This window comes from Oncorhynchus keta, chromosome 26, assembly GCF_023373465.1.
Source record: "Oncorhynchus keta strain PuntledgeMale-10-30-2019 chromosome 26, Oket_V2, whole genome shotgun sequence".
Taxonomy (NCBI): domain Eukaryota; kingdom Metazoa; phylum Chordata; class Actinopteri; order Salmoniformes; family Salmonidae; genus Oncorhynchus; species Oncorhynchus keta.
The window spans coordinates 19,155,216-19,227,304 of NC_068446.1; the positions used below are offsets into that span (position 1 = coordinate 19,155,216).

The 72,089-nt window shown below is 44.7% G+C and overlaps 1 protein-coding gene across 1 annotated transcript; it reads left to right on the plus strand.

Annotated features, from left to right (window-relative positions):
* The first annotated feature begins 27,176 nt into the window (after positions 1–27,176).
* LOC118359039 (ubiquitin carboxyl-terminal hydrolase 46) lies at positions 27,177–53,594 on the plus strand. The gene is made up of 9 exons (XM_035737213.2): positions 27,177–27,554; positions 40,138–40,218; positions 43,062–43,275; positions 43,928–44,169; positions 44,908–44,984; positions 45,083–45,166; positions 47,004–47,201; positions 47,852–47,930; positions 48,047–53,594. The coding sequence occupies exons 1-9, from the start codon at positions 27,519–27,521 to the stop codon at positions 48,146–48,148; spliced, it is 1,113 nt and encodes a 370-aa protein (XP_035593106.1). The 5' UTR covers positions 27,177–27,518; the 3' UTR covers positions 48,149–53,594.
* The last annotated feature ends 18,495 nt before the right edge of the window (positions 53,595–72,089 follow it).

The window sequence follows — 72,089 nt, forward strand, 5'->3', positions numbered from 1 at the left end:
TGTGAAAAATTGAGTTTAAATGTATTTGGCTAAGGTGCATGTAAACTTCCGACTTCAACTGTATCTCAACGGAGACGGAATCCAAGTGAGAGAAACAGTCTACCTCTGTCTCAATATGTGTAGCCAATGTCTCTGATGTTTTCTGGCCCAAAAGTGTATGAAATTGTTGCCGCCCGTAGCATTAAATTCAATAAGAAGGGATGCGAGCGAGCATTTGATTTGCCTCATTTGATTAAAAAAAATAATAATAATAGCCAATCAGCATTGAGCTAAACTGAGTGAGCTCAAATGTGAATGGTCCTGGGTCACTGAAAAAGTGTCAAGGGATGCCAGTTTGGATTTGGCTTCACACCATACACATCACATCAAAAGCAGAATGTCAATGACAGAAAAAAACTGTGAATTGTTTCATGTCGTTGTCCTCCGGTGGCTAGCGAGCTAGCTATAATCATCCCTTTCCTAAATTAGTCATAGACCGTTTCATCAACATGAAAGAGAGGAGGATGGCATTGGCTTTCCTCTAAAACATGTTTTTGTACACACACACACACACGCAGGCGCACACACACACACACACACACACACACACACACACACACACACACACACACACACACACACACACACACACACACACACACACACACACACACACACACACACACACACACACACATCATATGTAGCTTACATTGATTGGACTAAATCATTTTTGGTACCTTTTATAGTCACTATTAGGCTAAGCAAAGGTGATTTGATGATGTTGAAATAGAAGTTGGTACTGGAATAGTGGAGGCAGCTCCTGTTTTCTTTGCAACTTGTGGTAACTTTCTGTGGTTCTAAATAAATAGTTGTTTAGTTGTCCATGACAATGCTCTTTCCATGACATAGACTGACCAGGTGAATGCAGGTGAAAGCTATGAAAGTCACTTGTTAAATCCACTCCAATCAGTGTAGATGAATGGGAGGAGACAGGTTAAAGGATTTTTAAGCCTTGAGACAATTGAAACATGGATTGTGTATGTGCCATTCGGATGATGAATGGGCAAAACAAAAGATTTAAGTGCCTTTGAACGGGGTATGGTAGTAGGTGCCAGGCGCAGCAGTTTGTGTCAAGAACTATAACGCTCAACAGTTTCCCATTGTGTACCAAGAATGGTCCACCAACCAAAGGACATCCAACCAACTTTACACAACTGTGGGAAGCATTGGAGTCAACATGGGCCATCCTCCCTGTGGAACGCTTTTGACACCTTGTAGAGGTGCCCCATGCCCCAACGAACTGAGGCTGTTCTGAGGTCAAAAGGGGGGCGTGGTTATGACGTTGAACTGAGCAGACATGTTTTTAGTGCTCTCCTGCCAATTTCAGCTAAACTTCTTTTTAATTATTTTAATCTCTTATTTCAAATCCTCATAAAATGAACAGCAATTTTCTTGGATAATTTCAGGTGTATCTACATCCATTATGAATCGACTTAAACATAGTCCTCCTAAAACAAAAAGAACATCTCGCACTGACAACGTGGTCCAGACTAGGCCAGTTAGCCCTGCAAGCTCCTCACACCACAAGTCCGACATGACAACCAACGATGTCGACGACCTAAACCAGAACTAAGGGGTTTTGGAAGCAATCTCTGCCATGAGGGCGGACTTTTCCATCAAACTCGAAGGTGTCCTAACAGGGATTAGTGAGGTTAAACTTGACCTTAAAGCCTACTCCACGCGCTTGGACGAAGCAGAGGAACGCATTAGCATGGTGGAAGATACTGTCGTCACTATCAAAACAAGTTGGAGAAACAGGTGGCGGACCTTACTTCAAAACCTAACTCGCTCGAGAACCACCACAGGAGGTCAAATGTGAAACTGGTTAATCTACACGAAAAGTAGAAAATGGTGACGCATTTGCATTTCTCGAGAGATTGTTTTCCGAGGCATTGGGTCCAGACAACTTTCCGCATCCCCTGCGCATTGAAAGAGCCCATCGGCTTCCGGCTCCTACAAGCACAAGAAACCACCACCTCTCCTCGAGCCCTTATCATGAAGTTTCTCAACTTTCAAGACAAAATCTGAGTGATGTGGAAAGCCAGGGCTAAGGGCAAGGTGATGTAAGAGATCATGTTCTTCCTTCAGATGGGAAGTATCCAGACGCCTTTAGTTGTACAATGTTCCATCTAGCTAATGTGTTTGGTGCAGTATTTCTCAAGTTGGCTGTGTTTATGACTCCTTCACACAAACACACAAAATGTACAGTAGCTCTATCAAACATAGGAACTGGAGTTGTAAAGTGATTACAGCTGCACAGGGAATTTAATGAAGCACAGACAACAGTAGATACTCTCTATACACACACAGTCCTACAGATCATGTAGGGACGCAGAGGTAAGAGACTGAGATTTATGGGTTTAGGCGACTTTCGAATGACCTGGTAATTTAGCTGTGCCCCTGGAGCCCTGTCTGTCTAGCCTGCTTTACGTGGCCTGGCCTGGTCTGGTCTGCTTCTGGAGGAGTACAACAAGGACTTCTGTTTTCAGACACAGAGCTTCCCTATGGGCTGCCTCTGGGCCAGTTCTTCTCTGTTTTGTAGAGGATGGTGGATACAGTCTGGAGAAGAGAGGGGGAAGCAGACCCTGGACCAGCACTTTTTTGGCAGATCACCCTCTGGGTTCTACTTTAGGCCTTATGCTTTATATTCATATGGGTTATACATCTCCATCACACAGACAGACAGGCAGAGTGGGTTATAAATCTCTATCAGATAGACACACAGAGTGGGATATAAATCTCCATCAGACAGACAGACAGAGGGACAGAGTGGGTTATAAATCTCCATCAGACAGACAGACAGGTAGACAGACAGACAGGCAGAATGGGTTATAAATCTCAATCAGACAGACAGACAGGCAAAGTGTGTTATAAATCTCCATTAGACAGACAGACAGAGTGGGGTATAAATCTTCATCAGACAGACAGGTAGACAGACAGACAGACAGACAGACAGACAGACAGACAGACAGACAGACAGGCAGAGTGGGGTGTAAATCTCCATCAGACAGACAGGCAGAGTGGGTTATAAATGTCCATAAGACAGGCAGAGTGGGTTATAATCTCTGTCAGACAGGCAGAGTGGGTTACAATCTCCATCAGACAGACAGAGTGGGTTATAAATGTCCATAAGACAGGCAGAGTGGGTTACAATCTCCATCAGACAGGCAGAGTGGGTTATAATCTCCGTCAGACAGGCAGAGTGGGTTATAAATGTCCATCAGACAGGCAGAGTGGGTTATAAATGTCCATCAGACAGGCAGAGTGGGTTACAATCTCCATCAGACAGGCAGAGTGGGTTATAATCTCCGTCAGACAGGCAGAGTGGGTTATAAATGTCCATCAGACAGGCAGAGTGGGTTACAATCTCCATCAGACAGGCAGAGTGGGTTATAATCTCCGTCAGACAGGCAGAGTGGGTTATAAATGTCCATCAGATAGGCAGAGTAGGTTACAAAAAATATCTAGTTAACAGAAGAAAGGAAGACAAAATAAGGACAAAAGAAGGACAGAAGAAAAAGGAAAAGAAAGAGGACAACAAAGTGAAACAGTCAGCACTTCTATTGCAACTTCGTATTTCGTCGTCCTAACGTAGTCTACACTGCTATCTGCCCAGCAGCTACCCAGCTAGCAAACGTCCACCGTCTACCGAATAGCAGCACTGTAGAAACTATTACACTCAACTGAACGACTTGATTAGTGTAGTGTTAGCTAGCTACATAGTTGTCTTTGCTGTCTTCGTATCCAAGATAATTGTGTAGTTTAGAGCGTGTAGTCTTAGAGTGATTATCTTAATTTACCGAGGTTAGCTAGCCAGCTATTTGTCGTCCTTAACGTAGGAGACACTGCTAGCTAGCCAACAGCTAGCCAACGTCTACTGAATAGAACTTCCGCACTCAACAACCCGGTCGCATTCCGCTTCGCTCCACAGGTAGTATCACATTTTCATTTCATTTCATTACAGCACAACGGTTTGATTTGTTTGATCGTAGCTAGCTACATAGCTAGCTACATAGCCGTCTGTGTATCAAAGATAATTGTGTAGTCTAGAGCGATTTTCTAGGTTAGCTAGCCAGCTATTGTCGTTCTTTTAACGCAACGTAATGTAATCAACACTGCTAGCTAGCCAGCTAGCCCCCGAATAGCAGCACTGTAGAAACTATTACACTCAACGGAACGACTTGATTAGTGTAGTGTCAACAACGCAGCCACTGCCAGCTAGCCTACAAAGTCAACAACGCAGCCACTGCCAGCTAGCCTACTTCAGCAGTACTGTATCATTTTAATCATTTTAGTCAATAAGATTCTTGCTACGTAAGCTTAACTTTCTGAACATTCGAGACGTGTAGTCCACTTGTCATTCCAATCTCCTTGCATTAGCGTAGCCTCTTCTGTAGCCTGTCAACTATGTGTCTGTCTATCCCTGTTCTCTCCTCTCTGCACAGACCATACAAACGCTCCACGACCCACGTGGAGTTCCAGGTCTCTGGTAGCCTCTGGAACTGCCGATCTGCGGCCAACAAGGCAGAGTTCATCTCAGCCTATGCCTCCCTCCAGTCCCTCGACTTCTTGGCACTGACGGAAACATGGATCACCACAGATAACACTGCTACTCCTACTGCTCTCTCTTCGTCCGCCCACGTGTTCTCGCACACCCCGAGAGCTTCTGGTCAGCGGGGTGGTGGCACCGGGATCCTCATCTCTCCCAAGTGGTCATTTTCTCTTTCTCCCCTTACCCATCTGTCTATCGCCTCCTTTGAATTTCATGCTGTCACAGTTACCAGCCCTTTCAAGCTTAACATCCTTATCATTTATCGCCCTCCAGGTCCCCTCGGAGAGTTCATCAATGAGCTTGATGCCTTAATAAGCTCCTTTCCTGAGGACGGCTCACCTCTCACAGTTCTGGGCGACTTTAACCTCCCCACGTCTACCTTTGACTCATTCCTCTCTGCCTCCTTCTTTCCACTCCTCTCCTCTTTTGACCTCACCCTCTCACCTTCCCCCTACTCACAAGGCAGGCAATACGCTCGACCTCATCTTTACTAGGTGCTGTTCTTCCACTAACCTCATTGCAACTCCCCTCCAAGTCTCCGACCACTACCTTGTATCCTTTTCCCTCTCGCTCTCATCCAACACTTCCCACACTGCCCCTACTCGGATGGTATCGCGCCGTCCCAACCTTCGCTCTCTCTCCCCCGCTACTCTCTCCTCTTCCATCCTATCATCTCTTCCCTCTGCTCAAACCTTCTCCAACCTATCTCCTGATTCTGCCTCCTCAACCCTCCTCTCCTGCCTTTCTGCATCCTTTGACTCTCTATGTCCCCTATCCTCCAGGCCGGCTCGGTCCTCCCCTCCCGCTCCGTGGCTCGACGACTCATTGCGAGCTCACAGAACAAGGCTCCGGGCAGCCGAGCGGAAATGGAGGAAAACTCGCCTCCCTGCGGACCTGGCATCCTTTCACTCCCTCCTCTCTACATTTTCCTCCTCTGTCTCTGCTGCTAAAGCAACTTTCTACCACTCTAAATTCCAAGCATCTGCCTCTAACCCTAGGAAGCTCTTTGCCACCTTCTCCTCCCTCCTGAATCCTCCCCCCTCCTCCCTCTCTGCAGATGACTTCGTCAACCATTTTGAAAAGAAGGTCGACGACATCCGATCCTCGTTTGCTAAGTCAAACGACACCGCTGGTTCTGCTCACACTGCCCTACCCTGTGCTCTGACCTCTTTCTCCCCTCTCTCTCCAGATGAAATCTCGCGTCTTGTGACGGCTGGCCGCCCAACAACCTGCCCGCTTGACCCTATCCCCTCCTCTCTTCTCCAGACCATTTCCGGAGACCTTCTCCCTTACCTCACCTCGCTCATCAACTCATCCCTGACCGCTGGCTACGTCCCTTCCGTCTTCAAGAGAGCGAGAGTTGCACCCCTTCTGAAAAAACCTACACTCGATCCCTCCGATGTCATCAATTACAGACCAGTATCCCTTCTTTCTTTTCTCTCCAAAACTCTTGAACGTGCCGTCCTTGGCCAGCTCTCCCGCTATCTCTCTCAGAATGACCTTCTTGATCCAAATCAGTCAGGTTTCAAGACTAGTCATTCAACTGAGACTGCTCTTCTCTGTATCACGGAGGCGCTCCGCACTGCTAAAGCTAACTCTCTCTCCTCTGCTCTCATCCTTCTAGACCTATCGGCTGCCTTCGATACTGTGAACCATCAGATCCTCCTCTCCACCCTCTCCGAGTTGGGCATCTCCGGCGCGGCCCACGCTTGGATTGCGTCCTACCTGACAGGTCACTCCTACCAGGTGGCGTGGCGAGAATCTGTCTCCTCACCACGCGCTCTCACCACTGGTGTCCCCAGGGCTCGGTTCTAGGCCCTCTCCTATTCTCGCTATACACCAAGTCACTTGGCTCTGTCATAACCTCACATGGTCTCTCCTATCATTGCTATGCAGACGACACACAATTAATCTTCTCCTTTCCCCCTTCTGATGACCAGGTGGCGAATCACATCTCTGCATGTCTGGCAGACATATCAGTGTGGATGACGGATCACCACCTCAAGCTGAACCTCGGCAAGACGGAGCTGCTCTTCCTCCCGGGGAAGGACTGCCCGTTCCATGATCTCGCCATCACGGTTGACAACTCCATTGTGTCCTCCTCCCAGAGCGCTAAGAACCTTGGCGTGATCCTGGACAACACCCTGTCGTTCTCAACTAACATCAAGGCGGTGGCCCGTTCCTGTAGGTTCATGCTCTAAAACATCCGCAGAGTACGACCCTGCCTCACACAGGAAGCGGCGCAGGTCCTAATCCAGGCACTTGTCATCTCCCGTCTGGATTACTGCAACTCGCTGTTGGCTGGGCTCCCTGCCTGTGCCATTAAACCCCTACAACTCATCCAGAACGCCGCAGCCCGTCTGGTGTTCAACCTTCCCAAGTTCTCTCACGTCACCCTGCTCCTCCGCTCTCTCCACTGGCTTCCAGTTGAAGCTCGCATCCGCTACAAGACCATGGTGCTTGCCTACGGAGCTGTGAGGGGAACGGCACCTCAGTACCTCCAGGCTCTGATCAGGCCCTACACCCAAACAAGGGCACTGCGTTCATCCACCTCTGGCCTGCTCGCCTCCCTACCACTGAGGATGTACAGTTCCCGCTCAGCCCAGTCAAAACTGTTCGCTGCTCTGGCCCCCAATGGTGGAACAAACTCCCCACGACGCCAGGACAGCGGAGTCAATCACCACCTTCCGGAGACACCTGAAACCCCACCTCTTTAAGGAATACCTAGGATAGGATAAAGTAATCCTTCTCCCCCCCCCCCTTAAAAGATTTAGATGCACTATTGTAAAGTGGCTGTTCCACTGGATGTCATAAGGTGAATGCACCAATTTGTAAGTCGCTCTGGATAAGAGCGTCTGCTAAATGACTTAAATGTAAATGTAAATGTTATAAATGTCCATCATACAGGCAGAGTGGGTTATAAATGTCCATCAGACAGATAGAGTGGGTTATAAATGTCCATCAGACAGGCAGAGTGGGTTATAAATGTCCATCAGACAGGCAGAGTGGGTTATAAATCTACATCAGACAGACAGACAGGCAGAGTGGGTTATAAATGTCCATCAGACAGGCAGAGTGGGATATAAATCTCCATCAGACAGACAGTATGGGTTATAAATCTTCATCATACATGAAGAGTAGGTATTGAATCTCAATCAGACAGACAGACAGACAGACAGACAGACAGACAGACAGACAGACAGACAGACAGACAGAGTGGGTTATAAATCTCCATCAAACGACAGACAGACAGACAGACAGACAGACAGACAGACAGACAGACAGACAGACAGACAGACAGACAGACAGACAGACAGACAGACAGACAGACAGACCTTACAGACAGACAGACAGACAGACAGACAGACAGACAGACAGACAGACAGACAGACAGACAGACAGACAGTGGGTTATAAATCTCCATGAGATAGAATGACAGAGTGGGTTATACATGTCCATCAGACAGACAGGCAGAGTGGGTTATAAATGTCAATCAGACAGACAGGCAGAGTGGGTTATAAATGTCCATCAGACAGACAGACAGGCAGAGTGGGTTATAAATGTCCACCAGACAGGCAGAGTGGGTTATAAATGTCCATCAGACAGACAGAGTGGGTTATAAATGTCCATCAGACAGGCAGAGTGGGTTATAAATGTCTTTCAGACAGGCAGAGTAGGTTATAAATGTTCATCAGACAGGCAGAGTGGGTTATAAATATCCATCAGACAGGCAGAGTGGGTTATAAATGTCCATCAGACAGGCAGAGTAGGTTATAAATGTTCATCAGACAGGCAGAGTGGGTTATAAATGTCCATCAGACAGGCAGAGCGGGTTATAAATGTTCATCAGACAGGCAGAGTGGGTTATAAATGTCCATCAGACAGACACAGTGGGTTGTAAATCTCCATCAGACAGACAGGCAGAGTGGGTTATAAATGTCCATCAGACAGGCAGAGTGGGTTATAAATGTCCATCAGACAGGCAGAGTGGGTTATAAATGTCCATCAGACAGACACAGTGGGTTGTAAATCTCCATCAGACAGACAGGCAGAGTGGGTTATAAATGTCCATCAGACAGGTAGAGTGGGTTATAAATGTCCATCAGACAGGCAGAGTGGGTTATAAATGTCCATCAGACAGACACAGTGGGTTGTAAATCTCCATCAGACAGACAGGCAGAGTGGGTTATAAATGTCCATCAGACAGGCAGAGTGGGTTATAAATGTCCATCAGACAGGCAGAGTGGGTTATAAATGTCCATCAGACTGGCAGAGGGGGTTATAAATCCAGACAGACAGGCAGAGGAGAAATCAGACATTCTGTTATAAGAGGCATCAGGGAATAACGTTATTTTTAGTAAATTTGCTGCATTTCTTTTTTATTTTGATTCAACCAGAATTGTATCACCCACAATCAGGTCCTCTATCTGTGTGGTACTCTGTTTGGTACTGTGTAGAGGTCGACCGATTATGATTTTTCAACGCCGATACCGATTATTGGAGGACCCCGGGAAAAAAAAGCTGCTACCGATTAATCGGCCGATTTTTAACAATGTATTTGTAATAATGACAATTACAACAATACTGAATGAACACTTATTTTAACTTAATATAATACATCAATAAAAACAATTTAGCCTCAAATAAATAATGAAACATGTTCAATTTGGTTTAAATAATGCAAAAACAAAGTGTTGGAGAAGAAATTAAAGTGCAATATGTGCCATGTAAGAAAGGAAACGTTTAAGTTCCTTGCTCAGAACATGAGAACATATGAAAGCTGGTGGTTCCTTTTAACATGAGTCTTCGATATTCCCAGGTAAGAAGTTTTAGGTTGTAGTTATTATAGGAATTATAGGACTATTTCTCTCTATACGATTTGTATTTCATATACCTTTGACTATTGGATGTTCTAATAGGCACTTTAGTATTGCCAGTGTAACAGTATAGCTTCCGTCCCTCTCCTCATCCCTCCCTGGGCTCGAACCAGGAACACATCGAGAACTGCCACCCTCGAAGCAGCATTACCCATCGCTCCACAACAGCCGCAGCCCTTGCAGAGCAAGGGGAACAACTACTCCAAGTCTCAGAGCGAGTGACGTTTGAAACGCTATTAGCGTGCACCCTGCTAACTAGCTAGCCATTTCACATTGGTTACACCAGCCTAATCTCGGGAGTTGATAGACTTGAAGTAATAAACAGCGCAATGCTTGAAGCACAGTGACGAGCTGCTGGCAAAACACACTAAAGTGCTGTTTGAATGAATGCTTACGAGTCTGCTGGTCCCTACCACCGCTCAGTCAGACTGCTCTATGAAATCATAGACTTAATATATAACATAATAACACACAGAAATACAAGCCTTAGGTCATTAATATGATCGAATCCGGAAAACTATCATTTCGAAAAACAAAAATGTTTATTCTTTCAGGGAAATCCGGAACCGTTCCATATTTTATCTAACGGGTGACATCCCTAAGTCTAAATATTACTGTTACATTGCACAACCTTCAATGTTATGTCATAATTACGTAAAATTCTGGCAAATTAGTTCTCAATGAGCCAGGTGGCCCAAACTGTTGCATATACCCTGACTCTGCGTGCAATGAACGCAAGAGAAGTGACACAATTTCACCTGGTTAATATTGCCTGCTAACCTGGATTTCTTTTAGCTAAATATGCAGGTTTAAAAATATATACTTCTGTGTGTTGATTTTAAGAAAGGTATTGATGTTTATGGTTAGATACACATTGGTGTCAGGCCCTGGCCATAGAGGCATTTTATTCTCTATTTTGGTTAGGCCAGGGTGTGACTAGGGTGGGCATTCTATGTCCGTTTTTCTATGTTTTGAAAATGTACGCTTACAATGCTGCACCTTGGTGCAGTCCTTCAGCCACCCGAGACAGAACTTCCCACCAAGCAGCATGGTAAGGTGGACTCCTGGACATGGGAGGACGTTCTGGACGGCAAGAGAGTCTACACATGGGAGGAGATCCTGGCGGGAAGGGATCACCTTCCATGGGAACAGGTGGAGGCAGCTAGGAGAGCAGAGGCAGCCGGAGAGAGGAACCAGCGGTATGTGGGAACACGGCTGGCAAGGAAGCCAGAGACCTGAGCCAACTCAGTACTGTCACGCCCTGGTCATAGAGAGGCTTTTTATTCTCTATTTTGGTTAGGCCAGGGTGTGACTAGGGTGGGCATTCTATGTCCGTTTTTCTATGTTTTGAAAATGTACGCTTACCATGCTGCACCTTGGTCCAGTCCTTCAGCCAGCCGTGACAGTTGGAGCAACGAATGCGCACCGCATCGATTATATGCAACGCAGGACACGCTAGATAAACTAGTAATATCATTCACCATGTGTGGTTATAACTAGTGATTATGATTGATTGATTGTTTTTTATAAGATAAGTTTAATGCCAACTAGCAAATTACCTTGGCTTCTTACAGGCAGGCTCCTCGCGAGGCAGGTGGGTTAGAGCGTTGGACTAGTTAACCGTAAGGTTGCAAGATTGAATCGCTGAGCTGACAAGGTAGAAATCTGTCGTTCTGCCCCTGAACAGTTAACAAGGCAGTTAACCCACTGTTTCCAGGCCATCATTGAAAATAAGAATGTGTTCTTAACTGACTTGCCTAGTTAAATAAAGATTAAATAAAGGTGTAAAAAAAAAAATCGGCAAAATCGGCTTCCAAAAATAGAGATTTCCGATTGTTATGAAAACTTGAAATCGGCCCTAATTAATTGCCCATTCCGAATAATCCGTCGACCTCTAGTACTGTGTCATTACTCTGTCACAGCAGCCCCCCTCCCATCACCATCACTGTCCTACTCACAGGAAACAGGTGACCTAGCGAAACAGCACACTGCTGCTACGAGCAAAAATATCCCCATGACCAGGGCTTTTGAATCCTATTTGGACAAGTTCTCATTTCTATTTATTTACGTAATTATTTAGTCGGATCATTTGCCTGTTCACTGTTGTTACAAGCAGATGCCACAGTTTATAACCATGAACGGCTAAGGCAGGTTTTGTCTGTCCAGTGACTAACCACAGACTAAAGGTTAATGTGTTAACTCACAGACAGGGGCTCACCCTTTGGTCCTGTCAGTACATTCTGTTACTTAATGAATGGGGCAGTTTTACGATGGATTTCACGCCTGCGGACAGAGGACTGATCTCACATGAACTTGCACCAACACATATGCCAAAACAATTCTAGTTATGAAGGTATTTAACATAACTCATGTTAGAGAAAATATGAACTTGTCTTGATCTACATCCACGTTTCCCAGACATGAAAGCGGCACGTTTAAGGACACAGAGCAGTAGATCGTGCTGTGAGGTGACTGACACGTTTTAAACAACAGTGGGTTGGAAAATGAAATGCGAGGAGTTTTGTCTATCGCATCCGGTCTGTAGAGCTCGCTGAATCGAGACCAGACACAAACAATGGTACTCATGAACGTGCTGCAGCGGTGCTCCGCTGGTTTTAGTTTTGGTTTCGTTTTATTGAGTTCAGCGAGGTCAATAGTCATGTTCGTTGTCCGATATCTGCAGCCCAACGAGGAAATCAATAATACTGTTCGCTACATCGTATGATCATATTTTTTCCCTCCCCTGTCCTGTGTTTCCTTAGCTGGAGAACCACAGCTCAGTGAATAGGGTTGATGAATCTCCTTCCGGAAGGAAGGCAGTGTGGCTCCACTATCACAGGTCAGGCCACGGTGCTCGTCTCCTCTTAAAGTGATGAGTTACTTCTCATCTCTCTTCTTTATCCTGGCCGAGGTCTCTGAGTCCCCAACTTGCACCAATCATTGTGTTGAGAGGAGAAAAGAGAATAATTGCCCGTGAAGTGAAGCTTTATAGTCTCAGTCAGCCGTCACCCAGAGGAGAGGAGAGGAGTCCTGTGGCGGGAATTCTTTCTAATTCACTGATACTTTTATCTGTGCCTTTGGCCTAGTTGAATGGAATTAATTTAGGAAGTATATATATATATATATATCTTATACAAATACTGACAAATACTGACAAATACTGACACATCCAACAAACACACATACACACACAAGGTGTAAACACTCAGTCAAACGGATACTGTGTAGGCTACACACACACACACACGCACACACACACACACACACACACACACACACACACACACACACACACACACACACACACACACACACACACACACACACACACACACACACACACACACACACACACACACACACACACACACACACACACACACACACACACACACCGTCTCCCCCTAGTCTGTGTAGTGTTGGCGAGGCTGATTCAGAGAGAGATGAGTCTCTCTGTGTAGATTCCCAAGGTCATTCTCTGACGGTTCCTGTGTGCATGTGTGTTTGTGTGCGCGTGTGTGTGTGTGTGTGTGTGTGTCAGCAGAAGCACACCACTCGTAGGAGGTCAATGAAAATCTCTACGTCTGAGTTTCAAATGCTCACCTACAACAGTGCTTCTGCGTAAATTGATGTGCAAGACATTTGTATCTGCTTTAGAGGAATTGCAAAGCACAAATAAAGTATTTTTCCTCACAAGACTATATGGGTGCTGCTCACAGTCAACTTTTATGAATAAGCCCAAATGACATGTATATTTAGTTGTTTCCAAGAATGTGTCTGGTTGTGTGTCTTGATGTGTGTGTGGTTGTGTGTCTTGATGTGGTTGTGTGTCTTGATGTGTGTGTGGTTGTGTGTCTTGATGTGGTTGTGTGTCTTGATGTGTGTCTGGTTGTGTGTTTTGATGTGTGTGTGGTTGTGTGTCTTGATGTGGTTGTGTGTCTTGATGTGTGTCTGGTTGTGTGTCTTGATGTGTGTGTGGTTGTGTGTCTTGATGTGGCTGTGTGTCTTGATGTGTGTCTGGTTGTGTGTCTTGATGTGGTTGTGTGTCTTGATGTGTGTGTGGTTGTGTGTCTTGATGTGTGTGTGGTTGTGTGTCTTGATGTGGTTGTGTGTCTTGATGTGTGTCTGGTTGTGTGTCTTGATGTGGTTGTGTGTCTTGATGTGTGTATGGTTGTGTGTCTTGATGTGGTTGTGTGTCTTGATGTGTGTGTGGTTGTGTGTCTTGATGTGTGTCTGGTTGTGTGTTTAGTTGTGTGTCTTGATGTGTGTCTGGTTGTGTGTTTAGTTGTGTGTTTGATTATGTGGCTGTTCCATTTCCACGTTGCTGAGTGGACAGCGGGTAACACCGCAGGTTCATGCCTCTGCTTCTCTTTAGCCTCTTAAGCCCACCACAGGCGGTACCTGGAGGCCAGTAAGTGCACCCTCTTTCTCCTGACCCGGCCGGGCCCAGCTCTCACTAACACATTCTCAGCAGCACCAATTTCATCTGAGGCGGAGACGAGGTGCGGCCAGGCCATTAACACACCGCAGAGCGAGAATAGGAAAATAGCAGGCAATAAAGGGGGACTGGATTCAATGTTCTGGGTGGATACACCATGTAGAATTGGCAGCTGGTACCAGCGAAGAGGAGATGAGATTTGCGTCAGATAGGCCCCTCAGATCTGAACCACTCAGCACATGACATTTAAGTTCCCCTCGTCCTTAACACAACACGCCTGGCATCTAAGAGGGACGCGCTGTGCCTGCAAAACGGGTTCACATGTTGCTGTATTTTACCCCTTGGGGAGAGAGAGCAGGCCCAGCCATTTGATTATCCTGATGTTAGTGTGTGAGACAGGAAATCATGGATTTTGGGTGTCGACTCGAGTCACTGAGGACAAAAGGAAGCAGACAGACTGATTAACGAGAGGAACAAGGTAATAGAGTATTTGAGAACCCTGAAATCATGTTCCCTCTGCCACACAGAACTATCTATGAAATGGAAGCCTCACCCAGAGAAACCTTTCGCCAAATGTCTATATTCCTCTAGATTACATTAGAGCCATAAAAGAATAAGGTTCGTGGGGGACGTCCTCTCCACCTGGCACAGTAACAGAGTTAAGGCAGTTCAAGCGGGTAGAAATTGGGTTAGAGCTGCCATGTGCACTGTAAACTGATGCATCCTGATCTGCCCGGTTACCCCAGAGAGTCCCTTATACCATAAGCATAATTGTCTGTAATCAGGACAAGATACTACTGAGCCATTTCAACCTGAACTTTCAGTTGAACTCTTGACAATAGAGGAGAGGAAACATCGTAGATGTCCAGGCTTTATGCAGCTGATCAGTATCTCTCCCTCAGTACTACTCCATGGAAACTCTCCTTCAGCTGCTTTTGGAACTGTGTCACTCTCTCACAATGCCTCCTGAAAGGTGAGTCACCCACTGCTCACTGTAGGGCTCTCTTAAGAGTGGATCCCCAGGCACACACAGAGTATGAGTATGCCCGTCTCAGATGGACTATGACTGAAGGATATTTTCGCTGTCATTGTCCTTGATGGCTGTGGTATTCTGGGGGGAACTTGGGAAGTGCTCTATTTAGTCTGGCACCCAGTGATGGAAGGCTTCTAGAGTGATAGATTGAACACGGAGGTAAGGGACAAACAGTGATGGAAGGCTTCTAGAGTGATAGATTGAACACGGAGGTAAGGGACAAACAGTGATGGAAGGCTTCTAGAGTGATAGAGAGAACACGGAGGTAAGGGACAAACAGTGATGGAAGGCTTCTAGAGTGATAGATTGAACACGGAGGTAAGGGACAAACAGTGATGGAAGGCTTCTAGAGTGATAGATTGAACACGGAGGTAAGGGACAAACAGTGATGGAAGGCTTCTAGAGTGATAGATTGAACACGGAGGTAAGGGACAAACAGTGATGGGAGGCTTCTAGAGTGATAGATTGAACACGGAGGTAGGGGACAAACAGTGATGGGAGGCTTCTAGAGTGATAGATTGAACACGGAGGTAGGGGACAAACAGTGATGGGAGGCTTCTAGAGTGATAGATTGAACACGGAGGTAAGGGACAAACAGTGATGGAAGGCTTCTAGAGTGATAGATTGAACACGGAGGTAAGGGACAAACAGTGATGGAAGGCTTCCAGAGTGATAGAGAGAACACGGAGGTAAGGGACAAACAGTGATGGAAGGCTTCCAGAGTGATAGAGAGAACACGGAGGTAAGGGACAAACAGTGATGGAAGGCTTCCAGAGTGATAGAGAGAACACGGAGGTAAGGGACAAACAGTGATGGAAGGCTTCCAGAGTGATAGATTGAACACGGAGGTAGGGGACAAACAGTGATGGAAGGCTTCTAGAGTGATAGAGAGAACATGGAGGTAAGGGACAAACAGTGATGGAAGGCTTCTAGAGTGATAGAGAGAACACGGAGGTAAGGGACAAACAGTGATGGAAGGCTTCTAGAGTGATAGATTGAACACGGAGGTAGGGGACAAACAGTGATGGAAGGCTTCTAGAGTGATAGATTGAACACGGAGGTAAGGGACACACAGTGATGGAAGGCTTCTAGAGTGATAGAGAGAACACGGAGGTAAGGGACACACAGTGATGGAAGGCTTCTAGAGTGATAGAGAGAACACGGAGGTAAGGGACAAACAGTGATGGAAGGCTTCTAGAGTGATAGAGAGAACACGGAGGTAGGGGACAAACAGTGATGGAAGGCTTCTAGAGTGATAGAGAGAACACGGAGGTAAGGGACAAACAGTGATGGAAGGCTTCTAGAGTGATAGAGAGAACACGGAGGTAAGGGACAAACAGTGATGGAAGGCTTCTAGAGTGATAGAGAGAACACGGAGGTAGGGGACAAACAGTGATGGAAGGCTTCTAGAGTGATAGAGAGAACACGGAGGTAAGGGACAAACACTACTCTCTCCTTCTGATATCTCCACCAACACACTCGGCTGTTTTTGAACGACAGAGAAAGAATAGAGGAGCTTTATACATTTCACTTGAATGCATTCAGTTGTACAACTGACGAGGTATCCCCCTTTCCCTTTCCTTTTCCTTTAATATAAACATGCATGACCTTTAAAATTCAGCCTGTGCCCCCCTGCCCAGTCACTGTGCATGCACGTATGTGTGCATACACTGTACATGTCATGCGCACACATGCACACACACATCATCACACTGAACTCCGCTGCTCCCAGCTGCTCTCTGTTAAAATGAGTACAGAGTGTCTATTGTTCTGCTGTTGCTATGGCAGCGCTGTTGGTCTCTCAGGTGACTGGGGCTGAATATGTGGCAGCAGCACAGGTGCATTGTGGAGGAGTTCTGACTGACTACGAAGGCATCTGTGGAGGAGGCTGTAACAATGGGCCTTGCTTTCCTGTGTGTTGCGCATGTGCATGTGCATGTGCATGTGCATGTGCATGTGCATGTGCATGTCACTGGAAGGCTGTAACAATGGGCCTTGCTTTCCTGTGTGTTGCGCATGTGCATGTGCATGTGCATGTGCATGTGCATGTGCATGTGCATGTCACTGGATTACATACTGTTCTGTAACTTTACTGCGGTTTGGCCTGATACCAGTTCAGTTTGTCTCCTGCTCTGTCTCCTAAATGATATCTCAGGATGGTAACACAGAGACACATTTTACAGTACATACCAAGAGGAGGGTCGGCCCCACAGTGTCAGTAGCTCTGGGTCTATAAACACACAGCTGGTCTAGGGTCTTCCGCCACCACCACCACACTGCCTGCCCTGCTCTGCTCTGCTCTGTTTATAGAAGCAGCTGGGAAGTACATGTTTGGAATAGATTCCAGATGGGGCTGGTGGAACACTGTGTACCCAAGGCAATACATCCACATAGAGTTAGTTTGGGACATACACCTCTCTGCCTCGTCGTTCCATTCTCTCCGTACTATCACTGTTCATCCATTTACTGGCATCGGGCTGATGTTTTCTGAGCCCCCCATAAGTAGGCTACAACTTGGCTGCCAGAGAGAGGACTAGACAATGATCTTGCTCATGACTGGAAAACAGTCTGTCTGCCTCTGAGCTAGTCTGAGTGGAGTGGAATGGGTGACCTATGAGAGAGACTCTTAACCAGTTGATCCGTCTGAACAACGGTCCTCTGTGAGAAGGGTACAGGACATATTATCAAAACCACATGGAGATCAGACACAGAGAAAAACACACATATCCCTTTGGAATTTCCTGTGGTTGAGGAGAGAGACCAACCTGCTGTATTCCACTGTAATACAGAAGAACACTATTGAACACCAGGCAGACAGAGGCACTATTGACATTCCAGCCACGACATATCAAACAAGATGCATTGCTATTACTGTAACCATTACATCCCACCAATTACCAGAAACGCACACCAGCTTTCAAAAGAAAATAAGTTGTTTCCCCTTGTTCACATTAAACAAAACCCAACCACTGTTCAAGAGTTTCCGCTCCATAGTACCGTCTCATCGAAGAGGCCGGTGCCAAGGATAAACAGTCTGCACGACATCACTGTTTCTACTGAATTTCTCATAAGGGGGGAGGGGAGGTTATGTCTCAACTTTTGGGAAATTATACATAACTCAGCTCCTTTTTAATGTCTGTAGCAGCCCACAACAGTAGTCCTCCCCGAAAGTCTCAGCTGGCTGAAACACTTTGAAGACCTGGAGGATGTGTGTGTGTGTGTGTGTGTGTGTGTGTGTGTGTGTGTGTGTGTGTGTGTGTGTGTGTGTGTGTGTGTGTGTGTGTGTGTGTGTGTGTGTGTGTGTGTGTGTGTGTGTGTGTGTGTGTGTGTGTGTGTGTGTGTGTGTGTGTGTGTGTGTTGTGCATGCTTGCATATGTGCGTGCTTGCTTCCTTCTGTGCGCGTGCATGTGTGTATCTGTGACCCATCTAGAAGAAAAGGATACGCACTCCTATTAGGCCAGGCGCTTGCTAGTGGAGTAGAAAACTTGAAAATAAAGGAGAGCTGCACACTCTAGGAGCTCAGATGCTAAAATGTCATGTCCAACGTTTCGATAGCCAAGGTGTCTTCGTCAGGGTAGAATCACAAACACTGCGGGATGACTCGTTTATATAGTGTCAAAAGACACGCAGGTGTCTGTAATCATGGCCAATAGTGGCCTAATATCATTGGTTAATTCTCAAATATTAAAATGTCATACAAAGAACAGCATACAAAAAAACAAATGTATAGCGTACGATCATAGATTCATTTAAGACTACACAAGCTTACAAACAATTACAATGGCAAAAGTCACAATAATCACAAGAATGGCTTCAGATCAAAGTCTACGTTGAGACCGAAGGGAGCAAGGGTCTTTAAATTAAAGATCCAGGCAGCCTCTCGTTTTAAAAATAAATGATCAAGGTCACCCCCTCTCCTAGGGAGGGTGACATGTTCGATGCCAATATAACGCAGAGACGAAATCGAGTGGCCTGCCTCCAAAAAGTGGGCCGCAACTGGGTAAGTCAAGTTATTGCACCTGTATCTGTGACCCAGACACGTGGGCCTGCCTGTCTCAGTAATGAGCAGACAAAAAAGGCCCAGCAGCGTGTATAACAGTCCTGTCAAATGACAGAGCCACATCTGGGACAGATTAAAGCACCGAAAACAAAGGCAGAAAAGAGCTGTAATAACGTTATGGGTTTTCAGGAAGATTCGTGTGGGTATAGCTGAGTGAAAATGAATTGGACTGATCTTTTGTGGATAATGATGTTCTTTTTTTCCAAGCAGGCAGCCAGACATGTGTAAAGGACACAGTCTACTGCCCTTTGAGAGGCATTTTACAGCCTTTCTGAGATTAAACTATTCAACACATTTCTCTAATGGCTATTCCAAAGACTAGAGTCATTCCATTATGCGCTATGCAATATCATTTATTTGACGAACCTTTCAGTCAGTCGTGACTGGAAATAGTAACAACTGTAATAACCATGTCAATAAAGCTTTCAAACACTGTATCAAATGTCTTGAGCGGCAGGGAAATGAAAACATTTGTGACGCTAAGATTCAAAGTCCATTAATGACTTGACTAAAATCTGTCCAAATGAAAAAGAACTAGTCAAATCCCGTGATTGAAAAAAGTAGCTATGGAATTTAGCAGCCTGTTTTAACATTGGACTAAAAAAACTGAGAACATTCTGTTCAGACACAGTGGGGTTTAAGAGAACCCAGCAGCTACCAATCTTAATTGTTCCCCTAATTCATAAATAAACCTTGGTATACACAAGAACCTATCAATCAACATGTTCTCAAATAAACCCCTGGAACATTCCAGAGCTCAGGCCAACAATGAGGCTTGACGACTTCATCTAATCTTGGTCATTCCCAGCTCCTCATAACACACAAACCGACAACACAATGGTGTTGTTTCATTCAATTATTTTAATTCCGCCCCCCCCCATTTCTCTTGAAGTCTGTTATTTATCAAATTCAATTAAATCAAACTTTATTTACACAGCACATTTCAGACATGGAAAGCAACCCAGTGTGCTTTACAGAAAAAAACAAATGAATAAAAACTTAAATATCAACTAAAACTAAAGAATACCAATAAAAACGGAATGATTAAAAAGGACCCTAAGGAAAAGCTAAGCTAAAAAGGTGTTTTAAGATCTCTTTTAGTGTCCACAGTTTCGGCCCCCCTCAGGTTCTCTGGCAGGCTATTCCAGAGGCTGGGGGCATTAAAACTAAAGGCTGCCTCTCCATGTCTCTTGGTCCTAGATTTTGGGAGAGTTAAAAGGCCAATGCCAGAGGACCTGAGGGACCTACTGGGTACATAACTTAAAAGCATGTCTGACATTTATTCTTAGCTGTTCTTGTTCCTTCTTTTTGTTCACATGTAAATGGTATGGAGATAATTGCCGTCAGTGGTGTGAAAGCCCAGAAAAAGCCCATGTTAAAGAAGAGAGACCTAAGGGCCTGGGGCCCTGTGGAGCCTCAGAGAGATCAGTCACTCCTTCCCTCCTCTTTATTATTGACATATAATTGGTGTTTAGGGTGCATGCTAAAGACCCATTAACCTTCCTCCCTCCGAAGATACAGATACTGTGCCACAAGGCATGGCTGTCCTGTGAGAGAGGAAGATACAGAATATTTTATATTTCAGTCAGTCTTCAAAGTGAAGCTAGGTAAGATCATATCCAACCTGCGTCAAACACTAATTTTCTAATTAGGCCGTCCCGCTATGACCCTACTCTGCCAGTGCTGTTCAGTGTAACTTTTATAGTCTTCCATGATTCTATGTGTAGCCTGTTCACATCCTTCCCCAAAAAGCATGCATTTACACAGGCAGCCCATGTCTGATCTTTTGACCAATTATTGTCAAAAGAACTGATCTGATTAGTCAAAAGACCAATTTATGGAAATGATCAGAATTGAGGTGCCTGTGTAAACGCAGCCCTAGTGTCATGTAGTTTTCTACACAATTTAAGGGGTTTTCACAATACCACTCAGAAGTGAAAATGACTTAATTGGTAATGAATGGACTTAGGTCATGGGATAATGAAAGTGCCACACATCTCAATGGAGCTCAGATTTGTATTTTTTAGCTAGGCAAGTCAGTTAAGAACAAATTCCTATTTACAATGACGGCCTCCGAGGAACAATGGGTTAACTGCCTTGTTCAGGGGCAGAACGACAGATTTTTACCTTGTCAGCTCAGGGATTTAATCCAGCAACCATTCGGTTACTGGCACAATGCTCTAACCACTAGCCTACCTGCCGCACCAGATAGGGAGAAGATATCAGATCTTCGTACCAGGCGATTAGACAGGCCTGATTAAGTGTAAAGCCTCAGCCTCTGTGTTGTAATGCACCCGAAATAATCACCGAAGTCACAACAGACATTTCAAGTGTACAGTACAGTATGTGACAGATAGCCTTTTGTTGTGCAGTGCTTGAGAGGACCTGGGCAATCACAGTGGGTGAAGCTCTTGTCTGTGTTGACAATAAACAGCAGTGGGCTGTGAGTCTTTGAAGGGTGATTGTTGTGTCCACACTGATTTCACCACGAGGCGAGGCTGGTCCTGTTCAAATACCTTTGCAATGCATCCTTCACTTCCCTACAAAGTTATCACTGATCTTAGATAGGCAAAGGAACAATCTACCCTTTCACTTTATACATGATTACACGAGAAGAAGGAAAGAGTGATGCATGAAATAGTATTCATTCTCTAGTCTAGTTAGTGGTTTTCAGTATGATAACTTGCTCCGTAAAGCAGTCACATGCGCCGAATACAACCTTACGGTGAAATGCTTACTTACGAGCCCCTAACCGACAGTGCAGTTTAAAAAAAAAATATGGATAAGAATAAGAGATAAAACTAATAAGTAATTAAAGAGCAGCACTAAAATATAATAATATAGACAGGGGGGTGCCGGTATAGAGTCAACGTGCGAGGGCACCGGTTAGTTGAGGTAGTATGTACATGTAGGTAGAGTTATTAACGTGAATAACAACAGAGTGGCAGTGGTGTGGAGATGGGGGGGGTGCAAATAGTCTGGGTTACCATTTGACTAGATGTTCAGGAGTCTTATGGCTTGGGGGTAAAAACTGTTGAGAATCCTTTTTGTCCTAGACTTGGCGCTCTGGTACCGCTTGCCGTGCGGTAGAAAAGAGAACAGTCTATGACTAGGGTGGCTGGAGTCTTTGACCATTTTGGTATAACCCCGCCTGGTATAGATGTCCTGGATAGCAGAAGGCTTGGCCCCAGTGATCTACTGGGCTGTTCGCACTACCCTCTGTAGTGCCTTGTGGTCGGAGGCCGAGCAGTTGCCATACCAGGCAGTGATGCAACCAGTCAGGATGCTCTCGATGGTGCAGCTGTAGAACCTTTTGAGCATCTGAGGACCCATGCCAAATCTTTTCAGTCTCCTGAGGGGGAATAGGTTTTGTCAAACCCCCTCTTTACGACTGTCTTGGTGTGCTTGGACCACGTTAGTTTGTTGGTGATGTGGACAACAAGGAACTTGAAGCACTCAACCTGCTCCACTGCAGCCCTGTCGATGAGAATGGGGGCGTGCTCGGTCCTCTTTTTCCTGTCGTCCACAATCATCTCCTTTGTCTTGATCACGAGGAGCCGTGAAAGCTGTTAGAACACATCTTGAACTTTTAAACACCCCACAGGAGCCTGTCAAAGGTTAGTTTCCCCTTCCATCATCTGCAAACTTGTCCTGTCAAACCCGTCCAAACATGAGGACTGAGACATAAAGCACTGAAAAAGGCATAAAACAGCCGACTGGCCTTCATTAACAGCCTTTCTGTTAATCTGTCATACTGTTACTGGTCAGGCTTGATGCCAGTTACCACCATGGCTGCACAGGGCCAGGTCTTCTCTCTCCAAACAAAAGACACACTTCAGGGACCATTATGGGGTTTCAGGAGGAAACAAGGGTTGCTATCATAAATAAGGAGTGAGGTTAAACAAGGTCCGTCTGGTGTCGATAGTCTTTTCCAATCTTTCACTTGTCCAATATGAAGACATCAGTGCGCCTGTTCTTGAAAGATATCAATCATCGTTGGTTGGTTCCTAGATCTGTTACAATTGTCAAGGTGCAGACAGTAGTGCATATCCTTCACAGACATTTTAGGTGTGTCTGTGGCCCTTCAGAGTTGTATGTTCCTCTCAACAGGTCCAGAGCCAGGGGTGGAGCCCCTGACCCAGGTTGAAGATATGGTTGCTGCGTCCCACGGAAATGGCCTTGTGACACAGACAGCCATGATTAAGCAAAGCTTAGAAGGAGTGGGAGTCAGTCTCTAGTCGTGGCCATTACTCGCCTCAACAGGTCTTTCACACAATCACTGGCACACGCCCTCTTCATATGACATACTGTATGTACAGTTGAAGTCGGACGTTTACATACACTTAGGATGGAGTCATTAAAAGTCATTTTTTCAACCACTCCACGAGTTTCTTGTTAACAAACTATAGTTTTGGCAAGTCAGATAAGACTTCTGACCCAGATAAGACTTCTGACTCCTGAACATCTAGTCAAATGGCAACCCAGAATATATGCATTGCCCCCCATCTCCACACCACTGCCACTCTCTGTTGTTATCTATGCATCTTCACTTTAATAACTCTCCCTACATGTACATACTACCTCAACTAACCGGTGCCCCCGCACATTGACTCTATACCGGCACCCCCCTGTATATGTTATTATTGTGTATGACACAAGTAATTTTACCAACAATTTTTTACAGACAGATTATTTCACTTATAATTCACTGTATCACAATTCCAGTGGGTCAGACGTTTACATACACTAAGTTGATTGTGCCTTTAAACAGCTTGGAAAATTCCAGAAAATGATGTCATGGCTTTAGAAGCCACACCACAGGAAGTGTACCTGTGGATGTATTTCAAGGCCTACCTTCAAACTCAGTGCTTCTTTGCTTGACATCATGGGAAAATCAAAAGAAATCAGCCAAGACCTCGGAAAAAAAACAAGTCTATTTCATCCTTGGAAGCTATTTCCAAATGCCTGAAGGTACACATTCATCTGTACAAACAATAGTACGCAAGTATAAACACCATGGGACCACGCAACCGCCATACCGCTCAGGAAGGAGACATGTTCTGTCTCCTAGAGATTAACGTACTTTGGTGCAAAAAGTGCAAATCAGTCCCAGAACAACAGCAAAGGGCCTTGTTAAGATGCTGGAAAAAACAGGTACAAAACTATCTATATCCACAGTAAAACGAGACCTATAATCGACACAGCCTAAAAGACTGCTCAGCAAGGAAGAAGCCACTGCTCCAAAACTGGCATAAAAAAGCCAGACTTCGGTTTGGGGACAAAGATCATACTTTTTGGAGAAATGTCCTCTGGTTTGATGAGACAAAAATAGAACTGCTTGGCCATAATGACCATCATTATGTATGGAGGAAAAAGGGGGAGGCTTGCAACCTGAAGAACACCATCCCAACCGTGAAGCACGGGGGTGGCAGCATCATGTTGTTGGTGTGCTTTGCTGCAGGAGGGACTGGTGCACTTCACAAAATAGATAGTTTCATGAGGAATGAAAATGATGTGGATATATTGAAGCAACATCTCAAGACATCAGTCAGGAAGTTAAAGCTTGGTCGCAAATGGGTCTTCCAAATGGACATTGACCCCAAGTATACTTCCAAAGCTGTGGCAAAATATCTTAAGGACAACAAAGTCAAGGTATTGGAGTGGCCATCACAAAGCCCTGACCTCAATCCTATAGAAACTTTGTGGGAAGAACTGGAAAAGCATGTGCGATCAAGGAGGCCAACAAACCTGACTCAGTTACACCAGCTCTGTCAGGAGGAATGGGTTAAAATTCAACCAACTTATTGTGGGATGCTTGTGGAAGGCTACACGAAACGTTAGACCCAAGTTAAACAATTTAAAGGCAATGCTGCCAAATACTAAATGAGTGTATATAAACTCCTAACCCACTGGGAATGTGATGAAAGAAATACAAGCTGAAATAAATCATTCTCTCTACTATTATTGTGACATTTCACATTCTTAAAATAATGTGGGGATCCTAACTGACCTAAAACAGGGAATTTTTACTATGATGAAATGTCAGGAATTGTGAAAAACTGAGATTAAATGTATTTGGCTAAGGTTTAGGGTTACTGCTGACATCAATTGCACATCTGTGATGAAAGAGACAGAAAGCTGTTAGAACACATCTTGAACTTTTAAACACCCCTCATGAAGATGTCCAGCTGCATGGAAAAGGTCCAGTTGTGTTTCTCCCGACAGGATCCACGGAGAGGAAGTGGCTTGACTACAGCTTTATGAGAGAACTGCTCAACCCCTGTGTTCATCACTTAGGACATTTTAGGTCTTAGAGAATACATTTTTTACAACCAAATAATTTATCTTTATTGTAAATGGCATATTATAGAAGGGCCCAGAAACTTTTTTTATTTATTTCATTTTTTTGGAAAAACGCACCTCAACTTCATCCACAACATTATATTCCATTCTGTGCGACTCGAGCTGTTTCCCCCTATCCAGCTGTTCCATTCTCCACGTAGCCTGCTTCTAGAATGGACAGAGAGGTATCACTTGAGTCTGTAAGGACCGACACTGGAGATGAGAAGCAGGTACAGGGAGTTGACATCTAATACGGAACAGACAGGTAACAAAACAGGAACAGCGTCAGCACACGGGTAACCAAGGACATATGACAATTAATGCTGCCGCAGGGAACAGAGCGGGGAACCAGACAGATATAGGGGAGGTAACGACAGAGGTGATTGAGTCCAGGTGAGTCCAATAATTGCTGATGCGCGTGACAGGGAAAGGCAGGTGTGCATACTGATGGTGTCAGGAGTGTGTAATGCTGGAAAGCGGGAGCAGGTGTGACAGTACCTGACGGGCCGGCCGAGGAATGGGCGCTGGGCAAGCCGGTTGGGCGTAAACTCCCGACGAACCTGGAGATAGGAGCCTGTTGAGCCGGCTGAGGAGTAGGAGCCCGATGATCTGGCTGAGGCGTAGGAGCCTGACGATCCCGCTGCGGCGTGGGAGCCCGATGATCTGGCTGAGGCGTAGGAGCCTGACGATCCCGCTGCGGCGTGGGAGCCCGATGATCTGGCTGAGGCGTAACAGCCTGACGAGCCGTCTGGGCATAAAAACCTGACGATCCGGCTGAGGCCCGAAGTGGGATGGACGCCTTCCGAGCCAACCGGGGAAAGAACCTCTCGAGCCAGCTAGGGTGTGACAGCCTCATGAGCGGGCTTAGGCACCCCTGGTTCCATTGGTGTTGGCCCCCGGACCCGACGTCATCACCAACCAGAACATCAGCACTCCCCGATGCTTCATAAGATGGCTGCAGCTTTCTGTAAGGACCGACGCTGGAGATGAACATTTTGAGATACTTTGGGATATTAATAGTGAAATGTACAATGTAATTTTGTTTTGATTTTTGTTTAATTAAATTAAGATACCTCAAGCTTTTAAGAGTCAACTGCTCAAAAATCTCCAAATAAAATGTATAAAATATATTTTAACACACTAATATTCAAGGGGCATTTTGCCACATAGAGGGTAAAATGTCCCCTTTCTAGCAGCTTTTTTGTTTAAAAATTTTTGTACTTAAAGCTTGAATCCTTAATTCGTGAAACTGCCACTTCCGTTTGAGATATTACAACAACAAATAAATTACTGCAAACAACAAACAGATTTTTTTCTCTTCCGATATTTTAGCACAGCCCAATATGTACTTTTTTTCACAACATTGGGCGACGCTCCTCGCTTTTACTTTGTCAACAAAACAAAAACCATAACAAAGTCCGTGGGTCGGACCGTGGCACTGTTGCCCCTACAGGGGATTCTATCTTTTGGGGGTGGGGTGGTGTTTTCACCAAATGTACCCTACTGTCTGTGAATAGGCTGGTTTTGATGGCAAAGGACGATGGCAACATTTGCCATGCAAATATGTCTATAAATTAAGATTCAAACCAATATAACGCGAGCAGCATGACACTTGAGTATCACCATAGTTGGCAAGTTGGTGTGAAATGTGATGTGATTATTCGATGTATGTAAATGATGTACTACTAGCCAAATTCACCACAACTCCCAAAATCCATTGCATCATTCAATCCCTGATCCGAGGATCTGATTAGTCTGTCTATTCTGTCAATCAAACATCAGAGCGCTCGATTCGACAGAAATGCGGTAGCTTTTTGAAGTGGGCGGGATGTACATTTCCTTACATAGCTTGTTGTCCGTTGCTATCAACCTGCCGCAACTTCAAGTGTGTTTAGTCACTCATGCATTTGTCATTTTTAGTTAAATTATACGTTAGCAGTCTGCGACAATTAAGTAATCAAAGCGTTAAAATTAAGCTGCATTTTTTTACATTTCGTGTTAACTGCATGCGGGTTGGTCTCTAGTCGACACAGTCATTGCCCGTTTTTTACCCCTGTGGTTGCGGTCTGGCCTTAGCCGCGGCTGCGAATCAGCTTAATCTTTTCTCAGTATCGTCCTGCATTGAAACATGTTTATTTTATAAATATGACGGTGAGAGGGACCCTGTAAACTAAATGACTGTCAGAAATATCGCCTCCATTTGTAATATGGTAAGTAGCCATAGCGCCTTCGAGTGTCTACTGCAGTCACCGTTGGCCACCTTGTCTGTGTAATGATGATGAGAGGTTCATGGTTGAATTGCTCCTGGGAGCTCGAGCTGATCGGCTGTAGTATCAAGCCACCAGTCCTTCTTTGACAGGGATGCATGGGGGGGTCCATCATTTCGGAAGGGTAGCTTGATCTTGAATGATGAGTATGAGCCCTACATGTTTAGCTACTCTAGCCAAATAAACACATGCAATGTCAATTGGCGACGTCAGGAAAATTGGTATCAGACAGCAACGTTGTCACACAAAGCTTGCTGTGCACACTTTACAAACACCTCTTAGTACGGTGAGTGACGTGGTTTGACACCTTTTGACAGGTTGATTTCTAGTGTCAGGCTGGTGTGAATTTACAGATCCCGAAGCTTAACTTGGAAGTGAAGAAAGGGAATATGACAGATCCTCTCATATGGCCAGGAAACTATGCTAATCTATATTTAAAAGACCCATGTGCTGTGTGAAAGTAGTTTTCAGGTCAGCTTCCTCAATTACATTATCAGTGACAGTCAGAGAGTATCCTGTCTCATGACATGGTTCCATCCCCACTGTTGCACCTGTACACACCTGTGTGCATCTGCTGCAGAGCCACGGCAGTGATTGGTGGGAGACTTCATGAAATTTCAATTATTCTATGATTGCAATGCTATGTCTTAATATACATGTTTTGGGTTCATTGTCTCACATGGAGGTGATGACTTGCCAAGGGCATTACTGATGGGCATGATGAGCATCTGACTAACTCAACGTATAGAGGAGGTCATTCGGTGTAACATTTTACATTGCAGTGTCCTTATGACTGTGTAATTACTCCACACAGGAATAAGTACACTAGGCTAATGTAGTGTTGCCTTTCTTTACCAGAACAGTGTTTAGGCTACTGAATCCTGCTGTTGATAAGGATTCAAAAGTCCAGGAAGATGTCAAGTTTGGAAGTACAAAAATGTTATGTGACGCAGAGCATTTGATTGGTGTTGAATGGGACTGTTATCATCATCTGGTCTTTGTTTACTTTCCTTTGTGCCGTTGTTTGTGTAAGCTTTGATGGGACATTATTATTTAGATGAGACAAGAAAGTGTACGTTGTCTAGTTTGATTAAACACTTTGTGTGTCTATGGCACACGAGCGCAGGCTCAGCGGTGTGTGCATGCGTCTCTGTATGAGAAATTCAACATTGAGAACTCTGTCAAAATGGAAATCGGAGACCACAAAGCAATGTGTTCTGCTTTGACTGAGAGAAAATGACAGCAATTTTAAGACTAAAACAACGCTAGCAGAAGTCTCTATGTTCTCTCAACAAAGACATGGCTTCATCTGGAAGCTCTCTGAGCTCTGGTTAGTCAATGGGCTCTGTCAGGAGATAAGTACCCTGTCACTACATTACGGAATGTTTAAATGCTCTTGAATATTTACATTGTGATACTTATCCCCCTGAGTGAAGAGGTTGGTAGTGAGTTTGTCAGATGATGAAACCAAAGGATTCCTGATTTCCAGTAGCATGAATAAGCAGGGTTTGGGATGGGAAACAGTAAGCTACATGAAAGCTATAATAGGCTGGAGAGGACTGGCAGTCATTGTCAGAAATAATCCAGGCATTCACATATATCTGAAGCAAAGGTTAGACTTATGTGAGACAGAGACATGTGCAGCATGTGACCTCTCTATAAAGAGGCTTTGGTCCGTCAGTTCCCTGCGATATACTGTACTTACCTAGATGACTATTAGACCAGAGAGTTCTTGACCAGATTCTCTAGCTGCAGTAATTTTGTGCCTATGAACCAGAGGGATACCTTTAGCACTGAGGCAGTGTGCCCTAGTAGGAAGTCCAATGTGTGCAGCTCACCCAGCACTAACATAAATAACATGAGCATGTCTACCTCATCAAATCAAAATAAAATGTTATTTGTCACATACACATGGTTAGCAGATGTTAATGCGAGAGTAGCGAAATGCCTGTGCTTCTAGTTCCGACAATGCAGTAATAACCAACGAGTAATCTAACCGAACAATTTCACAACTACCTTATACACACTAGTGTAAAGGGATGAAGAATATGTACATAAAGATATATGAATGAGTGATGGTACAGAACGGCATAGGCAAGATGCAGTAGATGGTATCGAGTGCAGTATATACATATGAGATGAGTAATGTGGGGTATGTAAACATATAAAAGTGGCATTGTTTAAAGTGGCTAGTGATACATTTTTTACATACATTTTTCCAATATTAAAGTGGCTGGAGTTGAGTCAGTATGTTGGCAGCAGCCACTCAATGTTAGTGGTGGTTGTTTAACAGTCTGATGACCTTGAGATAGAAGCTGTTTTTCAGTCTCTCGGTCCCTGCTTTGATGCACCTGTACTGACCTCGCCTTCTGGTTGATAGCGGGGTGAACAGGCAGTGGCTCGGGTGGTTGTTGTCCTTGATGATCTTTATGGCCTTCCTGTGACATCGGGTGGTGTAGGTGTCCTGGCGGGCAGGTAGTTTGCCCCCGGTGATGCGTTGTGCAGACCTCACTACCCTCTGGAGAGCCTTACGGTTGTGGTCGGAGCAGTTGCCGTTCCAGGCCGTGATACAGCCTGACAGGATGCTCTCGATTTGGCGACAAGCTGAATTTCTTCAGCCTCCTGAGGTTGAAGAGGCGCTGTTGACGTTGAGTCTGAGGTTATTTTCCTGACACCACGCTCCGAGGGCCCTCACCTCCTCCCAGTAGGCCGTCTCGTCGTTGTTGGTAATCAAGCCTACCACTGTAGTGTCGTCTGCAAACTTGATGATTGAGTTGGAGGCGTGCATGGCCTCTGCTAAGCTTCCCAGTAAAGCAATAAAAACAATGGCCTCTGCTTAACCTTCCCAGTAAAGAAATAACAACAATCAAGTGTCCCAGAAAAGTTATGAAAAATAGCCCACATTAACAAATGCAGCTTAAGAAACAAGGTTCATGAAATTAATAATTTGCTAGTAACAGATGACATTCATATTCTGACAATCTCTGAAACTCACTTAGATAATACATTTGTTGATACAGTATAGCAATACATGGTTATAAGATCTACAGAAAAGACAGAAATACCAAAGGTGGAGGTGTGGCCGTTTAAATTCAGAAACACATTCCTGTAAAGCTTAGAGAGGATCTCATGTTAAATACGGTTGAAGTAAATCAAATCAAATCAAATTTATTTATATAGCCCTTCGTACATCAGCTGATATCTCAAAGTGCTGTACAGAAACCCAGCCTAAAACCCCAAACAGCAAACATTGCAGGTGTAGAAGCACCTAATTTGACTACAGGTTCATCTGCCTCACCTAAAGCCCGTTCTGGTGGGGAGCTGCTATAGACCACCAAGTTCTAACAATCAGTATCAGTATAATGTGTGAAATGCTTGATAATGTTTGATATCGACAGAGAGGTATATTTTTTTGGGGTGATTTAAATATTGACTGGCTTTCATCAGGCTGCTCACTCAAGAGAAAGCTTCAAACTGTAACTAGTGCCTGCAACCTGGTTCAGGTTATCAGTCAATCTACCAGGGTAGTTACAAACAGCACAGGAATGAAATCATCATGTATTGATCACATCTTTACTAATGCTGCATAATTTTGCTTTAAAGCAGTATCTAAATTCATCAGATGTAGTGATCACAAAATAGTAGTCATAGCTATGAAAACCAATGTTCCAAAGGCTGGGCCTAATTTAGTTTATAAGAGGTCATACAATAAGGTTTGTAGTGATTCCTATGTTGTTGATGTAAAGAATATTTGTTGGTCCGTGGTGTGAAATGACAAGCAATCAGACGCTGCACTTGACACATTTATGAAATTGCTTATCCCAGTTACTAATAAAATTTACATTACATTTAAGTCATTTAGCAGACGCTCTTATCCAGAGCGACTTACAAATTGGTGCATTCACCTTATGACATCCAGTGGAACAGCCACTTTACAATAGTGCATCTAAATCTTTTAAGGGGGTGAGAAGGATTACTTTATCCTATCCTAGGTATTCCTTAAAGAGGTGGGGTTTCAGGTGTCTCCGGAAGGTGGTGATTGACTCCGCTGTCCTGGCGTCGTGAGGGAGTGTGTTCCACCATTGGGGAGCCAGAGCAGCGAACAGTTTTGACTGGGCTGAGCGGGAACTGTACTTCCTCAGTGGTAGGGAGGCGAGCAGGCCAGAGGTGGATGAACGCAGTGCCCTTGTTTGGGTGTAGGGCCTGATCAGAGCCTGGAGGTACTGAGGTGCCGTTCCCCTCACAGCTCCGTAGGCAAGCACCATGGTCTTGTAGCGGATGCGAGCTTCAACTGGAAGCCAGTGGAGAGAGCGGAGGAGCGGAGTGGACGTGAGTGAACTCGGGAAGGTTGAACACCAGACGGGCTGCGGCGTTCTGGATGAGTTGTAGGGGTTTAATGGCACAGGCAGGGAGCCCAGCCAACAGCGAGTTGCAGTAATCCAGACGGGAGATGACAAGTGCCTGGATTAGGACCTGCGCCGCTTCCTGTGTGAGGCAGGGTCGTACTCTGCGGATGTTGTAGAGCAGGGGTGTCAAAGTCAAATGGACGGAGGGCCAAATAAAAAATTTAGCTACAAGCCGAGGGCCGGACTGTTCGAATGTTCATTGAAAAATTTTTAAATGACGCATATAGTCTAGTGAACCTAATTGAACCTACTGAAAACCTAACAAATATATTCCAATATGATCAGATAAATAAAGCAATATTTTCTTATGGCTCTGTCAGTAATCTTTAATTTTCAACAGACACAAAAGACAAATTTCCTTTATATAAAAATCCCCATAACATGAACATTAAATGAAAGAAACCGGTATTCAAGGCACCATCAGTAGCCTATATTTTCTATTTTAGCAAAAGTGGGCTAAATTTACTTCAAAGAAAAAAACAATAATAGCAATTTTCTATCATCCACTCAACTGAAATATTTTTAAAATATAATTGGATTGAAATACAATAAAATAAAGTGCAAAAATCTATTAATCAAAAACAACACTTTGTTTAAGGAGAAGTAACATGCAGTGAAAACAAATATTAAACTTTAACTTTTAAACTTGAACTGAGTAAAAACTCTAAATATGTGATTGCACAGTAATGTTCACTTGTTTGAGGTTGAGGGTGATACTTGGTGGTGTCCCATCTTTTCCACAAGTTCATCAATGTTCGGGGTAAGGCTCTGAGCTGAGGAAATCCTCAGAATTGAGTGGAGGTGTTCAGCAGTAAGTCGACTTCTGTGTGATGTTTTGTTCAAGTTCATCAAAGAAAACAGTTGTTCACACAGGTATGTGCTGCCAAACATAGACAACGTTTGAGCAGCCTGGATGCGCAGCTGGGGCATTGTGTCGGGGAGGAAACGGGCGAACTCCGCAGCACCCACTGCCGCATATTTTGCCCTCAGTGCATCATTGCATTGGAGGTCAATCAACTCCATTTGGAGGTTTGGTGGTGAGCTTTCCACGTCAACAGCAAATGGGTTACCGAGCAGTTCCAACCTGCTTTTTGTGCTTCAAAGTCAGCAAATCGGCGTCGAAAGTCAGCGGCAAGCATACCTATTTTATCAGCCAACTGTGCGCTCGGGAACGCACTGGTAGAGAGCTTCTCTTTCATGGTCTGGCAGCTGGGAAAGTGGCTCAAATTTTCTTTCCGCATCTGCGTCTCCCACAGAGTCAGTTTGGTTTTAAATGCCTTCACTGTACTGTACATATCAGAGATGACACGATCCCGACCCTGCAGCTGCAAGTTCATTGCATTCAGATGACTCGTAATGTCACACAGAAAAGCCATTTCACACAGAAACATTTCGTCTCGGAGTTGTGTTGTGTCTTTCCCTTTGCTGTCCAAGAACAGACAAATCTCCTCACGAAGCTCGAAACATCTTTGAAGCACCTTTCCCTGGCTTAGCCATCGCACCTCTGTGTGATAAGGCAAATCACCATGCTCCGTTTCTAACTCCGTCAGAAATGCCTTGAACTGGCGGTGATTCAAACCTTTGGCTCTGATAAAGTTAACTGTGCGCGTGATGATGCTCATTACATGCTCCATTTTCAAGGCTTTACCGCACAACGCTTCCTGGTGTATGATACAATGATAAGCTGTCAGCTCACCTGTCGCGTTTTCCTCTTGCATCTTTTCCCGTATCTTCGCCACCAGTCCGCTCCTGTGTCCACACATCGCAGGTGCTCCGTCGGTTGTCAAACCCACAAGTTTTTCCCAAGGCAGCTCCATCTCATTTACACATCTTGACACCTCTTCATACAAATCATGCCCCGTAGTTGTGCCATGCATAGGACGTAAAGCCAAAAACTCCTCTGTCACGCTTAGGCTGGAGTCCACTCCGCGGATGAAAATTGACAACTGGGCAATGTCAGAAATGTCGGTGCTCTCATCCACAGCCAAGGAATATGCAATGAAATCTTTTCCCTTTTTCACAAGCTGCTCTTTTAGATTGATGGACAACTGGTCTACTCTCTCGGCAATGGTGTTTCTGCTCAGACTCACATTTAAAAAGAGTTGCCTTTTTTCTGGGCAAACTTCGTCACAAACTTTAATCATGCAGTTTTTGATGAAATCCCCTCCGTAAATGGCCGGGCTGATTTAGCGATCTCTTCTGCCAAAATAAAACTGGCCTTGACAGAAGCCTGGCCTTGTGATTTGGCTTTTTGAACAGAGCCTGTCGAGATTTGAGGCCTCGTTTTAATTCCTCTGCCTTTTGTAGCCTTTGTTCCATGTCCATATTCTTGTTTTTGTCCGCGTGTTTCGTTTCATAATGTCGTCTCAGATTATACTCTTTCAGTACCGCCACACTTTCTCCACACAGAAGACACACAGGTTTTCCAGCTACCTCCGTGAACAAATACTCCGACTCCCACCTTGTTTGAAACCCCGGTTCTCAGTGTCCACCTTCCGTTTTGCCATTTTTGATGGGTATCTGAAAGTTAATTTTACTGTGATGCTGACAACTGCTGTGCCAATAAATATTGAAATGAAGCAGCCTACTGCTCGGTGCGTCACCGTTGCATTGTGGGAAATGTAGTATTGGTGCGTGTAAAAGATCTGCGGGCTGCCGGCTTGCTGCGGTCTGCGGGCCGGTTCTAATAATAAATCAAGATCATCCCAGGGGCCGTAAAAACCTTCTCGCGGGCCGGATGTGGCCCGCGGGCCTTGACTCTGACATATGTGTTGTAGAGCATGAACCTACAGGAACGGGCCACCGCCTTGATGTTAGTTGAGAACGACAGGGTGTTGTCCAGGATCACGCCACGGTTCTTAGCGCTCTGGGTGGAGGACACAATGGAGTTGTCAACCGTGATGGCGGGTGGCGAGATCATGGAACGGGCAGTCCTTCCCCGGGAGGAAGAGCAGCTCCGTCTTGCCGAGGTTCAGCTTGAGGTGGTGATCCGTCATCCACACTGATATGTCTGCCAGACATGCAGAGATGCGATTCGCCACCTGGTCATCAGAAGGGGGAAAGGAGAAGATTAATTGTGTGTCGTCTGCATAGCAATGATAGGAGAGACCATGTGAGGTTATGACTGAGCCAAGTGACTTGGTGTATAGCGAGAATAGGAGAGGGCCTAGAACAGAGCCCTGGGGGACACCAGTGGTGAGAGCGCGTGGTGAGGAGACAGATTCTCGCCAATAAGCATGCACCCATTTAGAAAATGACTGTAAAAGGGTTAAATTCCTGTGGATTGATGAGGAAAAGAACATCTGTATGGTTGAGAGGGATGAGGCAAAAGGAATGCAAATAAGTCTGGTTGCACAACCGATTGGCAAACATACTGCAAATTGAGAAATCGTGACTAAACTGAATGAAAAGAAGAAGCTACACTATGAAACAAAGATAAATGACATAAAGAATGATTGTAAAAAGCTTTAGAGCACCTTTAAATGACATTTTGGGCAAAATGGTAACCTCAACACCATCATTCATTGAATCAGATGGCTCATTCCTCACACAACTCACTGATATTGCCAACTACTTTAATTACTTTTTTCATTGGCAAGATGAGCAAACTTAAGCATGACAGCAACAAACGCTGACACTACACATCCAAGTATATCTGACCAAATTATGGAAGACAAGTCTTTTAATTTTGTGAGTGTGGAAGAGGTGAAATAATTATTGTTGTCTTTCAACAATGATAAACCACTGGGGTCTGACAACTTGGATGGAAAATTACCGAGGATAATAGTGGACGATATTGCCACTCCTATTTGCTATGTCCCCTATCCTCCAGGCCGGCTCGGTCCTCCCCTCCCGCTCCGTGGCTCGACGACTCATTGCGAGCTCACAGAACAGGGCTCCGGGCAGCCGAGCGGAAATGGAGGAAAACTCGCCTCTCTGCGGACCTGGCATCCTTTCACTCCCTCCTCTCTACATTTTCCTCCTCTGTCTCTGCTGCTAAAACCACTTTCTACCACTCTAAATTCCAAGCATAACCCTAGGAAGCTCTTTGCCACCTTCTCCTCCCTCCTGAATCCTCCTCCCCCTCCCCCTCCTCCCTCTCTGCAGATGACTTCGTCAACCATTTTGAAAAGAAGGTCGACGACATCCGATCCTCGTTTGCTAAGTCAAACGACACCGCTGGTTCTGCTCACACTGCCCTACCCTGTGCTCTGACCTCTTTCTCCCCTCTCTCTCCAGATGAAATCTCGCGTCTTGTGACGGCCGGCCGCCCAACAACCTGCCCGCTTGACCGTATCCTCTCTTCTCCAGACCATTTCCGGAGACCTTCTCCCTTACCTCACCTCGCTCATCAACTCATCCCTGACCGCTGGCTACGTCCCTTCCGTCTTCAAGAGAGCGAGAGTTGCACCCCTTCTGAAAAAACCTACACTCGATCCCTCCGATGTCATCAACTACAGACCAGTATCCCTTCTTTCTTTTCTCTCCAAAACTCTTGAACGTGCCGTCCTTGGCCAGCTCTCCCGCTATCTCTCTCAGAATGACCTTCTTGATCCAAATCAGTCAGGTTTCAAGACTAGTCATTCAACTGAGACTGCTCTTCTCTGTATCACGGAGGCGCTCCGCACTGCTAAAGCTAACTCTCTCTCCTCTGCTCTCATCCTTCTAGACCTATCGGCTGCCTTCGATACTGTGAACCATCAGATCCTCCTCTCCACCCTCTCCGAGTTGGGCATCTCCGGCGCGGCCCACGCTTGGATTGCGTCCTACCTGACAGGTCGCTCCTACCAGGTGGCGTGGCGAGAATCTGTCTCCTCACCACGCGCTCTCACCACTGGTGTCCCCCAGGGCTCTGTTCTAGGCCCTCTCCTATTCTCGCTATACACCAAGTCACTTGGCTCTGTCATAATCTCACATGGTCTCTCCTATCATTGCTATGCAGACGACACACAATTAATCTTCTCCTTTCCCCCTTCTGATGACCAGGTGGCGAATCGCATCTCTGCATGTCTGGCAGACATATCAGTGTGGATGACGGATCACCACCTCAAGCTGAACCTCGGCAAGACGGAGCTGCTCTTCCTCCCGGGGAAGGACTGCCCATTCCATGATCTCGCCATCACGGTTGACAACTCCATCGTGTCCTCCTCCCAGAGCGCTAAGAACCTTGGCGTGATCCTGGACAACACCCTGTCATTCTCAACTAACATCAAGGCGGTGGCCCGTTCCTGTAGGTTCATGCTCTACAACATCCGCAGAGTACGACCCTGCCTCACACAGGAAGCGGCGCAGGTCCTAATCCAGGCACTTGTCATCTCCCGTCTGGATTACTGCAACTCGCTGTTGGCTGGGCTCCCTGCCTGTGCCATTAAACCCCTACAACTCATCCAGAACGCCGCAGCCCGTCTGGTGTTCAACCTTCCCGAGTTCTCTCACGTCACCCCGCTCCTCCGCTCTCTCCACTGGCTTCCAGTTGAAGCTCGCATCCGCTACAAGACCATGGTGCTTGCCTACGGAGCTGTGAGGGGAACGGCACCTCAGTACCTCCAGGCTCTGATCAGGCCCTACACCCAAACAAGGGCACTGCGTTCATCCACCTCTGGCCTGCTCGCCTCCCTACCACTGAGGAAGTACAGTTCCCGCTCAGCCCAGTCAAAACTGTTCGCTGCTCTGGCCCCCCAATGGTGGAACAAACTCCCCACGACGCCAGGACAGCGGAGTCAATCACCACCTTCCGGAGACACCTGAAACCCCACCTCTTTAAGGAATACCTAGGATAGGATAAAGTAATCCTTCTCCCCCCTTAAAAGATTTAGATGCACTATTGTAAAGTGGCTGTTCCACTGGATGTCATAAGGTGAATGCACCAATTTGTAAGTCGCTCTGGATAAGAGCGTCTGCTAAATGACTTAAATGTAAATGTAAATGCTATATATTCAATTTAAGCCTACTAGAAATTGTGTTTGACCAGATACAATGCTATTTTACAGTAAACAAATTGACAACAGACTTTCAGCACGCTTATAGGGAAGGACAATCAACAAGAACAGCACTTACACAAATCACTGATGATTGGCAAATTTGGGACAAATCATTCACTAAACCTCAACTAAATATTGTAATAAATAATGTGGAAATTCAGCAAGTTGAGGTGACTAAAACTGCTTGGAGTAACCCTGGAACACTGTCATGGTCAAAGCATGTAGATACAACAGTAGCTAAGATGGGGAGAAGTCTGTCCATAATAAAGAGCTACTCTACCTTCTTATCAGCACTATCAACAAGGCAGGTCCTGCAGGCCCTAGTTTTGTCGCACCTGGACTACTGTTCAGTTGTGTGGTTAGGTGCCACAAAGAGGGGCTTAGGAAAGTTGCAATTGGCTCAGAACAGGGCAACAAGTCTGGCCCTTGGATGTACACGGAGAGCTAAAATTAATCATATGCATGTCAATCTCTCCTGGCAGAAAGTGGAGGAGAGATTGACTTCATAACTATGTGTATTTGTGAGAGGTGGTAACATGTTGAATGCACCGAGCTGTCTGTTTGAACTTATGGCACACAGCTCGGACACTCATGCATACCCCACAAGAAATGCCACCAGAGGTCTCTTCACAGTCCCCAAGTTCAGAACAGACTATTGGAGGCGCACAGTACTACATAGAGCCTTGACTACATGGAACTCTATTCCACATCAAGTAACTCATGCAAGCAGTAAAATTAGATTTAAAAAACATTGATTAAAATACACCATATGGTACAGCAGGGACTGTGAAGCAACAATCATAGGCACAGACACATCCATACATACACTACAAAATACGCACTATACACACATACTGTAGACATGGATTGTACAAGTTCTCCCACATCATAGGTACACTTCAACTATGACAGACAAAATGAGAAGAAAACAAATCCAGAAAATCACATTGTAGGATTTTTAATTAATTTATTTGCAAATTATGGTGGAAAATAAGTATTTGGTCACCTACAAACAAGCACGATTTCTGGCTCCTCTGTCCTCCACTTGTTTCCTGTATTAATGGCACCTGTTTTAACTTGTTATCAGTATAAAAGACACCTGTCCACAACCTCAAACAGTCACGCTCCAAACTCCACTATGGCCAAGACCAAAGAGCTGTCAAAGGACACCAGAAACAAAATTGTAGACCTGGCTGGGAAGACTGAATCTGCAATAGGTAAGCAGCTTGGTTTGAAGAAATCAACTGTGGGAGTAATTATTAGGAAATGGAAGACATACAAGACCACTGATAATCTCCCTCGATCTGGGGCTCCACGCAAGATCTCACCCCGTGGGGTCAAAATCATCACAAGAACGGTGAGCAAAAATTGCATCCAAAGAACACCATACCTACTGTGAAGCATGGGGGTGGAAACATCATGCTTTGGAAACATCATGCTTTGGGGCAGTTTTTCTGCAAAGGGACCAGGACGACTGATCCGTGTAAAAAAAAGAATGAATGGGGCCATGTATCGTGAGATTTTGAGTGAAAACCTCCTTCCAACAGCAAGGGCTTTGAAGATGAAACGTGGCTGGGTCTTTCAGCATGACAATGATCCCAAACACACGCCCGGGCAACGAAGGAGTAGCTTCATAAGAAGCATTTCAAGGTCCTAGAGGGGCCTAGCCAGTCTCCAAATCTCAACCCCATAGAAAATCTTTGGAGGGAGTTGAAAGTCTGTGTTGCCCAGCAACAGCCCCAAAACATCACTACTCTAGAGGAGATCTGCATGGAGGAATGGGCCAAAATACCAGCAACAGTGTGTGAAAACGTTTGACCTCTGTCATTGCCAACAAAGGGTATATAAGAAAGTATTGAGATAAACTTTTGTTATTGACCAAATACTTATTTTCCACCATAATTTGCAAATCAATTCATAAAAAATCCTACAATGTGATTTTTCTGGATTTTTTTCTCTCATTTTTCTGTCATTGGCAGCAGTTAATGGGGATCCATAATAAGTAACACAGCCCTGAAGAAGATAGAACAGACGTGTGAGTAAGGCACTCCAGATGATGTGGAGCCTATTTCATGCATAATAAGGATGTTTAGACAGTGCACATTTGAGCTCATGTTCTCTCTCTCTGGTCTCCCTCAGGGCACCAATGCCTCTGCTCTGGAGAAAGACATTGGTCCGGAGCAGTTCCCAATCAACGAACACTACTTTGGATTGGTCAACGTAAGTGTCATTCACTCTGTCCACTAGGTCAATACTGAGTCATGTTTTCCATTGGACAGGTGCTTGGTGTTGACACTTCATGAGAAACAGGTGGTTTTGTTTGTTGGCTTGTCAGTAATGCTACCATTGTTTGTGAATGATGTCTTTACACAGTTTTGATGTCTCTGGCTGTCCCAGTTTCCCTGCTATTCTATTGCTAGTGGCTTAACAAAACAAATCTTTGAGGTCCTGATGTTACCCAACTACTCTGTTAGCCAAACCCTTCAGATGGCTTCTGTTTAATGACTGGAATATAAATGAAATGTTGAGCGGTTCACCGGTGGATTGTATGTATAACAAAAACATTTAATTAAATAAAACTTCAGATGGAGATTGATGATACTCAAGCAGAGTTCGGCTAGCCTGGTTTCCGTCTCTGTTCAGCCATTATTTTCCACTCCTTTCCACTCCTGTCATTTGCAAAAGCGACTGGCCTTTCTGCAATCTTCAAATATTAACATTCTATCATTAATGAGCTCGAGAAGATTAGAGGATTTGATCCTGATTTGATAAAACCCTCACATCTTTCATCCAATCACAATGTTTATGCAAATTAGACTGATAGGGAAATGTTCTAATTCATTCATACATTTGATTGGTAGCATTCTAACAATGGGCATTCTGACGTAATACATTCAATTGTAAACAAAAACATTGCACGTGGAGAGAACAGAGGATTCCTGTTTATTGCATTTTTACCAGAAGCCAATGTGATCACAATACACCAGAGAAGCTCTTGCCATTCAAAGTTCCCCAGCAGTTCATTGTGAACTCTGAAGCCTATTTTATATTCAGCAAGCAAGAGCAAGGTGCTTCTTTCCTCAAATATATATATTTTTTTATTTGCTCAAAATAAGTGACCAAACTACACTGAATAAAATATAAAAGGAACATGTAAATGTTTCATGAACTGAAATAAAAGATCGCACAAATAAATGTTTATTTGGCTCAAATTTTGTGCACAAATTTGGATACATCCATGTTTGTGAGCATTTCTCGTTTGCCAAGATAATCTATCTTCCTGGCAGGTGTGGCATATAAAGAAACTGATTAAACACAGCATGATTACTACACAGGTTCACCTTGTGCTGGGGACAATAAAAGGCCACTCTAAAATGTGCAGTTTTGTCACACATCACAATGCCACAGATGTCTCGTGTTTTGAGGGAGTGTGCAATAGGCATGCTGATTGCAGGAATGTCCACCACAGCTGTTGCCAGAGAAATAAATGTTAATTTGTCTACCATGAGCCACCTCCAATGTCGGTTCAGAGAATTTGGCAGTACGTCCAACCCGGCCTCACAACCGCAGACCACGTGTATGGGTTCGTGTGGGCGAGCGGTTTGCTGATGTCAACGTCGTGAGCAGAGTGCCCCATGTTGGCGGTGCATTTATGGTATGGGCAAGGCATACGCTACGGACAACGACAACAATTTTCATCGATGGCAATTTGAATACACAAAAGTACCGTGGCGAGATCATGAGGCTCATTTTTTTTTTAAGGTATATGTGAGCAACAGATCCATATCTGTATTCCCAGTCATGTGAAATCCATAGAGCCTAATCAATTTATTGAAATTGACTGATTTCCTCATATTAACTGTAAAATCAATTAAATTGTTGCATATTGCTTTTAAATTTTTGTTCAGTTTATATATTGCTACTTATGGGTATCACATTGGGCAAGGCTACTGGTTCAAGAGCTATAAGAGGTAAACAGAGAGGATGGAAGAGAGAGATGCCAGTGGAGATGCATGAATTGTGCAAGAAGGGAACCATGAGTGGCAGAGATGTGTAAGTTAGTTGGGCTATTAATCCACCACTTGTATGCTAGCCTATATATTAGGCCTAGCTTACTAGAATGAATTTAGGCGACCACCACCTGTGCTATGCAAGCCAGAGATAAAGAACAAGCCAAAAAGGGAAAATGTGATATTGTCATAACGATACCATATATCAACAAAAAAATCTCCTGATATGTAACTGTATTCACCCCCCCCGTTCCGTCTATATCCGTTCAGAATGTTTCCTAAAGTAGCCTGTCTGGAATCCATCTCTTAATAAGAGAGGAGGTACAAATAGTGCAACTGAAATGAGCGTAACATTTTTAAAATGTAAGCAAGTCATGATGATCAGCATATGTGCGAGGAATGACGACAGGTGCTAGTTTTGCGTTTTATTTCCTCTCATTAATGAGAGGCAATTGAAGCAAACGTAGCTTGATTGAATCTCGTTGGCTAATATTTTTCGTATGATTATTTCTCTCATTGCGGAGTCCTATAGAGCCACTTTGAACAACGTAATCTTGCATTGACACGGTCTTCTCACAAGGGAATGACCGCAGCAGGTGATAATAGTATTGTTTGTTGTTCTTAAAGTCCTCATTCTATATTGCACCAAATTTGCACGCACCCCATGTTCCATAATGTTGTCATGGAAAATATGAATGTTTCCAACTACCAATCAGCAACTGTGCTGTAAATCTGGCTGCATATTGAACGCTAAGATTGCCCGAAAGACCAGTGACAGGAGTGGAATGTTAGCTAAAAAGACGGCTACCAAGACTAGTTTGGCTACATTAAGTTAAAATTCATACAGGTATCTGATGGCAGCTGTGCAGTCTGGCTGTCACATCCCTTTTTTAGATGTGAGAACACTCGTCTCACGTTGCACCAAGTCTCTGTTGGAGGTGACAGTCATGAATCTTCTCTCCGTATTTTCAATGTTACGTTTTTCGGTCCTCAGAGTGATAAAAATCTCACCCTCTCTTTTTCTATTTGTCCCTGCCGGGTTGGCCCCCTCAGTTCGGCAACACGTGTTACTGTAACTCGGTGCTTCAGGCCCTGTACTTCTGCCGGCCCTTCCGGGAGAACGTGCTGGCCTACAAGGCCCAGCAGAAGAAGAAGGAGAACCTGCTCACGTGTCTGGCAGACCTCTTCCACAGCATCGCCACCCAGAAGAAAAAGGTGGGAGTCATCCCGCCCAAGAAGTTCATCTCACGCCTGCGCAAGGAGAATGGTGAGCGAGACTACACCAAACCGAAATACAATCACTGTCTGCCAGGGACTGTCTGGGAGAGGGCTGAGGCTGGGGACAAATACACTACATAGTGTAATACCCTCATAGCTACCATTTTTTTATAGGTTGTCATATGATTGTTGTTGGTTGACAAACTGACTGTGTTCGGTTTTAGACCAGCGTTTAGAAGTTTCAGACTGCTGAGACTAGTTATATTGAATCAACCGTATTCAGGAAAGATACAGTAGGCATGTTTTGAGCTGGGGATTGAGATTGGGCTAGAGGGGAAGTGGAAGTGTTTTTGTCAGGTGATAATCACTGTGGGGTGAAGGGCAGGTGCATGTTGTGGTGGCGGTGCAGACATTCAGAGCATGGGTCTGGAAGAGAAGCAGGTTGTTGTCTGACTCCAGGCAGCTCTCTCTCTGAATGAACAATGGACATCTATGTGTGGACTAGGACCTGTTCAGCTGCTTACTGTCACACTCTCACTCTCTCCTGCTCTCCAATTTCACTTTTCACAGATACCGGATTTGTGTGTGCAGGCATGTACGTTGACCTGCCTTGATTCACCTTGATCAGGACTGTTGACTGACTGATCACCTTTCTACACAGTTTCCCTAAAAGCCCCTGTCCTCTGCGTCTCCCCCTACAGACCTGTTTGACAACTACATGCAGCAGGACGCCCATGAGTTCCTCAACTACCTGCTGAACACGGTGGCAGACATCCTGCAGGAGGAGAAGAAGCAGGAGAGGCAGAACGGCCGCCTCAAGAACAACGGCACGGCGGTCACCACGGAGACGGAGCCCGAGAACAAGCCCACGGAGCCCACCTGGGTGCATGACATCTTCCAGGGAACTTTGACCAATGAGACGCGCTGCCTCAACTGTGAGACGGTGAGTCAGCGCTGGTAGACCCTATAGAGGGATTTCTGGGGTAGTGGGTTTTGTGGAGCCTCGCAAGCCGCCTGATCTCATGAGCTTATATCCGTGCAGCGAACCATTCATGTAATCTCGCGAGATCATGCAGCTTGCGAGGCAAGGTTTTATGTTCTCTGGCAGGGATTGAAATGGGTGGTCCTAATTCAACCAAGTTATGTAGGACATAAACGCTTATATAAGAATACTTTATTGATTGGAAATGTATCTCTTGTTTTATTTTTTAACTCAACCCCCTTCCTCAGCATTGTTGGTAATGCTTTGCCAATCAACTACCAGGGCATAGCTAAGTGCCTGTCTCCCACAGAGTGATTAGCTCTGTCTGTAATAGTAAGCTCTCAGCTCTGACGGATATCCTCCAGCCCCCACAGGCTGTGGCATCGGCCTACCACTCTGCCTCTCTCTCCTTCTGTATCTGCGACGCAGGAGGCATTGATGCTCAAGAGAGGAAGAGCAGTGTGAGGGAGGGAGGTAGAGAATGGCCTTGAACAACCCTCTTCACCACGCTACAGGCACTGTGCTTCTTAATGACACATACTATCAATACATCAAACAGACCCGCTCTCTCATCTTGTGCGCCAGTGTGTGGCCAGGTCACAGAGCAGGAGCAGCATCAGTGCCTTTCAGCACGTGAAGAGGCAAGTACACTGACTCACCTCATCTGTGTGTTTCTCCTTCCCTCCCTCTCTCGGACAGGTGAGCAGCAAAGATGAGGACTTCCTGGATCTGTCTGTGGACGTAGAGCAGAATACTTCAATAACACACTGTCTTAGGTATTATTGCCCTGTTACCTGGTATCTTTCTGTACCATAACTACTCCCTGTATCAAGCTTACTGACACAGTCCCCTCTGTGTGTGTTGTGTTCCCCAGGGACTTCAGTAACACAGAGACCTTGTGCAGTGAATACAAATACTACTGTGAGGCATGCTGCAGCAAGCAGGAGGCCCAGAAACGGTCAGTACACAACACTGTTCCCGCTCAGATTGGGTGTGTATGACTGCGGTATCTGTCTGTCTTCATGTACAGTACCAGTCAAAAGTTTGGACACACCTACTCATTCAAGGGTTTTTATTGATTTTTACATTGTAGAATAATATTGGAGATGTCAAAACTATGAAATAGCACATATGGAATCATGTAGTAACCAAAAAAAGTGTTTAAGAAAATCTAAATATTGTTCAAAGTAGCCATCCTTTGGCTTGATGACAACTTTGCACACTCTTGGCATTCTCTCAACCAGCTTCACCTGGTATGCTTTTCCAACAGTCTTGAAGGAGTTCCCACATATGCTGAGCACTTGCTTTTTCTTCACTTTGCAGTCCAACTCATCCCAAACCACCTCAATTAGGTTGTCGGGTGATAGTGGAGTCCAGGTCATCTGATGCAGCACTCCATCACTCTCTTTCTTGGTCAAATAGCCCTTACACAGCCTGGAGGTGTGTTGGGTCATTGTCCTGTTGAAAAAAAGATAATAGTCCCACTAAGCGTAAGCCAGATGTGATGGCGTATCGCTGCAGAATGCTGTGGTAGCCATCCTGTTTAAGTGTGCCTTGAAATCAAAATAAATCACTAACAGTGTCACCAGCAAAGCACCATCATACTTCCTCCTCCATGTTTCACAGTGGGAGCCATACATGTGGAGATTATCTGTTCACCTACTCTGCGTCTCACAAAGACACGGAGGTTGGAACCAAAAATCGCACATTTGGATTCGACAGACCAAAGGACAGATTTCCAACTGTCTAATGTCCATTGCTTGTGTTTCTTGGCCCAAGCCAGACTCTTCTACTTATTGGTGTCCTTTAGTAGTGGTTACTTTGCAGCAATTTGACCATGAAGGCCTAATTCACGCTGTCTCCTCTGAACAGTTGATGTTGTGATGTGTCTGTTACTTGAACTCTGTGAAGCATTTATTTGGGCTGCAATTTCTTAGGCTGGAAACTCTAATGAACTTATCCTCTGCAGCAGAGGTAACTCTGGGTCTTCCTTTCCTGTGGTGGTCCTCATGAGAGCCAGTTTCATCATAGCTCTTGATGGTTTTTGCGACTGCACTTGAAGAAACGTTCTTGAACTTTTCCGGATTGACTGGCCTTCATGTCTTAAAGTAATGTGGACTGTCGTTTCTCTTTGCCTATTTGAGCTGTTCTTTCCATAATATGGACTTGGTCTTTTACCAAATAGGGTTATCTTCTGTATACCACCCATACCTTGTCATCGCACAACTGGGGGCGGCAGGGTAGCCTAGTAGTTAGAGCGTTGGACTAGTAACCAAAAGGTTGCAAGTTCAAATCCCCGAGCTGACAAGATACAAATCTGTCGTTCTGCCCCTGAACAGGCAGTTAACTCACTGTTCCTAGGCCGTCATTGAAAATAAGAATTTGTTCTTAACTGATTTGCCTAGTTAAATAAAGGTACAAAAAACAGCACAACTGATTGGCTCAAATTCCACAAATGAACTTTTAACAAGACAAAACTGTTAATTGAAATGCATTCCAGGTGACTACCTCGTGAAGCTGGTTGAGAGAATGCCAAGAGTGTACAAAGCTGTCATCAAGGCAAAAGGGTGGCTGCTTTGAGACTTAATGCTTTTTTTGGTGAATACAAGATTCCATATGTGTAATTTCGTAGTCTTGATGTCTTCACTATTATTCTACCATGTAGAAAATAGTAAAAGTAAAGAAAAACCCTGGAATGAGTAGGTGTGTCCATACTTTTGACTGGTACTGTATTTCTGTGTGTTTTTACTCTTTGCTTGTCTATGTCTGTATATAACTCCTGTGTGTCCCTGTAGGATGCGGGTTAAGAAGTTGCCTATGATCCTGGCCCTGCACCTGAAGCGGTTTAAGTACATGGAGCAGCTGCACCGATACACCAAGCTGTCGTATCGCGTCGTCTTCCCTCTGGAGCTCCGCCTCTTCAACACCTCTGGAGACGCTACCAACCTCGACCGCATGTATGACCTGGTCGCTGTGGTCGTCCACTGTGGCAGGTAGGGTGCACAAACACATACACACACGTCTATTCTATACTGAACAAGAATATAAACGCTACATGCAGCAATTTCAAGGATTTTACGGAGTTAAATCATAGAAGGAAATCGGTCAATTTAAATAAATAAATTAAGCCCTGATCTATGGATTTCACATGACTGTGCAGGGGCGCAGCCATGGCAGGGCATAGGCCCACCCACTTGGCAGCCAGGTCCACCCACTGGGGAGCCAGGCACAGCCAATCAGAATGAGTTTTTCCCCCCAAAAAGGGCATTATTACAGACAGAAATACTCCTCAGCACCCCCACTTCCCGCAAGTGAAGGAGCCGGATGTGGAGGTTACACGTGGTTTGCCGTTGTGAGGCCGGTTGAATGTACTGCCAAATTCTCTAAAACAACGTTGGAGGCGGCTTATGGTTGAGAAATGAACATTCAAGAGAAATAAGCTTTTTGTTCATATGGAACATTTCTGGGATCTTTTATGTCAGCTTGTGAAAAATGGGACCAACACTTTACATTCATATTTCTGTTCAGTACCTTTGGACACACATTCTTATGCAAACACACTTACTCGTATCCAAACAAACTTGTACCTTGTACTTTGCAGAGACTTTGTCATATCACTGCTTTCCCCTTCTTTCTTCCTCAGTGGACCCAACAGAGGACACTACATCACCATAGTGAAGAGTCACGGCTTCTGGCTGCTGTTTGATGATGATATCGTGGAGGTGTGTGTCACAGTCCTCTGTAATACTGTTATTTTTAGTTGGCCAGCACACCTGTTTTATATGTCTCATACAGCATGTTTCATCATTTTTTTTGTGTCCCTCTCTGGTTTGTTCAGAAAATCGATGCCCAGGCCATCGAGGAGTTCTATGGGCTGACGTCAGACATCTCAAAGAACTCTGAGTCTGGATACATCCTCTTCTACCAGTCCAGGGAGTAAATGGATTAAACACCCAGCCAACCAGAGCCCCTTAGAGAGAATGATGGGAACTTTGACCCTTACCTGAACCCTGTCTGAGATGTGTGCCAACACCATTCCCTATCCCACAGCCTTGCCCTGGGTCTGCCTGCACTTAATTTCCCATAACCCCCTTCCCTCCCTGCACTCAGCATACTGGGAGGACTCTGCCAACTGTGTTTTGCCCTTCAGCCACATGCAACAAAAAAACAAACAGTCACAACAACAAGAACAAGGGGGAAAAGGAAGATCCAACAGGCTGGTGTGTGATGCCTGTTTGTCCCAGCATGGGTCACTCTCCTGGGGTCTGCCTGGCATACAGAGCTGGCTGGACTGGTACAGATACAATCTTCTTTCCAACAGCAGTCTGTATCCTTTATATATCTGTATAGTATGTCTATTTTCACGTAATGTCACACGCTCATAAATCATTTTAGTAGGGTTATCCTGTGACCTTATATTTGTCCTGCCCATAGAAGTCTTCTACCTGGGGTATAGCTAGAGCTGGGATGGAAGTTCAAGTGAAAGATAAACTAGGCGAGAGAGAGTCTATGCATATGGTGTAGCTGAAATGCATATTTCAGTGTTAACAGTTTAAGCTGGTGTGGATTCGAGTTGACTTGAGTTGTGACCAAGCCAAACCTTTTCATTGCGGTGCTGAGAAATTGTAGTCCCACAGAAGACCAGGCTTGCATGTACAAACTACAGCTCTTACTAGTCTCTAGAATAATCTGGTTTAGTTCATGCCCAGTTCATTATCTGTCTCGTCCTTGTTGTGCAAAACACTATTTATTGCTCTTATTTTATTCATGTTGGGGAGTTGTAATGTTGAGTGTGCTGGTAGGCGGAGGATATTGTGTGTCAGACTCCATCTTGTCTTGTGTATGTGACGTCTCCCCCTTACAGAGTCCTGTAGGCAGTTCACATACAGAGCTTTCTGGGGTTCAATTGAACTTTGACAACTTCTTTTTCTTTTTAGCTCTAGTTTGAAGTATGTGGATATCTGAGCTCTGTCAGAAGAACCACATGAGGTAAGACGGAGGGGTCAAAATCCACAGTTCAAGGCGTCCTTGAACTGTACTGTTTTTCACAGTGAGATCGGTGCAATAGGAGGAGGTGAAATGCGCTGATAAGATGTTGACTTCCCCGTTGAAGCGAATATAGACATGAAATGCTGGTGTGTTTTTTTTTTTTGTTACCAGCTGGTCTCCTCCCAGTCGTGTGTATCTGTGTGTGAGATGGGTCAACGGAGGTGGAACTCCTTTGCTCGGTGCGATATGGGGCTGCAGTTCACACACTGCAAACGTTGGTTTGATGTTACTTAGAACCTTTTAGTTCTTCTGCAGTGACGCCAGAGTCTGAATATTGATATTGGTCAGTCCTTTGTTGAAGTCATTACATGTGTTCTATCACCATTTTATTTAGCCTCGGCCCTTCCATTGTTAGGCACTTGACTTGGAACCAATGGTCTTTACTCAGAAGCTGTGCCTGGCAGATACTGCTATTAAGTTGTGTTTAGTGTAAAGGTGACCAGTGGTCTATATAGACTGATGATTTTACCATCCCATAAGGTTAGGGCCACGTACTGTAGAGTAGAACTATATCAAAGGCCATATAGAGATATTTGAAGACTCAGTGCTGCTCAGACTGTCCTATGGCACTCTAATTTACTGTAATACTGAAAGAATATTGACCCAAATGCATCTCGCTTTAAAGAGATGCTCCGTATACTAAGTATTCTTTAAACCTCCCGCTTTGGGCTGGATGTGTCAGTGTAGTTTATACATGCAGAATTACTATTATACCTAAATTAGCCACAAAATCCCTAGTTTGAAAGCGATTATTTCTGGAATTTGTGCTGTGCCATTTTCCTACAGCCCCCTAGCAATTCGAGTTCTAGCCAATGAGCTTCAGACCTTTCGCCATTTGAGTCAAATCTGCACATATGCGATGTAGTACACCATTTTCAGGGAACACATTTGTCTCGTGAGAGCTACTTTCAGAACTACTGGATAAAAAGTATACAAATGTACTGGAGAATCTCTTTAAATTAGAAGTGGAGATGATTTGGGTTGTGTGTGAGGTTGAGTGTGCCTCCTCCTTTTATATGTGAGTTAGCATGTAATGTGTGAGTGTGTGCTGAAGCATCTAGATGGTTAACTGACTATTTCCTTCTGTTTAGTATAACTGGGTAAAGTCAATGATGAATATGTGCCAATCTGGAGTCACTAATGACCTTGCAAAACTGGACAGGAACTCTTACAAAACACTATTTTCTCTGCTAAGATACAAGTGTACATACATTATGTAGGAAATATATTTTTAAAAACCTAGAAGCTAAAACACTAAGAGAAAGAGGAGTTAACTAGAAAATAAAAACAAACCCTGTAAAGAAATATGGAGCTGCTTTACAATCAGTCAAACACATAATCAATTAATCACACAATAGTTACACAATCGAGGAATGTCACAACCAGTCACATTGGGGTTCAAGGGAATTAGCCAGAGCTGTTTGAGGCATTTGAAATGTTATGATGGGAAGAGATACTGTGTGTGCTAATCTTCCAATGACTGTTCTGCACACACCCTCGCTCAGATGCTGTCTTATTGTGCTCCTAACGTGGTCTCAACAGTCTAGAAATGTGAAGTGTTCTACCTATGGGACTCTGTGCCTAGAGATGAATACGTACTGTACTAGCATGTCTATGTTGGTAAGAGGAGAAGTTGAAGGGAGATCCAGTTCGCTACTCTCAATTCCAATTAGTTGTTTGTAAACTGAAAGTGCACTTTACTAGTGATGAGCTTAAATGCTTTAATGAGAGGCACAGTCTGAGTACTTTTTGGAGTTCCTTGCCCTCTGTTCAATAAAAGGACTGTATCTACTAAGGCACTGGGATTTGTGAAGAATTAGTTAGTCATGTTCTTTGTATTTTGAAAGATTTCTTAACCCCCTCACCTTGGACTCGTTCTTCTCTTATCCTCTTCACCCCCAGGCCAGTCCTTCACATCCCCACAGTCGTGTCACAGTTGTTTTCCTTTACCCCTTAGTTACACACACAGTTCATTCCTGTGTTGTCAACCTGGTCACTTCCTCTGTCACATCATGTTTACCAGGCAGTGCGCGCGTGTTGCTGTGGTGACAGCCAGCCACAGGAACGCAGCATCACAGAACACAATGTACAACAGCCTGTGAGGGGAGACTCCAATAGAGAAAGAGAATGTTCCAGAACTATTAGACACTTGCTTTCTCCTTCCTTCGTCTACTCTATAGTAGAGCCATCTGTGACGAAGGTGAGGAAATGAGGAAAGAATGCCTTGTATGTTTTATTGGAATGTGTTTAGTGAAGCTCTGACCCTTGAGAGCCCATCTTGTAGAAGCCAATGCATCATAAGTTTTGGCAGATCGCCTGTTTTTTTCATTTTCATTTTGGTAGACCGCTCTTATCCAGCACAACTAGGTTTAAGTGCCTTGTTCAAGGGCACATTTGGCAGATATTTTTGTTTGTTGCAGATCTGGGATTTGAACCAGCAACCTTTTGGTTACTGGCCCAACACGTGTAACCACTAAGCTACCTACCGCTCTGCAGGCTAACAGTCCCATAGGTCTGCATTCTGGGGTGGCATCTGCCTCAGAAAAATATAGTTAATGTCTGTCGTTGTGATGATTTTTAAGGGCTACTGTATGTTGTGTGTGTACATGCCTGGCTGTGTGTATGTATGTTTCTGCATGGCTGTGCGTGTGCGGAAAATCACATTTGTTGTATTTGTCTGTGGGTATCAGAGTTAGTCAACTCTGTGACTCTGTCCTTTCTCCAGCTCTGAGGACATTTAGTTCCCCTCTCAATCATCCCCAGCTCTAATTACCTCCTGCAGTCAGAAAGAATGTTTCTCTCTTCACTCTTCCTCACCCTCTCTGTTCTCCCTCTCCCCCCGTCTCCTCCCCCTCTCCCCTTGTCCCTTTCTACCTCCCTCCCTGCAGATCAAGTGAATGTACTCTGACAGCTGACTGTGCACCAAACATTGTAGTGTAGAGGACTAGTACACAAACCCAAGCCTCCTCTAGCTCGACACACACACACAACAATGTGGGTACAGTATACGTGTATAGTTATGTGGAATGATTGTGTGAGAGTCTGTCTGTCTGTCCAGCCTCACGTCTGTCTCTGTAAACATGAGTGTCAGTAGGACACGGTAGTGCAAGTTGTCTGGCATAAGTGAAGATAGCCAGAACAGGGGGCCTAACCAAGCCAGATCTGATCTGGGATTAGTCAGCGAGGTCAAACGTCCTGCCTCATCATGATTACAGCACCGAGTGTCTCTGCATCTGCCACATTATTGTAATTACACATCATTATAATAATTATCTGCATAATTAACTCTGATGTAGCAGTAGAGTTCTGCTAATGATGAATGCTAGAAGGGCAGGAAATATGTCACTGATTAAATAAATCAATGAAATAACTTATTTAAATAATTGCATAAATCCCTGTCATAATTCCATGAATTCCTGATATCTGGTAGGTGATGTTTCTGTAAGAAGCACTATACCCTCCTAGTGTAAAAACAAGTCACTTATTGACCTGGGAACAGTTTTGTTTTGTGTTTGCTTGTGCGTGTGTGTGTGTGCATTTCTGAGGAAAGCAAATGGATGGGTGAGGGGAGCGGATGGTGGGTGCTTATGTCTGGTCATACATGTCAACAATCGGAGAGGAACTACCCACAATGAATGCCATAGGAGGACTGTGAAGCTGCTTCTTCATTCTCTTTTAATATAATATAATATATGCCATTTAGCAGACGCTTTTATCCAAAGCGACTTACAGTCATGTGTGCATACATTCTACGTATGGGTGGTCCCGGGAATCGAACCCACTACCCATGGCGTTACAAGCGCCATGCTCTACCAACTGTGCTACAGAAGGACCACCTTTCTATGGAAAGCCTCACACCGACCCCTGGACCATTCCTAGTAATGCTCCTCCTCCCACGTACCAATATATACAAGGACAAATATCAAACCATCAAAAGAGAAGAACGAGTGCAACTTCTAGGAACAAACGAATCACATCAACAACATCTTCCCAGAACGCATGATAGAGAAAAAAACCCTGGGGTTCCAAGGAGTTGGAACTTATGATAAGTATTCTATTATACATCATCTAAAAAAATAATATTGAATAAAGAGAACAGAACAAACTGTAATGCTGCAGATAAGGTGTAACCGGTGATGACCGTGTATCTATCTGCATTTATATTCCAATACCAAGGAGCACTGAACAACATTACACTACCTGATATTACACAGGAGACATGCTATTTGACATGCTATAACACCAGAGAAATACTTGCTTGAGTTGTAAAGTAGACATATGAACGTGGAAGTTTACAGTCATTTAATCTGGCCAAATAAAGGAATGTTTTAATGCACTCTTGCTTGTAAAATGTCCATTGGTAATGTTCCTTGGAAATGGACGGGCTGGATGACTTAATACAGTTATTATACTACAAAATTCTGAGGCACTACGGTCTTTGGTGCTTAGTCACTTCTATTTTGGGGACATTCTTATCAGACGCAAAACAAGCACATGGATTCCTTGTCGCTCTTAGGACAGAGGTTTAAAAATAGCAGGCAGTTTAGTTGGATGTAAATTCCTGGCATGGACCCCCGAGAGAGGTGGGTACTTCCAGTCCAAGCTTGATGTGCATCCCATCACTCAATCATTCAAATGTATTTATAAAACCCTTTTTACATCAGCTGATGTCACAAAGTGCTGTACAGAAACCCAGCCTAAAACCCCAAACAGCAAGCAATGCAGATGTAGCAGCCCAGTGGCTAGGAACAACTCCCTAGAAAGGCAGGAACCTAGGAAGAAACCAAGAGAGGAACCAGACTCTGAGGGGTGGCCAGTCCTCTTCTGGCTGTGCTGGGTGGAGATTATAACAGCAAACAAGCTTCTGCTAGACCCGCTGTGACGGTGAACCTTTACTATGCAGGCCTAATTCAAGAGAAGGGTGGCTGGATCACTGCAAACAGAGGTATCACCCTGTCTGACGTGAGACAATAACATGCACTGCTTTTTGGTGCAGTTTTATTCGTCACTGACAATTCAAGGCGAAGATGGTCCATTCACTCACAGGATGTTTCATTTTTAAGTTTGAGTGCCCTCCAATGGCCATTTACTGTCATTACAACTGCAAGCCGAGGAAGCCGTTCACCACCTTCCATTCTTATAGCTTCCCTAACCATCATGCTGAGCCATGTTAACACGGTTGCATTCTAAAACCAGGGTCTGTGTGCCTTTCGGAGGCCTTCTAGACGAGATTTATAATCCCAGTTAGTTTTGCGACCCTTCATGAGCAGGGAATAGGTCTGGAGCTAAACCATGTTGAATAGGTCTGCTGCGGGTGGATGCAGTGTGTCTCTTCCCAGTGTGAAACCCCATACAGGCACCATGAGAACAGCTAGACATGCTTTGGCTGAGGCCTTTTCATCTTTCACCAGCAGGACATGAATATGGTTTCAGAAGCAGCTCAGCGGAATATATAGCAATAAAAGTGCAAGAGGTATTATAGATTGAGACTCACTTATTATTAATATAATCGTCCTTACATGTGACTGTGTGTGAGGAGGAGGAAGAACAGGGACTCCACTGTTCTGTTCAGGAAGTGAATGATTCAGAGGAGGAAAAACACTTTGTAAAATGGATTCATTCATTTTGGGCTCCCGAGTGGCACAGAGGTCTAAGGCACTGCATATCCGTGAAAGAGGCATCACTACATTCCCTGATCCGAATCCAGGCTGTATCACATCCGGCCGTGATTGGGAGTCCCATAGGGCGGCGCACAATTGGCCCAGCGTTGTCCGGGGTAGGCCGTCATTGTAAATAAGAATTGGTTCTTAACTGACTAGTTAAATAAAGATGAAATAAAACATTTCAGAGGATTGTAACCGTTCAGTAGTTGTTATGAAAGGATAGCATCCGGGTTGTTATGTCAACATCAGATCCAGGGGTTAAAGGTGTCAATGAATGAGGTTTTGACATTATATGATCCCAAAGTGTGCCCTATAGAGGTCATACCAATCAAATCAAATGTATTTATATAGCCCTTCGTACATCAGCTGATATCTCAAAGTGCTGTACAGAAACCCAGCCTAAAACCCCAAACAGCAAGCAATGCAGGTGTAGAAGCACGGTGGCTAGGAAAAACTCCCTAGAAAGGCCAAATCCTAGGAAGAAACCTAGAAAGGAACCAGGCTATGTGGGGTGGCCAGTCCTCTTCTGGCTGTGCCGGGTGGAGATTATAACAGAACATGGCCAAGATGTTCAAATGTTCATAAATGACCAGCATGGTCGAATAATAATAAGGCAGAACAGTTGAAACTGGAGCAGCAGCACAGTCAGGTGGACTGGGGACAGCAAGGAGTCATCATGTCAGGTAGTCCTGGGGCATGGTCCTAGGGCTCAGGTCCTCCGAGAGAGAGAAAGAAAGAAGGAGAGAATTAGAGAACGCAGATTCACACAGGACACTGAATAGGACAGGAGACGTACTCCAGATATAACAAACTGACCCTAGCCCCGCGACACAAACTACTGCAGCATAAATACTGGAGGCTGAGACAGGAGGGGTCAGGAGACACTGACAATTATGTATATGTATTCATGTCATTGGATCATACTCTTAGTGATAGACCGCATTGAATCATGTGAATGTTAAGTTATGAGCACGACACGTTTTAGGCTATGTGGTCTATAAGTGGTCTGGAACAAGCGGCTGTAGACACACTGTGTTGGAGCACTGAATCATGAGTCAGAGTCATGCATTCCCACAAAGGAAAGCAGAGGCATGGACACAGTGGGACTGCACATGTGTGACACACAACAGACATGCACAAGCTGTGTTATAAATTGGAGCACACACTCAGACTCAGACTTATCAACAAACAAATAAAATACCCTGCACACACTCTCTCTCACACACACACACACACACACACACACACACACACACACACACACACACACTCACAAGCGCTGGTGCGTGTCTGGAAACGTGTTCCTGCTGAGCACATAAACCTACTGGATATTAATTTATCTCAGAGACACAGTCTGCACACACTGGAACATGGGCTGTTGCAGCTAAGCAAACACAAGAGACATGCTTGCTATGTTATTCCCTCACCATTCATTTAAAGCTTTCACATTTCATGATTGCAATTATAATGCATGATGTGGTATTTTACACAAGTTATCCCTCTTCTTTTAGTCCACCTAATCTACATTTAGAAAGTATTTTAGGAAGTGTGGGTTCTCTCTCTCCCTCAGTGACCTCCCTCCCACTCCCTCCACCCCAGCGAGAGCATGTCCTCCCATCCACGCCCCTCCAGGCCAGATGGAGCATGTCCTCTCATCCACGCCCCTCCACCCCAGATGGAGCATGTCCTCCCATCCACGCCCCTCCACCCCAGAGAGAGCATGTCCTCCCGTCCACGCCCCTCCACCCCAGAGAGAGCATGTCCTCCCATCCACGCCCCTCCAGGCCAGAGAGAGCATGTCCTCCTATCCACGCCCCTCCAGGCCAGAGAGAGCATGTCCTCCCATCCACGCCCCTCCAGGCCAGAGAGAGCATGTCCTCCCATCCACGCCCCTCCAGGCCAGAGAGAGCATGTCCTCCTATCCACGCCCCTCCAGGCCAGAGAGAGCATGTCCTCCTATCCACGCCCCTCCAGGCCAGAGGGAGCATGTCCTCCCATCCACGCCCCTCCAGGCCAGAGAGAGCATGTCCTCCTATCCACGTCCCTCCAGGCCAGATGGAGCATGTCCTCCTATCCACGCCCCTCCAGGCCAGAGAGAGCATGTCCTCCTATCCACGCCCCTCCAGGCCAGAGAGAGCATGTCCTCCTATCCACGCCCCTCCAGGCCAGAGAGAGCATGTCCTCCTATCCACGCCCCTCCAGGCCAGAGAGAGCATGTCCTCCTATCCACGCCCCTCCAGGCCAGAGAGAGCATGTCCTCCTTCCTATCCACGCCCCTCCAGGCCAGAGGGAGCATGTCCTCCCATCCACGCCCCTCCAGGCCAGAGAGAGCATGTCCTCCTATCCACGCCCCTCCAGGCCAGAGAGAGCATGTCCTCCCTCCCACGCCCCTCCAGGCCAGAGGGAGCATGTCCTCCCATCCACGCCCCTCCAGGCCAGAGAGAGCATGTCCTCCTATCCACGCCCTCCAGGCCAGAGGGAGCATGTCCTCCCATCCAGGCCAGCATGTCCCCCATCCAGGGCCAGAGAGAGCATGTCCTCCCCATCCAGGCCAGCCCCCACGCCCCTCCAGGCCAGAGAGAGCATGTCCTCCCATCCACGCCCCTCCAGGCCAGATGGAGCATGTCCTCCCATCCACGCCCCTCCAGGCCAGAGAGAGCATGTCCTCCCATCCACGCCCCTCCAGGCCAGAGAGAGCATGTCTTCCCATCCACGCCCCTCCAGGCCAGAGAGAGCATGTCTTCCCATCCACGCCCCTCCAGGCCAGAGAGAGCATGTCTTCCCATCCACGCCCCTCCAGGCCAGAGAGAGCATGTCTTCCCATCCACGCCCCTCCAGGCCAGAGAGAGCATGTCTTCCCATCCACGCCCCTCCAGGCCAGAGAGAGCATGTCTTCCCATCCACGCCCCTCCAGGCCAGAGAGAGCATGTCTTCCCATCCACGCCCCTCCAGGCCAGAGAGAGCATGTCTTCCCATCCACGCCCCTCCAGGCCAGAGAGAGCATGTCTTCCCATCCACGCCCCTCCAGGCCAGAGAGAGCATGTCTTCCCATCCACGCCCCTCCAGGCCAGAGAGAGCATGTCTTCCCATCCACGCCCCTCCAGGCCAGAGAGAGCATGTCCTCCCTCCCACGCCCCTCCACCCCAGATGGAGCATGTCCTCCCATCCACGCGCCTCCAGGCCAGAGAGAGCATGTCCTCCCTCCCACGCCCCTCCACCCCAGATGGAGCATGTCCTCCCATCCACGCCCCTCCAGGCCACCAGGTCAGTACCCTAGTACACTGATCATTCACAAGACTTCATGGACTGTTGACCGTGAAGTCTGGGTCAGAGGAAGTCACAGTAGCCCCCTCCCCCAACCCCCCAGTTTCACCCCTGCAGAAATATTTATCTTCCTGTCCCTACCGGGGCGAGGGGCAGAGACGAGGGGTGCATGTCTGGACACAAGTCACAAGGCTCCTCAAACAGGCGTGTGTTGGCTCCTGTGAGACAGGAATGCTTACATCTGAGTACATCAACCACAATGCCTCTGTCCCTGCATAGCCATTAACAAGTTATAATTTCAAGTATGAAGTCCACTGTTACTATAGGCTTTACGTTACATCAAGATAGGTTCTGCCACTGGATTTATGAGTCAAATGTACGTAATGTTAGTTCTCTGAACAGCACCAATTTGAATGGGAGTATGTAATGGTGTACCATAACTTCAAAATATAGTTCAAAGCTGTATTTATGACTGCAATCTAGTTCCAGACTTTCTCTGATGGGCTCTGCCTGGCTCGCCGCTAGCCTCTCCTCACTAACGTAAAACAGAAGTAGACAGCTTTATGACTGGATTGGAAGTGCATGGAGGCAGTGCTGGGGGCAGTACAAATATCAGTGTACTGTGGTATAATGATGCCCTTATGAAGTCCTGTTCAGACTCTGGAATGAGTTCAGCATAGAGAGTAAAGACAGAGGGAGGGTTGACTGAGCAGTAACAAGCTGCGTTCCCTAGGGGACGTTAACGAAGGTACGCACATAGGAAAGATTGATCTCACCCCCTTGTGTGCAGTTCTGTGTGGTAGGCTACTGTAATGTTTTGTGTAAGTTTGTTTGTGTTTAAGAGAGAGAGAGAATATACAGCAAAACCATATACAGGATCAACTACAAATCTTAGAATCATCTATTAAAGATGACCAGAAACCACTGGATTCTCCAATTATATTGAAGGAACTACAGGACGAAATACCAACCCTCCAAACGAAAAAAGACTGTGGTGTTGATGGTATCCTAAACAAATTTATAAAACATACATACCAGAAATTTCAATTGGCTATATTTAACCCTTATGTTGTCTTAAGGGTAAAAACAAATGACCCACCACTATGTTAAACAGCAAAGAAAACCCCCTAAATTATATTTTTTCAACTTGAAATGTGATGACTTTTCCTAGAGTGACCACAACATTATAAAAAGTGAAACATCGCCTTTGTGGCTGAGGTCAGTGATCGTGAGGACAGGATACCAGCCATCATCCTGGACTACAACCACAACATAGGAGGCGAGGACAACCTGGACAAGGTGATTGGAACTTACAACTGCAGGAGGATGACTGTCCGCTGGCCCCTGATCATTGTCCATAACATCATTGATGTGTCCTCATACAATGCCTTTGATATGGAACAAGATTAACCCTACCTGGAGGCCTGATAAGCGAAACAATAGGAGGGTGTTCCTGGAGCAACTGGGAAAGGCACTTGTAGGAAGGGAGCGCCTCCCATGCACAGCAGCCTCTGCAGCGCTTGTGAAAGCTCTTCAGGGGGCTGAATCTTGTCCTGATCCACCTGAGGCTGTACCTGGGGCAGGCAAGAGGAGGAGGATGCCAATTCTGCCCCCCCCCCCAAAGAAGGACTGTAAAACAAATACTATGCACATGTGAGAAATACATCTGCAAAGTCCATGCACACACACTTGTACACTTGCATTTGGGGCAGCAGGTAGCCTCGTGGTTAGAGCGTTGGGCCAGTAACTGAAAGGGTGCTAGATCGAATCTCCGAGGTGACAAGGTAAAAATCTGTCGTTCTGCCCCTGAACAAGGCAGTTAACCCACTGTTCCTAGGCTGCCATTGTAATAATACATTTGTTCTTAAATAAAGGTGAATTTGGTGAAAAGGTGAAAAAATATGCTAATTAGAATTTATTTAGGTGTTTGTTTTGTATCTATTGTCTTGTTTCATTCTTATTTATTGTTGTTGTTTATACACCTTGTGGGTGGGGGCAATGGTTAAAAAAAATGGGAGAAGACTAGTATTTTGTTGTTGAATACCGCATTGAACAGTATATAATAATATATCACTATGTTGCCGAAAATGTTCAAGACTTATTGTTTCTTTTCAATAAAATGCATTCAAAACTACTTTCTTCACATTTCTGCTACGTTGCTTTCTCTTGCAAAACATATATGTTCACACATTTGCAGTACATTTAGCAATAATAATAATAAAACCTCTACTTTAGTAAAGAAAACATTTATGACAGCTGTGTTGTAATAAAAACGAGTGGTGTCCACAGATTAAATGCAATCTTTATGCACTGTGAAGAGGGAAAACACAGATATTCACAAAGTTTGTGATGAATAACAGGTTGTTTCTTCCTGTAAAATAGATTTGGGGTTTAAAATTAAATTAAGCTGCTTTATTTTAGGGGTTTATTGAAGGCAGGTCATTTTTTACCCTTAGGACAAAGGGAGTATGCAGAATGTAAGACTACACAAGGGTTAAACTCTTTAATATCATCCACAGCTTTGGCAACTTCCCCAATATTTGGAACCAAGGACTGATCAGCCCAATCTACAAAAGCGGAGAGAAAAATGTCAACCCAATAATTACAGTGGAATCGGTGTCAACAGCAATCTCAGAAAAAGCCTGCAGTATCATCAACAGCAGACTTGTACATTTCCTCAGTGAAAACAATGTCCTGAGCAAATGTCAAATTGGCTTTTTACCAAAATACGTACAACAGACCGCGTATGCACCCTGCACCCCCCATTGACAAACAAACAAAACAAAAACAAAAGTGTGCAGTTAAAATTGGCAACAAGCTGACATATTTATTTCCTCAGGGCTGTGGGGTGAGACAGGGATGCAGCTTGAGCTCACCCACTTCAACATATATTTCAATAAATTGGCGAGGGAACTAGAACAGTCTTCAGCACCTGGCCTCACCCTACTGGACTCGGAAATCAAATGTCTACTGTTTGCAGATTATCTGGTTCTTCTGTCCCCAACCAGCCTACAGCTGAACCTAGATCTTCTGCACAGATTCTGTCAGACTTGGGCCCTAACAGTGAATCTCAGTAAGACTAAATTAATCGTGTTCCAAAAAAGCTCCAGTAGCCAGAACAGAAAATACAAATTTGATCTAGACACCGTTACCTTAGACTACACAAAGAACTATACCAACCTTGGCCTAAACATCAACACCACAGGCAACTTCCACAAGGCTGTGAAATATCTAAGAGACAAGGCAAGAAGGGGATTCTACGCCATCAACAGGAACACACAACTCAGCATTCCAATTAGGATCTAGCTAAAAATACTTCAATCAGTTATAGAACTCTTGCCCTCTATGGTTGTGAGTTCTGGGGTCCACTCACCAACCAAGAATTCACAAAATGATATGCACACCCAATTGAGACTCGATGCAGAATTCTGAAAAAATATACTTTGTGTACAACGCAAAATCCCAAACAATGCATGCAGAGCAGAATTAGGACAATACCCGCTATTTATAAAAATCTCGAAAAGAGCTGTTCAATTCTATAACCCCCTGAAAGGAAACAATGCCCACACATTCCACCACAAAGCTGGTTCTAGGGCTCTGTTCACAAACACAAACAGACCCCACAGATCCCCAGGACAGCAATACAATTAGACGCATTAGAACAAATCAACCAAAAAACAGAGCAAATTGGAATGCTACCTTGCCCTAAAAAAAAGAGTACACAGTGGCAGAATAACTGACCACTGTGACTGACCCAAAATTCAGAGGCCTAAGAAAATCCTTGACTATGTACAGACTCAGTGAGCATAGCCTTGTTATTGAGAGAGGCTGGCATTGGCAGACGTGGCTCTCGAGAAGAGGTGGAAACTGAGCTAAACTTTCGAACCTCCTGACAAATGTATGACCACATTAGAGATGCATATTTCCCACAGATCACAGAGACACACAAGGAATTTGAAAGCAAATGAATCATAGATTAACCCCCGTATTTCTGTTAGGCGAAATATCGCAGTGTGCAATCACAGCAGCAAGATTTGTGGCCCGTTGCCATGAGAAAAGGGCAACAAGTGGAGCACAAACAACATTGTAAATACCACCAATATGTATCTGTTTATTTATTTTCCCCTACTATTCGTACTACAGCTATTTGCTTTTTCCTTTGCTCTGCGGTCCAACTGATCCCAAACCATCTCAATTGGGTTGTCGGGTGATTGTGGAGGCCAGGTCCTCTGATGCAGCACTCCATCACTCTCCTTCTTGGTCAAATAGCCCTTCCACAGTCTCGAGGTGTGTTTTGGGTAATTGTCCTGTTGAAAAACAAATGATAGTCCCACTAAGCGCAAACCAGCTGGGATGGCATATCGCTGCAGAATATGTCAAATATACTTTGATTTGTTTAACACTTTTTTGGCTACTACATGATTCCATATGTGTTATTTCCTAGTTTTGATGTCATCCCTATTATTCTACAATGTAGAAAATATTTTTTTAAATTAAAGAAAAACCCTGGAATGAGTAGCTGTGTCCAAACTTTTGAGTTGTACTGTATATTTGATTAAACCTTTTTGAGTGCAATATTTAATATTCAATTAAAATGTTTTTTTGTTGATGTTGTTTGGTGTCTTCTCATTTAGATGTATTGTTTAATTCACTTGCTTTGGCAATGTTAATATGTTTGCCATGCTAATAGAGCCCCACAGTGGAGATGTCATAATACCCATAAAATCCAGCAGTCAAACAGGGAAATGGTTCCAATTGTTTTTCCACCATTCATTTTCCCCATATAGGTAACACCTAAAATAAGGCCTGTGTTTTGTGTAGGTTTACCCTGGCGTGATGTTTTGATAACCATATAAATCTCTCTCGGACAAGGTGACTTTAATCAACATATTCGGCTCTATTTACTCTCAGATTTGAAAATGCTAATTTATCAAAGTAAACATCATGCAAGACTACAAATCCCTGCAAGCTCCTGCACATCATCTCTAGCGGACACCTTTGCTAGCAGGCATTGTGTCAATTTAAAACTTGCACACGACAGTTCACATAATTGAACATTCAAAGAAATGTTGCCAATTTATATATTACTACATTTGGCTAACATTAGATAGATAATCCAGAGATTCTTACCTTTGCCTTGATCCGGCAGTCTCATCCAGGTCATCATGGTATTTGTAGTTCTTCATGATACCACATTAGCAGCTAATTAGCATTTCATTTTTTTTGGAGGGAGGATAAATAAAAGCAAATATATTGATAAAAGTCACCTTGTCCTAGAGAGATTTACACGGTTATCATAACGTCATGCCAGGGTAAACCTACACAAAACACGGCCCTTATTTGAAGTGTTTCTAAAATCCTCTATGGGAAAAATGAATGGTGGAAAAACGATTGGAACCATTTCCCTGTTTGACTGCTGGATTTTATGGGTATTATGATATTGCGTTACTCTATAAAACCCCATTGAATTGAAAGAAAGAGAGAGAGAGTGTGTGAGCGAGAGAGAGAGAGAGAGAGAGATGCCAAAATATGAGCCTTTCTTTATTCCCCATGGATGTTGTTGGCTTTTTGCAACTTTTGTGTTGTTGTAATGAAATAGTAGCAACTCTTCATGGATTGGTGTATATATCTGTCATCTTGCTGACACTGAATGTAGACACTTTGCTGGAAGGACCCTAGAAAGTTGTGTGTGGGTCAATACAGTTGTACGTGGCCAGACTGCCATCCAGTGTTTATGTCGAGTATTTTAGTACTAATGGTGAATTGTGAAAGAGTCCTAAGGGATGTAAGTGAAGTGGCACAGATTCTGCAACATCCAGAATCCAACACAAATAATCAAACAGATGGGCCTCTGCCTCCCATGGCAGCCTGGAGGAAATGCCTTTACATTGATTCCACTACGAATAATGGGATCTGTGTGTGTGTGTGTGTGTGTGCGTGTGCGTGTGTGTGCATGTGCGTGTGCGCGTGTGCGTGTGCATGTGCGTGTGCGTGTGTGTGTGTGTGTGTGTGTGTGTGTGTGTGTGTGTGTGTGCGCATGCATGTGTGTTGGTACATCTTGTGGCCAATGCCTTTCTCTTTGCCCTGTTCTCACTCTCCCCCACCTCGTGGGTATTTGCTTTGGTTGGCACCTATCACCTATGACTGTAACCCACAAACAGAACAATGGAGGATATTCTCTCAACTCAGCATCTTGGTGAGAGAGCATGGTCAAACAACAACAAGGAGCAAGACTGAGACCAGAGAGACCACATTACTGAAAGTCGCATTGAAAACCACAGCAAGCAGATTAACATCACAGCACAGGGCATTATTTTCATGTACGCTTTCAAGTGTTGAAATCCTTCACCATGCACATGGGGGAAAAAACTAAATTGCTCTTGAAAGTTATATTATTGAAAACATTGTCTAGGCTAAATGTAAAACTGCCACTCGAATTGGTAGACTGCGTTGTTCTCTATGCTTTGTGCCAGTCCATTACAGCATTGGGAAAAGATTTCTCTCTGCTTTGGAAAGAGTGTTAGGTGGAAACGTCTTAAAGGCCCAGTGCGTTTTATTACACTGCTCAAAAAAATGAAGGGAACACTAAAATAACACATCCTAGATCTGAAAGAATGCATTTTTCTTATTAAATACTTTTTTCTTTACATAATTGAATGTGCTGACAACAAAATCACACAAAAATTTGCAATGGAAATCAAATGTATCAACCCATGGAGGTCTGGATTTGGAGTCACACTCCAAATTAAAGTGGAAAACCACACTACAGGCTGATCCAACTTTGATGTAATGTCCTTAAAACAAGTCAAAATGAGGTTCAGTAGTGTGTGTGGCCTCCACGTGCCTGTATGACCTCCCTACAACGCCTGGGCATGCTCCTGATGAGGTGGCGGATGGTCTCCTGAGGGATCTCCTCCCAGACCTGGACTAAAGCATCCGCCAGCTCCTGGACAGTCTGTGGTGCAACGTGGCATTGGTGGATGGAGCGAGACATGCGTTGAGGGATAGGTTGTTATTCTGGCACCACCCGGCCAGGTCTCTGACCTCCTCCCTATAGGCTGTCTTGTCATTGTCGTTAATCAGGCCTACCACTGTTGTGTTGTCTGCAAACATAATGATGGTGTTGGAGTCGTGCCTGGCCATGCAGTCATGGGTGAACAGGGAGTTAAGGAGGGGACTGAGCACGCACCCCTGGGGGGCTCCAGTGTTGAGGATCAGCGTGGCAGATGTGTTGCTACCTACGCTCACCACCTGGGGGCGGCCCGTCAGGAAGTCCAGGATCCAGTTGCAGAGGGAGGTGTTTAGTCCCAGGATCTTTTGTTAGTGATGAGCTTTGAGGGTACTATGGTGTTGAACTCTGAGCTGTAGTCAATGAATAGCATTTTCACATGAGTGTTCCCTTTGTGCAGGTGGGCAAGGGCAGTGTGGAGTGCAATAGAGATTGCATCATCTGTGGATCTGTTTGGGCGGTATGCAAATTGAAGTGTGTCTAGGGTTTCTGCGATAATGGTGTTGATGTGAGCCATTACCAGCCTTTCAAAGCAATTCATTGCTACAGACGTGAGTGCTGTGGGTCTGTAGTCATTTAGGCAGGTTGCATTTGTGTTCTTGGGCACAGGGACTATGGTGGTCTGCTTGAAACATGTTGGTATTACAGACTCAATCAGGGACATGTTGAAAATGTCAGTGAAGACACCTGCCAGTTGGTCGGCACATGCCTGGAGCACACGTCCTGGTAATCCGTCTGGCTCCACAGCCTTGTGTATGTTGACCTGTTTAAAGGTCTTACTCGCGTCGGCTATGGAGAACGTGATCACACAGTCGTCCGGAACAGCTGGTGCTCTCATGCATGCCTCAGTGTTGCTTGCCTCAAAGCGAGCATAGAAGTGTTTTAGCTCATCTGGTAGGCTCGTGTCACTGGGCAGCTCGCAGCTGTGCTTCCCTTTGTAGTCTGTAATAGTTTGCAAGCCCTGCCACATAAGGCAAGTGTCAGAGCCGGTGTAGTATGATTCAATCTTAGCCCTGTATTGACACTTTGACTGTTTGATGGTTCGTCGCAGGGCAGAGAATAATTTCTTGCAAGCTTCCGGGTTAGAGTCCCGTACCTTGAAAGCGGCAGCTCAGCCCTTTAGCTCAGTGCGAATGTTGCCTGTAATCCATAGCTTCTGGTTGGGGTATGTACGTACAGTCACTGTGGGGACGACGTCCTCGATGAACTTAATGATAAAGCCAGTGACTGATGTGGTGTACTCCTCAATGCCATCGGAAGAATCCTGGAACATGTTCCAGTCTGTGATATCAAAACAGTCCTGTAGTTTAGCTTCTGCTTCATCTGATCACTTTTTTTATAGACAGTCACTGGTGCTTCCTGCTTTAATTTTTGCTTGTAAGCAGGGATCAGGAGGATAGAGTTGTGGCCGGATTGACCAAATGGAGACTGCTCAGCTGGAGTGTGTCCAGAAGAGAGCCTGCAGAATTATTCTGGATGGGTCATATACCAGCTAAAAAAACTCAGAATAATGTCCTTGGAGCGCAGACAAGAGCAGAACTCCCAGATTGCAGACTGGCTCACCTCAACCAGACAGCAGATTACTGGACGGGCAACCTGCAACAGCCACAACCTGAACACTCCCATTACACGCACAGGGCGCTAATCAGAACTCTCCCATTCCATACTTCACTAAACTGATTAATGCACTTAATGCACACACCATAGAGCCCAGGGGCCTTAGAAATAACTTCCTAAGAACTTTAAAGACGTATCTTCTAAAGCTGCCACCCCAAACCTTGTCGTTGTAGTATAATTTGTTTTGTATTTATTGCATATTTTAACATTGTAATCTATTAAGTTTTTGCTAGATTTTACTATTTGATAATTATATATAATTGATATTATGATTGTAAATTGGTGTATAATTCAGTCTATGACTTCGAGAAACCAATAAAGCCTACTACTATTACTACTTCTAAAATAGCCTGTTTTGGTGGGATGTGTTTTTGGACATCCATGGTGACATCCCCATGGGGTAAATTAAGTAATAGACCGAAAAGAAAGAGTTCCAAACCTCTCTACCAATAACAGCAAGTTTTCCCATCCCCACCCAGACCTCTCTCAGACAGTACTAGCAAAATTCTTGCTTGAGAAATTTCCCTTTGCTAAGAAGCTATTTTTGTTCGTTTTTTGACCATTTGAAATGGAAACAATCACAGTAAGGTACTTAATTGGGGCGTGCATACGTATTTGAGAGAGAGCTTGAGTGTTCAGAGGATTCAATATAAGAGATTTAGCAGCTGCTCCATAACGTATTTTCTTTTAGCCTTAGACCTCTGGCTCAGTGAGGGCAAACCACAGCTATGAAAGAGTTTATATTCATTTGATGTGACATAGCCTGTTACATATGACCCCTGTGAAACCACAGTTATTCCATCTCTCAGATCCACACAGTCTCCCTACGACAAACATCAGAGTCCCAGATGTACCCACTCCCTCTATTCACCTCTCTCTCTCCCCCTGTGGGGTGGGGCTGTTAAGCGTTAAGTCAGGGCCAGTCGGATGCAGGATTGACGCCGTTTTTTGATCGTCAGTTTCCATGAGAGTCTCAAATCAAGCTTCGCAGTAACTAGTCTCCGGGGAGCAGTAACACTGGGAAACTCACACCTGCACAAAGACTCTACCCAGAGCTACTCTGTAATGGATTGCTGCTACAGCCATTAAACAAATCAACCAGATGGTTTTTTATAAGTTACATTCCAGAATCCAGGCAGGGCTTACTGGTCTGAAGCACATAGGCCAGATATATTACGGATTTCAATTTGTACCATATTTTACGAATTAAAATTCTTACAATATGTAACGAAATTGCAAAACGGATGATCAGTTACGAATTCCAATTTGTTGTGGCTCACACTAGCTATGTGGCTAGGTGGCTAACGCTAATGTTACCTAACATTACCTAGGCGAGGGGTTAGGGGTTAAGGTTAAGATTAGGGTTAAGGTTAGGAATAAGGTTAAAGGGTTAAGGCTAGGATTGGGGGAAGGGTTAGCTAACATGCTAAGTAGTTTCAAAGTATCTAAAAAAAGTAGTAAGCAGTTGTAAAGTTGTGAATTAGCTAAAATGCTAAAGTTGTCCATGATAAGTTTCGAGCATAGAAACTTTGGGTTGCTAGACATTTTCATTATACACCAACCCATCCACCCCGACCAACCACCCTACTATAATTTTGGCCTTAAATCGCATTTCCTGGTTGCAAAAATTCTAATAGTTCACCTAATTATATTTTATGTGACAAAACAAATAAGTATAGTGTAGAGAATCATTGTACCATCTAAACTGCTGTGAAATATCTTATTGAAAATATTGTATTTTCAGCCCTTTGAAGCTGGTGTACAAAACCAAAAGTAAAAGATGCAAAAACAAAACTTAAGAATGTGAAGCATAGAAATAGCACAAGTAGAACAGCTCTACCGCTTCTTAGACTTGCGTTCAATGAGAATGACAGATCCATAACATACATTTCTGTGTGAATTTGGTCGGGTCGCCCAAAAAGTTACATATTGTAGCTTTTGTCTTATGTAACCATACCAAACGTAACATACAGTACCGTAATACTTGAGTGTCCCGGATTAATGTTTACTATGGTACAGTGGCAAGGAAAAGTTTGTGAACCCCTTTGGAATTACCTACCGCAAACAAAGAGATCTCAGAAGACCTAAGATTAAGAATTGTTGACTTTCATAAAGCTGGAAAGGGTTACAAATGTATCTATAAAAGCCTTGATGTTCATCAGTCCACGGTAAGACAAATTGTCTATGAATGGAGAAAGTTCAGCACTGTTGCTACTCTCCCTAGGAGTGGCCGTCCTGCCAAGATGAGCGCAAGAGCACAGCGCAGAATGCTCAATAATCTTTAGAAGAATCCTAGAGTGTCAGCTAAAGACTTACAGAAATCTTTGGAACATGCTAACATCTCTGTTGACAAATCTATGATACGTGAAAAAACACTAAACAAGAATGGTGTTCATGGGAGGACACCACGGAAGAAGCCACTGCTGTCCAAAAAAAACACATTGCTGCACGTCTGAAGTTTGCGAAAGTGCACCTGGATGTTCCATCCAAAATATTCTGTGGACAAATGAAACTACAGTTGAGTTGGTTGGAAGGAACACAACACTATGTGTGGAGAAAAAAAGGCACAGCACACCAACATCAAAACCTCATCCTAACTGTAAAGTATGGTGGAGGGAGCATCATGGTTTGGGGCTGCTTTGCTGCCTCAGGTCCTGGACAGCTTTCTATCATCGACGAAAAATTGAATTCCGAAGTTTATCAAGACATTTTGCAGGAGAATTTTAGGCTATGTGTCCGGCAATTGAAGCTCAACAGAAGTTGGGTGATGCAACAGGACAACGAGACAAAACACAGAAGTAAATCGACACAGAATGGCTTCAACAGAAGAAAATACGCCTTCTGGAGTGACTCTGACCTCAATCCGATTGAGATGATGTGGTATGACCTCAAGAGAGCAGTTGACACCAGACATCCCAAGAATATTGCTGAACTGAAACAGTTTGGTAAAGAGGAATGGTACAAAATTCCTCCAAACAGTTGTGCAGGTCTGATCCACAACTACAGAAAACGTTTGGTTGAGGTTATAGCTGCCAAAGGAGGGTCAACCAGTTATTAAATTCAAGGTTTCACATACTTTTCCCACCCTGCACTGTGAATGTTTACATAGTGTGTTCAATAAAGACATGAAATGTATAATTGTTTGTGTGTTATTTGTTTAAGCAGACTGTGTTTGTCTATTGTTGTGACCTAGATGAAGATCAGATCAAATTTTATGACCAATTTATGCAGAAATCCAGTTATTTCCAAAGGGTTCACATACTTTTTCTTGCCACTGTACGTCTAGTTTATGAGACCAGGCTGGTACCCCTAGCTGGTTCCTTACTCTGTAGCTGTAGACTCTGTAGCTCTGACCACCTGTGAAGAGGACTGGATTGTTCATTGAAGTGAAATGTTTTTGCTCCCTTTTCATGTGTCCTCGTTCATATACACTGCAAAAAGTGAAATCTAAGCAAGCCTAAATCTTATATTGAGTGATATTTCACTTCAAATGTATGTTTTTTTCTCATTTTTTTTCTTACCAAGCGAAATAATATACCTTGGTTGATAATTTTGCTTATTTTTACCGAAAAGGCTTAATACAATTCATGTATTTATTTCAGGATATTTTACCTCAGTAAGAAGATAGAAGTAAAATGTTTTGAAAAACATCTTGAAATGAAAAACTAGTTGTAATGAAGCCTTTTATTTTTTTTTTTTTTTGAAAATGATCTGTGAATGATGTTAGATCATTTTGCTTGGTAAGAAAAAGAAGAAAAATACACACATGCAGTGCAGGTTGAAGGTTACATTAGCATGACCTCAAGAGCTTTAGTTGTTGTTAATCAGAACACTCTCCATTTCTGTTGGAAACTGGCATGAGACCGTTATTAAAAGATCCAACTGCAAAAAAAGATATACTTTTTTTTATTGATTCTGTATTCATTCAGAGAGAAATTATCATGACAGCCTTCACAGCTTTAACGACGTCTGAAACGCTAGTCTGTCAAAAACATTAACCAAATCACCTTACAACCGGGCCCTTCGTGTGTCGTTGTGCTTTTAAAATAATTTAAGTGAAAATGTTTCTTCAAATGATTAGCAGTACCGGGTCCAGACATGTCTCTGGAAACTGGACTGATTTCAAAAATAAAATATGACTGTTTCAACAGGCTAGGGGAGCCACAATTCTCTCTGTGTTCTGAGCCCTGAATGTCAGCCAATCATTGAAAACATTTGGTTACTGAGAGCTTTGATTGGCACACAGGTGGCAGAAACCAGCAGGGTTGGTTAGGTTACTTTCTAAATGGAAGAAGACAAAAACTATCCATTAAAAGCATATGGTGTGTCATCATATTGGTCTCTGACATGTGGTCGGACTCACTCAGGTGGAACAAACTCAAACTTGGCCCTTTTTTCATTGCTGAATTGAATATCATTGAGAAAACAGAAAGGTTTCCCGCAAATATATTTTCTGAATTTAAAAGTAATCCAAGAAGTAATCATCTAGTTTTACAAAATGATCTGTAATCAATATTTTATCTGGTAATTTAACCCTAACCAGTCACCTGTCTCCAAGCTGATGACAACATCCTATGAAACCTCAGGTCCAGCGGGCCAAACATTGATCTTATGCCTCCACGTTTTAAAAGACAGACCTTCCTTTTGAACTAACGTATTGAGGCTACACAACTCAGTGACTTTCATTGGTCATCGTTGCTTGTGAAATTCCAGATGTGCTACAACAGAACAAGGGGAGGAAAGAAACGTTGACAAATCTCTCCATAGGGAGATGCCATGTGGCCAAACAGATTAAGTAGGCCTAGTTGATGTGAGGTAGATTGATCTTCAGAGAGATCAGAGGAAGGAAGTGTTTGGCAACCGAATCGCTGGCAGAGCGGTCCGTCCGGTTTCTGACCTCGCTGGAGTCGAGCTGCGGAGGTAATGTTGTGTCACGACTGTTTGGACTTTCCTCCTCAGGGTCCGGACGTCAGGCTGGCTGTTAAATCAGGCTAACGGGGCTGTCGCCTCTGGCCAGCCCCCATACTGACCTCACAGACTCAGCAGAGCCTAGTCATTGTCCAAGGCCATATCACCACTGGCCGACTGGGACGAAGAGAGATGCATCCACTACATCCACTCCCACACACTGTACACTCCAGTACACTCTTCTTCTGTATGTATGTATGAGGTCACACAGACACTGTACACGATCTGTATATTTCTAACATACTGTAAACTCTCCAATCACACCTCTCATAACTCTCCCACTCTGCCTACCCTGGTCCCTGCTGTCATAA

Bases quoted from the DNA above. Each gene is read 5' to 3' on its own strand.
- LOC118359039 (XM_035737213.2), top strand. From the start codon at position 27,519: ATGACTGTCAGAAATATCGCCTCCATTTGTAATATG. The intron at 40,219-43,061 runs GTAAGTGTCATT...TGGCCCCCTCAG, and splicing joins ACTACTTTGGATTGGTCAAC to TTCGGCAACACGTGTTACTG. The intron at 43,276-43,927 runs GTGAGCGAGACT...CTCCCCCTACAG, and splicing joins ACGCCTGCGCAAGGAGAATG to ACCTGTTTGACAACTACATG.